At 39.2% G+C, this 59,677-nt stretch overlaps 2 protein-coding genes across 2 annotated transcripts in view; both read left to right on the forward strand.

The window, feature by feature from the left end:
- Positions 1-269: 269 nt before the first annotated feature.
- LOC131224705 (uncharacterized) lies at positions 270-45,905 on the forward strand. The gene is made up of 14 exons (XM_058220015.1): positions 270-1,444; positions 1,542-1,675; positions 35,347-35,443; positions 35,553-35,685; positions 35,752-35,818; positions 36,359-37,103; positions 38,437-38,766; positions 39,867-43,535; positions 43,614-43,686; positions 43,793-43,878; positions 44,203-44,322; positions 44,536-44,606; positions 44,716-44,842; positions 45,420-45,905. The coding sequence occupies exons 1-13, from the start codon at positions 611-613 to the stop codon at positions 44,798-44,800; spliced, it is 6,444 nt and encodes a 2,147-aa protein (XP_058075998.1). The 5' UTR covers positions 270-610; the 3' UTR covers positions 44,801-44,842; positions 45,420-45,905.
- Positions 45,906-47,746: 1,841 nt separating this feature from the next.
- The window catches only part of LOC131236831 (succinate--CoA ligase [ADP-forming] subunit alpha, mitochondrial-like), a 39,105-nt gene continuing 27,174 nt past the window's right edge, over positions 47,747-59,677 (forward strand). Inside the window, exon 1 of the mRNA XM_058234303.1 lies at positions 47,747-48,138. Coding sequence (XP_058090286.1) covers positions 47,920-48,138 — 219 coding nt within the window. The 5' untranslated portion in view covers positions 47,747-47,919. The remainder of the gene's footprint in view (positions 48,139-59,677) is intronic.

Consider the following 59,677-nt stretch of genomic DNA (forward strand, 5'->3'; position numbering starts at 1 on the left):
GATATGCAGTCACTTGGTACACGTCGCATACACTAACTCAAGTTAAACCGACTAAAATCCGTAACTCATCGTTTCGACAATCCTAAAATCAGATTGGTTCAACAATCCTAACCCTTGATTCGTGGACAGTTTTTCGTGGAAGTATGAGCACTGGATAACTTTCATTTTCACCGTCCATTAAAGGTCCATCAATCGAACAGCCAAACGATTATATAAGCATAAATTTAGGTTAAGATACATCTAAGCTGTGACCCACAATTTTTATAGTTTTATTTTGTTTAATTATCAGGCCACGTATGCAATTTCTCCGTGCCTGCGTATCATCTACCATACTCCACCAGATTATCAAAAGTATCTCACCTTGCCCGAATCCACGGCTATTTAAGGAGGCTCCATCCGGTTCGATCCAATCCACTCGCACAAAGAAAATAGAAAGCCGTGTCTTTGGCGGGACGAGCGATTTTTTCAAAACCGCCCTTGCGGGAAAAACCTGGTTTTCACATCCCCAAAACCCGCGAGCGATTTTTTTTTCTACACCGTCCTTGCAGATAATAGCCTGATTTTCCTATCCCGAAAACCCGGGTTTCCGATTACGAACCCGGTTTCCATCATGGAAGAAGGATCTGACGGCCACCAACCGCCTTCCGAAGATCTCTGCTGCTCTCACGGCGACGGAAGAGATGGGCAATGCAAGAACGAAGAGATCGATGAGCAGAATCTCTGTCAGGATAATTGCCTGACAGAGGTTACATCCACACAGGAGAAAAAGAAAACTAGGGCTAAGGTGGGGAAAGGAACGAAATCTACGTCTAGGGTTTCGAGTGCTCAGTCGACGGCAGGGCCGAAGCGCGGGCGGAGGAAGAAGGTGGGAAACGCGAGCTCGAGGAAACGAAGCCAGGAAGAAAGTGAGGAAGAGGAAGAGGTCTTGCCGCAGAAAAGCTGGCGAGGGGAGGTGGAGAGTGCGGGAGATGAGAGTACTTTGAGGAGACGAAACCGGAAAAAATGCGAGGAGGAAGAGATCTTGCCACAGAAGAAGCGGCGAGTAGAGGTGGAAAAGATGGAGAAAGAGATCTCGATGATGGAAAGGGAGGCGGAGACGGTGAAGGTGAAGGTGGAAGAGGAAGGAGGTTCTGCAGATAGGGTTTTGAGTGCAAAAGAGGAAAACGTCTTGCCGCAGAAGAACTGGCAAGGGGAGGTGGAGAGAGCGGGAGATGGGAGTTCTTCGAGGAGACGAAACCGGAAAAAATGCATGGAGGAAGAGATCTTACCCCAGAAGCGGCAAGGAGAGGTGGATCAGATAGAGAAAGAGATCTCGATGAGGGAAATGAAGGTGGAGAAGGTGGAAGAGGAAGGAGGTTCTACGGATAGGGTTTTGAGTGCAAAAGAGGAAGGACAATCTAGTGGTAGGACTAAAGCGTGGCATTCAAGGCCGAAGGATGAGGAGGTAGTTGGTCTCTTTTACTGATTTCTCCTCATGCATTTTATTTCAATTTTTATTTTTATTTTTATTTTGGAGGTTTTAATGTCTGGGTTGGTTTTAGGGTTTTCCGATGATGGGAAAAGGTGGAAAATTAAGCAACATGTGCCATCAGTGTCAAAGGAATGATAAAGGAAGGGTTGTTCGGTGCATAAAGTGTAGAACTAAAAGATTTTGTGTGCCATGCATCGAGCGATGGTTTGTCCCCCTTCAACAAAACTACCTTTTTCTTAACTGGTTTTTCTATTTGATCACTTGATTGTGGAATGCTATTGTTTTGTTTTGGTTGTTATTGGTTAATGCATACATTTTGCATATGCTCGTTGCCGATTTAGCTTGATTACAGAGTTCCTCTTTATGCATCTTTTGATAATTATCTACTTTCGTATTTGAAAGTTTTTGACTTGTTCGTTACTCTTGTATCTGTTCTTGTGATATCTGTATTGAGCTTGTGTAGGGCCCTCTCATTATCTTATCCATTCTGAAGTTTAATAAATGGCTATAATAAGTTTGATTATTCAAAGTTGGTCTGTGACTTTTGTGATTCTATTTGAATTTTGTAGCTCTTTCGTCTTTGTCCTTGTTTTTAAATAATTTTGCCGTGGATTTAATATGATGCACTTAATCTCGGAGGCAAATTGTGGTGAATATTATTGGAATCTGTACTGGCCTGGTATAGATGTAGACATGAAAACTTGACTGTCTCATCCGACATGTGTGTGAGAAAATGATCCTAATGTGATGGAATTTTGTTTGCTTCTGTTCCTGGCCAGTGGCGCTCAAATAAGCTTATGAAAAGGGAATTTTGTTAACACATGTACAACAATTTTCATCTAATATTTGGTATTGTATCGTGTCAATGTGGGTAATCCAAGTTTATACTGGTTGTTATGTTTAGTCATTATCTGATCACTCTTTCTGCTGAACATTTGGTAAATAACCATCGAGATGCTGCTTATTAGAATGGGAAATTAGGAGATTGATTTGTGAGTCTATAATCTAGTTGGAACTTTTATGAAGCAAGTCATCAGGGGTGAGAGTGGACCAAGCTGGGTCCATGTTGTGTTGGATTTGGACTGAACTTGGAAGCCCACATCTTAGCATGAATTTTCAGGTCTGATTATGATGCCTGGGTTTGAGTTTGTCTAATGATCTGACATGACAGTCCGGCTTGGCCCAGTTATGGGGTGGGCGCTTGTATTGTGGACTCTCTTGGACTTTGGCCTGGATTATTGACAAGTGGGTTTGTTCTGGATCTAGGCCCAGATATTCATGTTATTAACTGTGCTTGGATGAGCCTCAGTCTAGCGTAGCCTGCCTATTTGCGGCATAGAAGTCACTAGAAGCTGAGCATGGTGGATTTTTGGTTGAAGTTTCTAATTGAATTTATGTTGCAACTTCCTAATAGAAAGAATTTCTATTGCACATCTAGTTAATGCTCCTTTTGGCGTTAGTGGATCTTGGAGGGAAATCGGTTTAAGTGCTTGAAGAAATAGGTCCAGGGCGGAGCAATATATGGCATTGAAGAGCAGACAAAGTGGTTCTTTCGGAGTTAAATCCTACAGAATGTTGAAGCAGGGTCGTAGAGAACTCCTGATGAATACTGTATTTATGTGGCATTTCCTAGGACCACCAAAAGTGGTTGTGTTTGGATGGTTAGCAGCAAAAGAAAGAAATTCTTACGGCCGACAAACTCCGGAAAACGAACTTGATTATTGCAAATTTATGCCTATTATGTATGAAAGCAGATGAATCAGCTAATCATATCCTTATCCACTGCGACTTTGGTATAGGAATTTAGAAGAAGGTTTCAATCTTTTCGGAGCATCATGGCTTATGCTAGATTCGGTGACTACCCTCCTAGATTGGAGAGGGACAATGCAAGGAAAGAGGTTGTTTGTTCTATGGAAGCTCTCGGGTTTAGCAACGTTGTGGGTGCTATGGAAAGAATTCACTAATAGGAAATCTAACAATAAGACAGAAAGCACTGAGTTGGTTTTCCTTAAATCAGGGGAATGCCATGTCATGGTCTAATGGGGTTTCCCTTTTCAAGGGATGTAAAATGGAAGATATGCAGGAATATCTTCTAAGGGGAAAATCTCTATTGTAAGGTCTGCTGTGGGAATCTTCTCTCACTTTTCGTATTTTGTTGTATGCTTTTGATTATTAAATTTTGTCCACTGTAATTAAAAAAACTTATGGAAGATTTCTGGCCCTTTAACCATCAAGTATTGCTTAGGAATATGGGAGATTAGGGAATGGCTTCTATGATGAAAGTCACTTTCGGAAGATCACAATCTCCTACCCATGGTTACAATCTTAAAAATGCATGTGATATAACAGATAGCAATTACAAGGGCCAAGATAAGATAATCACTGCCCAGCAAAATATATAAAGAATTTGATACATCCTGGCCACACATCAACATCAAATGGATCATAGATGAGCCCACATTCTGTCCCTTCAAAAGTTTCAGATTCTATTCCAACTGTACAAATTAAAGATCTGGACAAATATTTAAGATCCAAACTCTCCAGATTGATTATCAGGACCATCTGACTCCAGATTGAATGTTTGGAACACATCAATGGTCCATATTGTTCTGCTGTGGGATCTGAATTGGATCCATGGTCTGATCACATACTTGGACTAATGGTTTGATTGTCCCTTTGGTCCATAGATGGATCCACTCTGGTTGGCAGTCAATCTGATGGTGCGGATGGGCCCACGAGTTTAGTTGGCAGTTAATTTGACTTTTTCCTTCATTTCAATCATTAAGGACCATTTCGGCAAATACTGGAAGAAGGGGTCATTGCTTTTTTTTTTTTTCTTTTCTTTTTTCTGTTTTCTTTTTGTTGTATTTATATGTAAGCACTATTCCACCAAATCATGCTTGATTTGTGTTCGATTGCAGCCTATTTGGTCAACTTTTAGTAGTTCAAGCTGACAATGCTTGACAAGCATCATTCTCACAAAAGAATGGGCCTGTAACATTGCCAAATACATGTCCAGAACTAAGAAAGAAAGCATATTTGAGATTCTCACCAAGTTTGGAATTTTACCAATGATTTTGAGGTCTTTTTTCTGCCAAAGGAAAAAAATATGCTGTTGCAGGGCTGTTTCAGCCAATATGGCCATTGTATTGACCAGCAAATTGGATAATACTATTATGTAATGACTTAGATGGATCCCCACAGTTGCAGCATGCTTTTGCTTCCAGTTGGATGAAGATTTTGCGTATGAGTGAGAGTATCCTAATAGAATTTAGATAGGAAGTTGATGCTGGACATGAAATTTAAACATGTTATGCAAGATCTCAGGCTTAGATCATACTAATTCAGAAACAATCACATAATAATTCCACATCCCACATAAAAGCTCAAACATTCAAGCAAGGGGAATTTGTGCGGGTCCAGGCCTATACAGGCTAGGATTGGATTAGTAAAATTATGGACCAAACGATACTCAAAGGGAAATAGAAATCATCCACACATGCACAACAATTAATTCCTAATTCAAGGGATGCACCAATTTCAATTCAAGGAACCCTAGGGTGAGAAAAGGGGCAAGTAAATTAAGGATAATGCAATCTAGGGTTAGGATTTATAAAAATAGGTATAAAAAGGGAAAAACAAGAAGAAAACTTGAACCAAAGACAACTCCTGCGTGCGGACTGCGGCGTGAGCATAACGTACGTGCGATGGGGGCCCGAATCCCTAAACAACTTCCTTGACCCTAGTTTGGGCTATGGCTCATATATATAACAATCCACCTGATAAATGGTCAAGTCATTTACCTGCTTGCATGTATTTGATGGGACCACGTGAAGTGTGTCGGGGGCCTTCCAACCCTCCAAGGCTCGTGACGATCCGACGTGCGGTCGGGGCATGGTGCTCCGTCGAAGTTTTAGTCCTCATGCAAGGCCAGATTCTAGAGCTGGTTGTAGGAAAGAGAACGGTTGCAAAAATAGACGGATTTGAAGCAAGGATGATTGTAGAATGTGAGAGATATGGATGAAAAAAGATGGGGGCGGATTGAGATAGATGTGGCTTTGCACCACAGTAATTAGCCATTCGAAAAGGGACGGCTTCGCACCCGCTTTGAATTTTTCCACAACTTAGAAACTCAAAGAGTAGAAAAAAACATGCAGGAATTTTTATTCAACGTTAATGAATTAAAAAAACTGCAAGGGGTGCCTATTTATAGGAAAACCCTATACCCCAAAACTCGTGCTATGTGCGCAACCTATTACTTGGCGATGAAGTAAATCAAAATAAAAACTAACTAAAGAAATCTAAAGTATTCATGATATTCTAAATAACCTAAATAATCAAAACCTAAAATATGAATTTAATCCGATTAGTGGGCAATGATCAAGAGATCCCATGATGGGCTTTACTTGACTATCGGGCCCACTCTTTTGAACCAAAACTCTGTCTTCTAATTAGGGGGCCCTCCTTGTACGTCGTCATCGAGCCAGATCGACGGTGTGACTCTCCTTTTCCTTGTGTACGTGTGTAGGAGGGGCGGTGTGTGCGCGCGTGATGTCCTCATCAAATCTCCCAGATTGCGAAGATTTTGCCACTGGTGAAATAAAACTCCTGAATCGCTTCACGATGTCAGGATCAAGTCTCTAAAGCTCCTTAGTGAGTCATGTGCTGTCTGAAGCTGAGTGTGACTTCCATTTAACCAGGTAGTTCTGAAACTCGCCGTCTGATGTTGAAACTATCTGATAGTCCATGACATCCTCTATTTCCTCTCTGTGTGTGTGAAGGTTAGGTATGGGAGGTAGAGGCTGGGAAGAAAGGTTAGGAAGAGTAGGTATGAGAGGTAGAAGCTGGGAAAATGGGTCGGGACGGGTAGGTATGAGACGTATAGGCTGACAAAATATGTCAGGAGGGGGGGTATGGGACGTAGAGGTTGAGAAAATGGGTCAGGAGGGGGCCACGGATCAAGGGAAAGGTCTAGAGAATCAGGATGGTTAAGCGAAAGGCTGGACAATGTATCAATGGCTCTTTAAAATGCAACTAGATTCTCCACATTGAATGTGGAACTAATTCCCATGGACGGTGGGAGATTTGCTATATACGCATTGAGACCGTTTTGCTTTATAATTTTGAATGGTCCAGTGCTATGCGCGTGTAATTTTCGAATGGTTCCCTAAGGGTGCCGCTCTGGCCTGATGCGGATCTTCACAGAGTCCCTTACATTGAATTCCTTAAAACATTTATGTTGGTCTGCAGAAAACTTGTAATGCTCATTATTAGTTGTGATCTTCTACTTGAATTCTTGATGCCATGAATGAATGTGATGCTCAAAAGACTTTGTAGGCTCTGACGGCCTATGAGACAGTGACATGGGGACAAGATCAATAGGTTTCCCAAGTTTATAACCAGTAACGACTTTATAAGGACTGAGACCTGTGGACCTATCGACAAAATATTAAATGCAAACTCAGCTGTAGATATTATGGTGTCCCATGTTCTGGTGTGCTCTATATCCCCTCCTAGGGGGAGACTCATCCGGTAGATCATCAGGAAAGACACCACGGAACTCATCCACTACTGGAATGGCCTCAGTGGGTAACTCTACACTAGCCTGTGGTGCACCCTCTCTAGCCACAAGGCTGTGCATGTTGTACAACTCAAAATAGTGGTCTTGATGTTCCTCATTGGGGGGGGGGGTGTACGGGTTCATGCCCATGACTGATTCCTTGGCCAACTCCATTCATTGGTCTATTCTCCTAGCTACCTGCCTGAGATTGGACATTTACCCCGATGGTGAGGTTTGTCCCGACGGAGGCCTTTAGTTGAGTAATGCGCACATTAAATTGATCAAAGCGTTGGTCTATATGTTGTTCCCAGCGCTTACCTAAAGACTCGATCTGATGAGACAATTTGTTTAGTAATTTTAGCAATTGCTCCATGTTTAGCGTAGGGTGCAAGCCAAACCATGACCCGTACGTATGGGCATTCACTTGCTGACTTCACCTAAGGACTTTCTAGGACGACTATATGTAACTAAATAGGACTAAATGATCCTATAAGACTATAGGAGGGAAACTACGCAGTGCTACTAAAATCCAGCAACATAGTTGTTAAAATAAGGGAATAATAGAAAGTTACAGCAATGTGAATTGCTAACTTCCTGCTAACAGAAATTTCAGCAATCGATATCAGGGACTACGAGCTTCTAACAACTATATGTGATGAACTGGATGCATGAAGGACTCAAACAAACTAACCCTAAACATGTAATGTATTCCCCTATAAGAACCTTATGCTTTGATACCAAATTTGATGTAGGACATGAAATTTAAACATGTTATGCAAGATCTTAGGCTTAGATCATACTAATTCAGAAACAATCATATGATAATTCCACATCCAAACAAAAGCTCAAACATTCAAGCAAGGGGAATCTGTGCGGGTCCAGGCCTACACCGGCTACACCGGCTAGGACTGGATTAATAAAATTATGGACCAAACGATACTCAAAGGGAAATAGAAATCACTCACACATGCACAACAATCAATTCCTAATTCAAGGGATGCACCAATTTCAATTCAAGGAACCCTATGGTGAGAAAAGGGGCAAGTAAATTAAGGATAATGCAATCTAGGGTTAGAGTTTATGAAAATGGAAAAACAAGAAGAAGACCTGAACCAAAGACAACTCCCGCGTGCGGACTGCGGCCCGGGCCTGACGCACATGCGCAGGGGGGCTGGCCGCACGTGCGATGGGGGCTTGAATCCCCAAACAGCTTCCTTGACCCTAGTCGGCCATGGGGACTTCCAACCCTCCAAAGCTCGTAGCGATCCGACGTACGGTCGGGGCGTGGTACTTCGTCGAAGTTTCAGCCCTCATGTAAGGCTAGATTCTGGAACTAGCTGTAGGAAAGAGAACGGCTGCAAAAACAGATAGATTTGAAGCAAAGATGACTGTAGAAGGTGAGAGATATGGATGGAAGAAGATGGGGGCGGATTGTGATAGACGTGGTTTCGCACCACAGTAGTTAGCCTTTCGAAAAGGGAGAGCTTCATACCCACTTTGAATTTTTCCACAACTCGAAAACTCAGAGAGTAGAAAAAAACACGCAAGAATTTTTATTCAACTTCAATGAATCAAAAGAACTACAATGGGTGCCTGTTTATAGGAAAACCCTATACTCTAAAACTCGCGCCATGTGCGCAACCTATTACTTGGCGATTAAGTTAACCAAAATAAAAACTAACCAAAGAAATCTAAAGCGTTCATAATATTTTAAATAACATAAATAATCAAAACCTAAAATATGAACTTAATCTTGACTAGTGGGCTACGATCATGAGATCCCATGATGGGCTTTACTTGACTATCGGGCCTACTCTTTTGAACCAAAACTCCGTCTTCTAAGTAAGAGGCCCTCTCTGGACGTCGTCATCGAGCCAGATTGATGGTGGGGCTCTCCTTCTCTTTGCGTACGTGCGTAGGGGGGGGTAGCGTGCGTGCGCGTGATGTCCCCATCAGAAGTTAGGATCTAAGAAGAAAAATGAGCGTCTAGAGCTTGATAAGCCAACTGTAGATCTCTTGAATTCAATATTGAAGCAAAATATTATTCGGTTCTTTCTAACATTTTGTTTTTCATGTCAACATGGCTTTGAGCCTAAGACTTGTAGCTCACATTTTTCTTAAGCAATTTGAGAAACATTGGACACACATTCGATCAGGCTTTGTTCCTATTTTAAGGGGGTTGTTCACTAGACGGTATCTCTTTATTTGAACTTTCATCTTGCAGACCACATCTTTATCAAACTGAAATGATAGGGCTTTATGTGTTCCTGATGTTGTCATATGTGATTGCATATGCGAATTTGGACAGTTGGACTGCATATGTCATGATGGCATATGTGTTTTTTAAAAAACTGTTGGCACTTATTATGCGATTGCATAAGGACAAATTTATTTATTTTTTCATCTCTATCCCTTTCTGCCTATAAATATGCACCCCGACCCCCATTTTTGTTTATTACTCTAATATACAATCTCTTGTTCTCTCTCTTTCTCTTGTAAACTCTTATCTCATTCAATAATCAATTCAAGAGCAGAGGTTCTTTTAAGTTTCAACTTTCAAGATTCAAGGAATCAAGAATCAAGAGTTTAGGACTCCTCACTCTCTCACTCATTCTTTCTTAACTTTCTTAGTCTCTTACACTCTCTCTCTCTCTCGTGTATTCTCTCATAATCTCATTCTCTCATAACTCATAAGTCATAAACTCAATAATCTCTTTCAAGTTTAATTGTTTTTGTTACAGGAATCAAGTCTCTCATGTCTCACTCTTTCAAGGTTCCAAGGAATCAAGTTCAAGAGTCCAAGATTCTCATTCTTTGAAGAATCAACAATCATGACTCAGGAGATTCAAGAGTACTCTCACTCGTTCAAGTTACAAGTATAACCTTGCAAGTTTACAATACAAGGCTAGAACTCCTTTTAAGTTAAAAGGGTAAGCCCCCCCCCCTCTCTTCAAGTGCACAACTATAAGACTAGTAGAGAACTAGACTCTTTATCTCTTTTTATCTCTCTCCTACAAGTGTACCACTATAAGACTAGAATTAGACTCTCTCTTACAAGTGTACAACTATAAGACTAGACTTAGACTCTTTCTCTTTCAAGTGTACAACTGTAAGGCTAGAATTAGACTCTCTCTCTCCCCCTTACAAGTGTACAACTATAAGACGAGAATTAGACCCTCACTCTGCCTCCTCTACAAGTGTTCGACTATAAGACTTGAACTAGAGTTCTGTTCCCAATCCTCTTCTTTGAAACCCAAGTCTAATGACTTAAGTTGGAAGTACGACCACTATTGTAGTGCCACCGAAAAGGCCTACATAGTGTGTGAGCTTTGTGGGTTTGTAAGTTCCGGTAGCATTGGATGACACAAGCAACAACTTGCACACATGCTATCATCAAATGCAACGGTATGTCCCCATGTTACTTCAGAGGTTCGAAAGGAAATTATGGAGTACTTAGAGAAACATGCTAGAAAAAGGCATGATGATGTGTTTTTTAAAGAAGAGTTTATGGAATAAGAAGAAGCATTTGAACATATTGAAGTGGATGTTGATGCGGATGATCACGTTACCCCTATGTTAACAGAGTGTTGTAGATCAGCAGTACCCAAAAGATCTCGTGGACATGTGCCATTAGATAGGTGGTGTAGACCACATCCGGGACATGGTTAACTAAAAGGGTAAAGGATCCACCCGCAACACTAGAAAGCCATTATAAACATAAAGGTATGAAAATTACAATCCAATATATTGCTAAATGGTTATACCAAGCTAGTGTTGTTTCAACACTCGTTAAATTGAAGAGCTTCAAAGTAATGGTTGGAGCTTTATTGCCTCCTGGACTACAACCTCCTCTATATTATGAAGTTAGGGAGACATGCCTAACAATAAAAGTTGAGTTTAATAGAAGCTTTATTGTTGAATACAAAGGGGCATGGAAAATGGTTAATGGACAAACTGACAGAACCGGCCGGGCACTGATTACTTTTTCGTGAATTGTTCGATTGAGACTATGTTTTTGAAGTTTGTGGATTCATCGGCCCATTTCCACAAGGCCAAATATATGTTTAAATTATTAAATAGTGTAGTTGATGCAATATGTGAAGATTATGTTGTCCAAGTTATAATGGACAATGTAAACTCCTATGTAGCTGTTAGTTGCTTTTTTATGAAGAAGCAATGCCATTTCTTTTGGACTTCATGTGTGACACGTTGTATAGATTTAATTAATATATAAGTAGGTTACATATTAAAGTTATATATAGGGCTACAAGAATAACTATATTTATGTACAAACAATGCTTGTTTCCATAATATAAAAAATGGTTGTAATTTGCTTTGTCCCATTGTCACTTGATTTGCAATATCATCTTTAGCACTACAAAGCTAATATGCAAAATAATAAAAAAAGCTTAGAAGTTTTTTAGTGTCAGCTGATTGGAATAATAGGTGTTGGTCAAAGAAGGCCGTAAAAAAAGTTAGTCCAACAAATCATTCATTCGCAGTCATTCTGGAATCTAGACCCAAGTATTAAGGGCATTAAGATCTTCATAATTCTTATTAGGTGTGTTAAGATTGGTTGACAATGATGACAAGCCAATAATGGTATACATTTACGATGCAATAGAGTGGTTGGATTAAAAAAATTATGGAACACTTTAATTATAATAAACGTGATTATAACCTTTATTATATATAATAGATGAACGATGGAGCAACCAAATGTTATCTCGTTTGTATTCAGCTTCTTACATCCTTAATTCTGCCGTATTCTTTGCTTTTGCTGATCAAAGTGAGACAAAAGTGACACATATGGTGGGATTTCTTGATGCTTTGGAGAGTGATTATAGAAATGGATGAACATAATAGGATATTTGGATTTCTACTTGAAGAGCGCAATGATTTTCTCAAAGGACATGGCCATTCGGCATAGAATTATGAAATTTTCTAGTCAATATAAAAATCTTTGAGAGTTACTAAGAATAATTTGTTTTTACAAAATACAAAGTTTAACTTACTTGTAATTGTTATTTAAATAGTTGACTAGTGGGGAATGTATGTAGTGGACCCAAACAGGAAGGATCCGAAGTTGGCCATCAAAATTCTTGGCTTCATATGTTTTGCAAGCGGTTGTTAGTACAATTGGAGTACGTTTGAGGTTGTAAGATTTTCAATTCACTTTTCAAATGTTTTTTTTTAGAGTTAATATTAGAAGCATCTAAAGTTATCACTAATTCATTTATAATCCGAATTCTATACTGATTCATATCCTAAAAAGGAACTGTCTTGAATAAAAGAAGCTAAATGATCCCATACAACCAAAAGCTATGGGAACAATTCCGGGTTGGGTGAGCAAAGTCCAATTTCCATGATCTCATTTGCTAGATGATTTGGAGGTAGGCATTGAGTGGCTTGTAGAGATAGATGGCTCAGTCTTTGCAGGTGAGGAACTAACTTGGGTTTAAGTAGAAGATGCCACATTTGGATTGACTCTTGGAGAAAGTTTTTAGTCAGGGTCGAGAAGACGGGGGCGGGCTTAGTAGCAGTCAATGCTAAGAAGAAGACAAGATAGAGGAGATCCAAGAATACCATTATCAACTATTAGATTCGAATGAGCAACTGGTGGGAACCGATGGTGAAGAAATAGAAGTGTAAGTACACGTCGAAGAAGCAAATGACGACAATGATGTTGGGGATGATGATGCCAGTGATGGTATAGATGTTCCACAGTGGATTAGGGACCAATCTGCGTAGCCTATTTTGAATTCTTGAAATTTGAATTTGTGTAATGTATTACTACAATAAAATTTCAGAATTTCAATGTTTTTTTTCATGTTTTCGATTGTATGTCTGATTGTATTTATTTGAGTATTTGCTAGTTCTTTAGTTGAGTTGTTTAAACTTATAATCTCTAATAGTCTATTATATAAAACTAATATTAATGAATATTAATAAAATATAACAAAATATTAATGAAATAGGTAAAAAAACAATTCCTCCTTACAATTGTAGTATTTATAATTTTCTTTTACATATTTTTCATTTTTGGATTTTCCTGTTTTTTTAAGTATTTTTATGATTTTTTTCTTTTAAAAAAAGAAGTTTAGGGGGCTGTGTGATTGCTTATGTGATTATGCAATTGCATAAGCGCATAGCCCCCCTGGTTGCACAAGATCACTTGTGCGATTTGACAAAATTGTGTGTTCCTCTTATCAATTGTCACATAAATGACTCCTAACAAAAAGAGAAAAAAAGAGAGGGAGTAACAGGATGGTGCGAGGCCACCTCAATATTCTCAACATGCTCCTGTCTCGGCAACGAGTACCATGCATTAACCCAGCTGGCCAAGAGACTGACCTTCATCAAAAGGAAATAATGCTACACTTAACTCTTAAAATTGAACACAACTTCTTAAATCTGGCCGATTCAAAAAATTCCTACCATGAACTTGATGTTCAAATTTGAAACAAACTCCATTAGGGAAGGAAACACTAGGGCAGATTCTAGTTCAAGTGGGAGTCTTGAAACTAGTGTTAAAATTCGCAGATACTCTGGATGTTGCCTCTCTCAATCTCTGTGTATCATTTAATTAAATTTTGATCTCATAGATTAAAAAAGCTTTCTAGATTACCAAAACATCTAATTCCTGTCAAAACTATGCATGTTATTGATTTAGTTATAACTTACTCAAAATCCTGTCCATTTTGTGTGATCTTTGGCCCGTTGAAGGTAACTCAATAGAGCTTTCGTGAGACCAATTTCATATTGTCCAGATACCGTCTGGTACCTAAAAATCAGCTGGAGCCGTTTATGATGTGAATCGGTTTGATCCAGAATTCCTTTATTACTGATGCAAGATAGTATGTAGATGTAGAGACTATAGATTCCCATGACTGCATGTTATATGTGCATAAAATTGAATATTCAACAACTGTGTTGCGAAGTCTAACAACTGTTTGGGAGTCTCACCAGAAACAATTTGCAAGATAGAACGGATAGTCCAGATATGGGGTTGCTAGCCGAAGAACTGTTTTGTCCTATAAAAAACAATCTTCAAGGTGTAATCAGTCCAACGATATAGAAGAATCCCTCTTTTAAATTGTCTTCCTTTAGGGAAGTATGGAAATCTTTATTTCATTCATTCAGCTATACATAAAAGAGTCTCTTACTTGTATATTATGCTTTTTTTCCCCCTCACAAAATAAACCCTGTTCTATAACCATTATTTAACAAAACACTCTTAATGACTAAAATATCCTTATTGCTAAACAACTCACAACTCACTCGGTTTGTTTGAAAGCTAACTGGAAAGGCTTTTTTTTTTTTTTTTTGATAAGCAACTCAATAGCCATGCTTTTATGCGACATTATGTTGGGCAATCAAGGACATAGTGAAAAATCTTGTTCTCGGAGGTTTCTAGGCATGGGAAGTTCTCAGGAGATTTCCAGATTTTGACATTTTTCTCACAATATTAGGAAAATATTTGGAAATAAAACGTTAGAAAATATTTGCAATATATTAATAAACAACTTTAAAATTTAAAATACAGGCAAACATGAATTAATTTTAAAATTTAAATATATTTTGTTAAAATTTCCATAATTTTCAGATAAAATTGTGGAAATTTAGAATTGCCAAGTTTTGAATGTCTCATGATGTTGTCTTGATTGTTTCATGAATTTTTTATGACATCCTCGCGAGTTTTTAAAAATCTTGGTGAGATTTGTCACAATGGTCAAGGAACAACATATTTATAGGATGAGTATAGTTGAAATGAGGATGTTGAGGTGGATCAGTGGCAAGCCGAGGAAGGATAGAATTAGAAATAAACACATCCTATAATTTGATGAAGGAAATTGAACTTAGATGGTTTGTTCATGTGCAACCGAGTAGGGGTGCAAGAGTACAATTACACATACTGTGTTGCTCAAGGTGTCCCGTATCGGTATCGGTTGGCGTAACGGTGACCTCCAAAACCGATACGGATACGGGGGCGTAACGGCGCAAAATTTTTTTTTTTGCCAAAAAAATATGAAAAAATATGGATTAAATCCGGAATATTCTAAGCATTCCAAATATGCATTCATTTATAAATTGGAACATGTTTATGGTGGTGTAACGGTCCACTCTTTAGTGAGAAGTTGTATCGGACTGTCTGATGAATTTATGAACCAGATAACCTGAATTTGACTACAAATTTCATATATTTAATTTTCTAACTATCTACTATCAATGATAGATATATTAGAATGAATGTAATATGAAAATATCTTACATTTAGGTGTTTGCAATTATTTTTGAGGGCCAAAATTCATGCGTAAATAGAAAAAAAATATAAAATGGCACCCCAAATATGTAAAATGCACATTAACATGTTCTACTATGATTAACACATCATATGGCATCATTAAAACAGCAAAAGAATCATTAAAAAATGATTTTTCGAATTTTCAAAAAAAGGGCCGAAATAAATGCGTAAATAGAAAAAAATAAAAAATATATATAAAATGGCACCCCAAATATGTAAAATGCACATTAACATGTTCTACTATGATTAACACATCATATGGCATCATTAAAACAGCAAAAGAATCATTAAAAAATGATTTTTCGAATTTTCAAAAAAAGGGCCGAAATAAATGCGTAAATAGAAAAAAATATTAAAAAAATATAAAATGGCACCCCAAATCTGTAAAATGCATATTAACATGTTCTACTATGATTAACACATCATATGGCATCATTAAAACAGCTAAAGAATCATTAAAAAATGATTTTTCGAATTTTCAAAAAAAGGGCCAAAATAAATGCGTAAATAGAAAAAAATATATAAAATATATAAAATGGAACCCCAAATCTGTAAAATGCACATTAACATGTTCTACTATGATTAACACATCATATGACATCATTAAAACAGCAAAAGAATCATTTAAAAATGGTTTTTCGAATTTTCAAAAAAAGGGCCAAAATAAATGCGTAAATAGAAAAAAATATTAAAAAAATATAAAATGGCACTCCAAATCTGTAAAATGCACATTAACATGTTCTACTATGATTAATACATCAAATGGCATGATTAAAACAGCAAAACAACCATTAAAAACGGATTTTTCGAATTTTAAAAAAAGGGGCCAAAATTCATGCGTAAATAGAAAAAAATATTAAAAAATTATTAAATGGCACCCCAAATCTGTAAAATGCACATTAACATGTTCTACTATGATTAACACATCATATGACATCATTAAAACAGCAAAATATATTAAAAAAAGTATAAATACCTATTTTTGACGAATTTCTGAAAAATGGCCCACCGAGCTTTGATTCAAAAAAATCTATAATATAATGTGTTTTTCTATCAAACACCTAGCTAAGGTTGGTCGAAATTAGTAGTAGAAGGAGTTAGAAACAGTTTGGAAGCAAGAGGTTTCAAAAAAACAGCAAAAACAGAGCTTTTAAAAAAAAAAAAAAAGTTACTGTTTCGGGCCCGTTACGCCCGTATCGGCCGATACGGGTACAAAAAATCGAATCGGCCGTTTCGGCCCCGAAACGGGTAACGGTTCGTACCGTTACCGTTACGTATCGGCCGATACGGCCGATACGTAACCGATTTGGCATACCAACTGTTGCTTAAAAAACACGAGCATGGGACCACACAAGATATGGTCAGATAGAACTTGTTTGTGTTATTTTGTACCATCTTTTCTATCACCATAGCCTTCTATACCATAAACATTGAGAACATTGATTACTTGTATCCAATGTTTTAAATAGTGTTGTAGCATATGTTTTCTATGTAGTGTACTTACATAGCTCAAATCCTATATAATGTATGCTATACAGGTTGTAGCATAACTAACACATGATGTAGTATGTAGCTAATGTAGCGTATGCTACTTAGTATATTGAATTATTTTGATTTTTTTTTTTCCTACCTTGTTTGTTCAACATGCACTTGAAAATGGTGTTGACTCATCCTCCTCACGCTTTGGAGTAAAGTATAGCTATCTAGACCATCCAAATTGTGGGTCCTATTGTCAATGGAGCATATCTCTATGTACACCTATTAGACAATCTTAACCATCTACATAGGGGCCTCTAAGTGTACGTGGTGTAGGACTACCTAATCCAACCCTAAATGAATGTGGAATTTAAAAGGGGTAGATTTATGCAAGCATTAACAATAAAAATTTAGCACTATACATCATGAAACAAGAATGAACTGAGGAAAATTCAGCAATGATCACGATCATCCATCACAAACACGTTGTATTGAAACATTAAAATCTGAATTTAGTTGGATCTGGCGAAAGATCGGACTTTCGTCTCGCAATGGGTTCGTTCGACGATTCAAGTGGATTTTCTAATCCAGGAAATATGAATTTTCTAGATTGGAAAATTTGAAAAATTCAAAAAAATATATGGTTCTTTGATTATAGTTCAATTCTAGGGCCTTGGGTGATAGGAGTTGAAGAAGATCAAAATATGAGGATAATGGTCTTCCAAGATATAATGATTTGGATTGAAAGGAAAAGGGATCGACTTCTAATCTAGAGAATTTAGAAGAAAAAGGAGAGAAGGAGAAGACGAGAAATCACTTCCCTGGGCCTCACGCTTTCTTTCAATCATCGAAAGTCGAAGACGGAATTGTCCGGCCTTGAAGAAGTAAAAACTCTCATTTTCATAAACATAACATAGCATTACCTTTGAGATTTAGGGCAAAACACTCTTATAAATTCGAAATTACATTAAATGACCAAAATACCCTTACTAAAGAAAGTTAAAAAAAAGAAATTCGCACAAAACTGTGTATGTACTGTCTCATAACTCATAAATAAAATGTGCATAAAATAAACTCAAATCCAAGATGCGCAATGAAGGTGGGCCGCGATGATTAAACGGTCCGATCACTCCATCCTCGCTATCCAACGGTCCAAATGTCTCCTCCAAGCAACTTACACGTCATAAACATGTGTAAGGTCTTCAACATTCGGAGACCCAACCCGTACCCGTCATCTAACCACATTGACATGGGTAACACATAACTCCTACGTTGATGTACTTTGAATGGTTCGATGTTTACATCAGTATGGCTTAAGAGTTATGAGCTTTAGATGGTGTAAAATGAAAATTGAGGTACCACTTATGAAATGAAAAGGTTTACCTCTTTCAAACTTCTCCTTTGTATGGGCTCCAATACCTGTGAAACTTTAGCCATAGAAGAATATTCTCATAGAGCCGATCAATCCCCTAGATTTTTGTCTCCAACAATTTTCAACCTGTATTTGTCATCTAACCACATTGACATGGGTAACACACACCTCCTGCGTTGATGTACTTTAAATGGTTCGATGTCTGCATCAGTATGGCTGAAGAGTTATGAGCTTCAGATGGTGTAAAATGAAAATTGAGGTACCACTTATGAAATGAAAATGTTTACCTCTTTCAAAACCCTAACACTGGACCGCAAATACCCCCTTCGGCCTAAAATACACATTTTTGATTCTCTCATTCTAGAGAATTGTTGGAGACAAAAAACTAGGGGATTGATCGGCTTTGTGAGAATATTCTTCTATGGCTAAAGTTTCACAGGTATTGGAGCCCATACAAAGGAGAAGTTTGAGATTTACCCCATTTCAAGTTTGTACAGTCGTGGAGCTGATGATTTGCATTTTTTGGTTGATTTAAAGCTAGTTACAACTTACAAGTATATCTCTTAATTTTTATCTTAGTTAATAAGTTTTATTTTATTTTGATTGATTTAATATTCATTTAGGGTTATTTTGACTTTGATTTTAATAATTTTTTTTTCCCATTTTTTGGGAGGCCAGTTCCATGCAACATTGTAGAATCTGCTTGTTTTGCAACCATTTGTTGCGTGGGGCCCATTGTTGTGTGTGTATGGTGTGGAATCCAACCTTTTCAGTCCATCATGTGGGCACCACTCTATAGCAGTGGTTCTTCAGTGGTTGTGCATTGTTTTTTATGGTGTTTAGTGTACAATTGATGATGGTGGTTGTCCATTGTTTTCTATTTTGTGGCCGTCCATTGTTTCTTTGGTTGATCCAGGTATCTAACTTGTACAGTCTAGCATGGTTGATCCAACCATCATGTGGGCCAGCACACTAAGGTTGATGGTAGTTGTCCATTGTTTTATGTGGTGTGACTTAGTTGATGATTTGATAAACCAAAAATTTGTTGAGGGTGGCTGATCGATTTATCGTGTTTTTTTCAATAAATTGCAAAAAGATTGTGCATATTTGTTAAATGTTATTCATTATCTATTATGTGTTGTGAATTTTTTATTTTTATTTTTCAATAAACTAAAAAGATGTGTCCCAATCAAGGTGTTCCGTAACGGTTACGATGGCCGTAACGACCACCATCATTACCTTTACGATACAAGGCATAACGGCTGTTACGGCCCCGTAATAGCTGTTATGATCTCTCTTTTTTATTTATCTGCCCCGTAATGTTGATTAAAGTATGAAAAACTTGTATATGTCCCATAATAGACCATTACGGGGCTATTATGGCCTTTATAAGGAACGTAACGTGCCGTTAATGGCAATTACGGCTCAATTTTTTCCATAACGATTGTTACAGCTGTTACGACCCCGTAATGTGTAACGGTTTCCGTCGTTACCTTTTCGTAACGGCCTTTACGGCACACCATGGTCCCAATGGAAAGAGATTTTGCGTGGAATTATGTGGCTAATTGATGAGGACATCAGAACACCATTCAAGGTCTACTAGAGGAGGAGGAGATCATCACTGGTTTCCCTTTGGATGGATGTCTACTACGTGGGCCTGAGTGGACTATTTTGAAGTCCCTACATGCATTTGATGAATATTTGAAGACCCTACAGAAGATGCATGTGGACTACATTCTCAAGGAGTCTAGACTGTTGGATCGAGTGCATGCATTGATCGGAACATTGGATCGTGCACGATGGATCACTGGACCGCTCTTGATTGTGGACCATCCCATTCCCCTGGAAGAATTTAGATTTATTTGTTTGAAGTAGTTTTGTCATTTATTTTATTATATTTGGACTATTTTTTGTTTTACTTGAGATATGGGTTTTTTAATGTGAGTTCTTTTTCAAGAGGGTTTTTTTTTTTTTTTTTTTTTTTTGTTTTGTAAAAGTCTCTTTCTAACACTTCAAAAAAGAGCAGTTTTACGAAATTTCGAAGTTCCTCTTATTTCTTCATGCGATTTGGAGATTAGGTGTTGTGTGATTCTATTCTTATTCAACGGAGGTGCGGGGCTTCCATCTATCATCTTCTATGAAACAATAGCATAAAAAGATGAAGTTTTTAAGAAAATACATCTCTTTGGATAGAAAAGGAAGAGAAAAAGAACTTATCTATGCTATTGTTTCATGAAATTTCGAAGTTCCTCTTATTTCTTCATGCGATTTGAGGTTTCTTCATGCGATTTGGAGATTAGGTGTTGTGTGATTCTATTCCTATTCAACAGAGGTGCGGGGCTTCCATCTATCATCTTCTCTCTTCTTTTCTATCCAAAGAGATGTATTTTCTCAAAAACTTCACATCTTTCTTCTTTTCTTCCCATTCAAGTCATTTTTTTCTTCAACTTTTCATCATCTAACTTCAACCTCAACTGAACCCAACCATTGAAGACTCTAAAATCCTAGCCAATGGCCCATACGTGTGATTATATTGCTACATGTGCCAGCCTCTAAGCTGATCGTATGAATAATCCCTTGATTTCTCTTTGGTTCCTCCATCAAAACCCCTTGATTTTCGTTCCCTAAACCACCGATCCCCAATTTCCTATTTTCCCCAATTTCTAAAAACCCCAATTCCAAAAATCCTCAAACCTTAGAATCTCAATTTCCCTAATTAACCTAAAACTCCAAACCTTCAACCACTTAAATCCAGGGTATCCCAAATCGGTTACGTATCGGCCGTAACGGCCGATACGTAACGGTAACGGTGGGACCCGTTACGCGATACGGGGTTGAAACGGCCGTTATGGAATTCTGTGACCGTAACGGGCGTTACAGACCCGTAACGGCTGTTACGGGCCCTGAAAAAAAAAAAAAACAAAAAAAAAAACCTTACCTTTTTTTTCCTTTCTTTTCTTCTTCTTCTTCTCTTTCTTCTTCTTCTTCTTCTCGAGCAGCTGCGGCTGCTTCCTTTCTTCTTCTTCTTCTTCCTCTCTCTCTCACTCTCTCTCTGTCTCTCTCTCAATCTCTTCTTTCCCGTTTCCCTCTTTTTTTCTTTTCTTTCTTTCCCTCTTTTTTTCTTTTCGTTTCCCTCTCTTCGTTTTTTTTTAAATTTGCTGTAGCTGACTGCGGTACGTGTCACGCAAAGACGAGCGCTGACACTCCTCGAGCTCCGAGTTGTACGAACAATTCAAAGGAGATCAAAGTTATATGGGCTCCACGGTGATGTATTTATTACATCTACACCGTTCACCTATTTTCAGAGATCATTTTAGAGCACTAGCTAAAAAATGAATTATATCCAGAGATCATCTGGACCACACCAAAAATAGCAACAGGGATAATGATTTTCACGGTTAAATAATTTAGGGCGCACGTAACGTTTATTTTCCATCCAATCATATCAGACCCGAGTGGGCCTCACCATAATGTATATATTTTATCCATATCGTCCATCCATTTTGCAACGTCATTTTAAGTCAGGATTCAAAAAATTAGTAATATCCAAATCTCAGGTGGACCACACCATAGGAAATAGTGGTTATAGAATGCTCACCATTAAAAATTTCCTAAAGTCCACTGTAATGTTTATTTTCAATCTAACCTGTTAATTGGGTCACATTGACGTGGATGAAGGGAAAACACCCATGTCAGCTTGATCTAAAACTTTTCTAGCCCTCAATAAATTTTTAATGGTGAACGTTTAATTATTATTGTTTCTTACGGTGCAATCCACCCGAGCTTTGGATGTGCCTCATTTTTGGGCTCATGCCCTAAAATTATTTGGCAAAATGGATGAATGGTGTAGATATAACACATTCATCACGGGTGGGGCCCAAAAAACTTTGACACGTGTGCTGCACTTTACATCCGAGTCCCTCCTAATTCAAACCTTAAAAAATTGTACACGAAACATATATTAACTTGAAATTTGACAATTAAATTATGGACTGCAATTGCTAACTCACAATGCCAAAATCAAATTATTTGAATAGTTTTAATTGTTAATTTATGAACTTTTATTTTTTAAAATAGGGCCTTTTGATTTTTTTTTTTTTTTTTTTATGATTCACTATCCAATAAATGTCCACCAATTTATAAGTGGGATAGTGACAATAAATGGCATGAATTTGAGGCTGATTTGGAGAATAAATTGGTCCTCCAAGTCAGCCCCAAATTGGCAACGCCATCTACCTGAATTTAATTTAATTTTTTTAAGGAACTATTGGGAGAAATGATATCAAGATGTTAAGTATATAAATTACATATTTAAAAAATTAAATATATGAATTTTGTATTCAAATTCAAGTTACCTGGTTAAAAAATTAATCAGACAGTCCGATACAACTTCTCACCAAAGAGTGGACCGTTACACCACCATAAACATGTTCCAATTTATAAATGAATGCATATTTGGAATGCTTAGAATATTCTGGATTTAATCCATATTTTTTCATATTTTTTTGGCAAAAAAAAAAAATTGCACCGTTACGGTCCGTTACGCCCCCGTATCGCCATTACGCCCCTGTATCCGTATCGGTTTCGGAGGGCACCGTTACGCCAACCGATACCGATACGGGACACCTTGCTTAAATCCCTAAGTCCCCTCAAGTAATACCCATGCCCCAAAATCCCTTAGCCAATTAAACCATCTAAACCTTAAATTCCTCAAACCCTAGGTTAGCCCACATTCTAATCGAGCAAACCCTAGGTAGTAATAGTCATTCCCTTTTGAAATAGGTTTATTCATATGCTATTTGGGTGTTTTTACATCCATTATATCTAAATTTCTAGCAGTGTTTTAAATAGTGGTAGCGTGATGCGTACCGCTCATCCCTCACTAGCGTGTAGCGTAAATACCAGTGTTTTAAATAGCGGTAGCGTGTTGCGTAGCGTTCAACCCTCTCAACCTCATGGGAAATAGCGTAAGCTGGACCACATAGAACCTTTTTCCCCACACACACACACACACACACACACACACACACACACACACATATATATATATATATATATATATGATAAATATTAAATAGTAAGAAAAAAGCAAAATATATAAATGCACATCCACCCCTTCACGCACCTCAGTGGGCCACACCATAGAAAATAATGCACATCCCACCCCTTCACGCACCTCAGTGGGGTCCACGTGGGCCATACCACAGAAAACAAAAATTTAAAGAACAAAACACTGACAGTAACTGGCATTTTAAAAGGGAAAAAATGAGGAAAAAATTGAAAATACCAAGTTATTTTCATTGTACATTGAAAAAAAAAGAAGAAAAGGAATGAGCGTACCTATTTTTGTCTCAAGATGAGATTGAATCAGTGAAAACTGCAAATGTTGAAGCTCCACAGCGATCGGTTTGCTTCTGGAAGCAGTTTTTCCAACTGAAGATTGAAGAGTGGGGAGAGGAGTAACGTTAGCAGCGTCGGTTTGCTCCTGACAGTAGATTTTTGACCTCAACATTGAAGGGTGGGGAGAGGAGCAGCGTCAGCAACATCGGTTTGGGCCTGTAAGAAGGTTTTCGATCTCTAGATGGAAGGGTGGGGAGAGGAGCTGCGTCGGTTTGAGTTTGAAAGCCCTTTCAAATAGGGTTTTTTTTTTTCCTTTCGATCACCACTGTTTCATGCAGTGAAAAAACAAAAAAAAAACACCAGACAGGTAGCGCACACTACTTGTGCTACACGCTACGTATTCGTAGCGTATGCTACGACCCCTGTAGCGTGCACGCTACAGGGGATAAACGCTATTTGCTACGCTATATAGTGATTTTGCTACGCTACGTAGCGTATGCTACCGCTACGCCACGGACGCTACTGAAAACACTGGTAAATACGTAGCGTGTAGCGTAAGCTGCACGATACTTCTATTTTTTAATTTAAAAATAGGACAAATATAATAAATAGTGAAAAAAAAGGAAAAAAAAATATAAAAATGCCTAAAAGATGATTCATTTTATCAATTATAAGCATGTTAAAAAAAGTTATTAGTTATCATTTATCAAAAGCCAATCCACATATATAAGCCAAATCAAATAATTTTCACATCAACAATTTTCTAAGCAAACCACTTTAATTAATAATGTCTAATTGAAACCACAAGTCACAATTATGAAAAGAAATAAAAATCCCATAGGTTAAAAGTATTAAGCATAATATAAGTGTCACATTCTTCAACATTAGAAACAAAGAAAACGTGAAAAGAATAATAAAAAAATAAAATAGTAAAAAAAAATACATTGTAGCTTACGCTACGGACGCTACGCACTACGTAGTTGTAGCGTACGCTACGGGGGATTTACGCTATTTGGGACGCTAAGGCCACGCTACCGCTACGCTGCATACGCTATTTGAAACACTGATTTCTAGTATTCGATGATAATGGATGGCATAATTTATTGATTGTGGCCTAGACAATTCATAGTTTCACGTTGAATTTTTGAGATATTTGATAATTTTGGCTTGACTTGTGATTTTGATTATTTAATTTAATTTGTTGATTGATCTCACTTCATCATTTAGCCACATACATGCGTCCTGCATCACTTATAATCCATGCCGACAAGCTCGTAGAAATTACATGTTTTGTAAATTTTGTGGTTAGCAGTGGGCGGGAGGCGCGAGTTGCGTAAACCATCAGTTAGGTGGAACCTACAATGGGATAAAGATGCCCAAAAGTGATGGAAGAAGCAAAGGAATGTAGAAAAGGTCTAAAAGAGTATCATGATGAAGATGATAACAAGGAATGAGTTGTTTCGTGATGTAGGGAGAGGGGGATTAATGTATTGTTCTAGCATGATGGGTGGTGATGATGTCTATGAGGTTGGCAACGGATCTGTTGGTAACCATGTAATACAATTAGCGATAAGACCAAGGGGTCCTATGGATCATTTTGTGAGTAGTGAACAACGACTGGCGACATTGAATTCGAGGTTGAAGAGGGAAGAGAGAAGAAGTTTGCACCGTGATCGAGAGATTTTTTTCCTTATTAGGGAATGCTTTTGCTGTTCAACTTGTGCAATAACCCATACATTCTAGCTACGTGTGAGGCTGTTGGAAACTTTGGGTAGGGTTTGAACCCACCATCTATGCACGGGATGAGAACATGGATAACTTAAGTAGGAAGTTAGCAATGTTGTCATATCGCATATGCCTGTGCGCATATGTGATCGCACACTCACATATGCAGTCACATATAATTTTTTTTTTGAAAAAATTAAAAAAATCAGAAAAGTAGGGGAAAAATAAGAAAAAAATGAAAAAATATATAAGAAAATGGAATGAGAGAATGTATCTACTTCTAGAAACTTACATGTTAAAACTAGAAAATGAAATGAGAGAATGTAAGCATGTAACTAATAAGAGAATGTAGAAAAATGAAATGAATGAGAATAGATAGATGTATAACTAGAAAATGAAATGAGAGAATGTATCTAGAAACTTAAAAATAGAAAATTAAATGAAATGAGAGAATGTAAATTACTAAATTGTACTAATAATTAATAATAATTAGTAAGAGATGGAATGAAAGAATGTAAATTACTAAATTGTACTAATAACTTATAGTAATTAGTAAGAGAATGTGGAAAAGGAAATGAATGAAATGAGAGACTGAAAAAAATGAAATGAGAGAACGCAGAACTATGTAATGTGAGACTTGGAATTCGATGTCTTCTTGCTTTTTCTATCTTGATTCTTGATTGAAATTTGAAAGAAGTTGGAGCTTGGGTCTTGGAGACTTGGAACTTGAGAGTTGAAATATGGAGAATGTTAGAGAATGAAAGGTTTGAAAGTATGAGAGTAGAGGTGAGTTTGAGTGAATGAAACTTGCATATAGAGGCGACTTGAAGGCCTTTTTATAGGCAAAAAGTTCGAATTTTGCAAAAAAAGAAGTTCCCAACTGTCATGTTTTTGATAGTTAGGCGAATATGCGATTGCTTAAAATGCATATGCGATTGCATACATTGCATATGCGATTGCATATTCTCACATATGCAATATATGCGATCACATATGCCATGACCGCATATGCGATCAATGCATAAATATGTGCATATCTGATCGCATATTCACATATGCGACCGCAAATCACAACATTGTGAGTTAGTAATATCGACAATTTAATGGAAGCATTCAATGATTTATAAAGAGTTTATGGGTGCTCAATTATGTTTGATGCTTTGGATTTAATGAAAGATGAAAATCTATTGTTCATGTATCTAAATGATATTGTGGAAGAGATCAACAAAGAAACTGTGGTTGAAGTTATCACAAATAACCATTCGAGCTATGTAAGTGTTGAGATAAAGTTGATGGAGAGTAGAAGAACCTTATATTTGGCTCCATGTGTCGCACATTGGATAGGCCTAATGCTTAAGATATTGGAAGGTTGAAGATGTATTTTGATATAGTTGAAAAATGCATGAATAGTCCCTAAGTTTATTTTTGGCATGGAATTGTCCCCATCATGATGAGAAGCTTTACAAATAATAATGAGCTTTTACGGCCAACGGTGTTATGCTTTGTAATTGTGTACCTCGCCCTCTGAAGTATTTATGAGCAAAAGAAAAGTCTTGAAGCCCATGCTTGCATTGGAACAATGGTGTTCATGTTCTTGGGATTATAAATTAGGAGTGAAAGTACAAGCCATCATAAACTTTGATCCAAAGTTTTGGCCACAAGTTGCCTTATTCTTTAAGAGCACAATGCCTTTAGTGAGTGTTTTGAGAGCAGTAGTTTAGAGGAGAGCCCTGCAACGAACTTCATTTAGGAATTAAAAGGAGAAGGTTGCATTGAATTGCAATAATGTAAAAAAAGAAGAAGAAGAGATGGACTCCTAGCTTCATCATCTTTTACATGAGTTGGGTACCATTTGAATCCTCAGATATGGTACTCGAATAAGTCCTCTACACTCTGTGAGATAAAAAGAGGGTTGTACTTGTTGGAGTGCATGGAGAGGATGATACTTGATAGGAATGGGCACGCTAATGTTGCTAGTCAGTTGGATGAGTAAAAATGTAGAAGAGGGGGTTTTGGCTCTTGACTAGTAGTTGATACCATGATGAAGCGTTCCGAAGACTATTTATATTTGCATTTTGTGTATACTGTATTTCTATAATTGATGAAAGCATTTCATTGATTTTTAATTAATTTGTGTAGCTGATTGGTGGGCATGCTTCGGAGATAGAACACCTTAGATTAAGAGGTTTGCAATTCAGGTTTTGATACCATGACTTTTGAGTAGGTGATTTTTGTACTTTGGTATTATAAAATTGTTATGTAGTTGATCAACAAGTGTTTGGCATAAACCATCATATGGTATTGGTAGATCCACATGAAGAGGAGAAGTTGGCTAGATCAACAAAAGCTGAACTCTTTAGTATATTTCATGTATTTATGAAATTGAGAAACTCTCTAGTATATTTTTTTTGTATAATATGAAATTGAGGGAGAGAGTATGAATAGGAGGGCGGCGATGGATCCCAAGTGATGCGTCATGGCCTAAAAATCAAAACATGGCATTTGATATTAGTGCCATTGCTACTATTCCGGAGTACGAGGATCCAGGTGCACTAACATCAACTAGTGGTTGTAATCCCCCTTGTGCCCCAAATGCCTCCATTCATTTGAAAGAATAAAGGCTTCAGCTCATTTAAGTGAGTGCTTCTAGTTATAACTTCCAATATTAAATTTTACATGAATATTTTTCAAAAAAAAAAAAACCCTATGTATCTCTTTCTTTAATGTGTAGGTGGTCCTATAGGATGATTCCTTGCTCCTGTATCAAAGGAAGGAGATATGGGCAAGACTGTTTATGAGGTGAAGGGCTTGGTGATGAAATGAATGAGGATGGCGAGGATGATCTATTAGATGATGAAGATGACCTCTAGAGTCTAGAGCTTAGAGTCTAGTAGATTTATAGTGTTGGTGATATTTTGAGGATTGTGGCATTTTTACTTATGACTTGTGGGATTGAAGAATCTCTTTTTATACATGTGACTCGTGGGATTGACGAATCTCTTTTTATACATGTGACTTGTGGTTTCAATTAGACAATAATTAAGGAAATTTTCTTACAAAATTGTTGATGTGATGGTGATTTGGTTTAAGCATAAGTGGGTTGGCTTTAGATAACTTGTTCTGAACATGCTTTTACTTGAAGAAAATGAAGCATGTTTTAATTTATTGCTGTTTTTATATTATTGTTACTATTTATCATATTTCCCCTATTAACTTAAAAAATAGATACGCTACATGCTATAGAGGACTGAACTCTAAACAATATGCTACATGCTGTGGAAAAGGTGCCTTGCCAAGATGTTAACATTCAATCTGTCTTATGTGCGAAGATTTTGTGCTGATAGGACATCCAGGCTGTCAAAATGGTGTTTAACCATGAAGATCACTGGGTAGAAGTATTAGGCTAGTCCATAATCAAATAGGCCACCCTGTATAAAAATATTGGATAGTTTAGATCCGAATCCAGACCTGCCAATGATCTGATTCAATGTGCTTGCGGGCCACCTGATGAGCAGATCGGTATGATTTTTGTGCTGGGCTATCTTCATATTGCGGCCAAGACAATGTGTTGATAGGACGTTCCAGGCTGTGGAAAAGGTGCCTTGCCATGAATATCATTGGGTAGAAGCATTAGGCTAGTCCATAATCAAATGGGTCACCCTGTATAAAAACATTGGATAGTTTAGATCAGAACATGGACCTACCAATGATCTGATTCAATGTACTCGTGGGCCCACCTGATGAGCTGACCGATATGACTTTTGTGTCAAGCGATCTTCACATTGCGGCCTACCTTTTGCATGGTTTGGATGTCTTAGGGACTTGATGTGTGGCATGTAAGTGAGACAGGCTGTATGTTAAGCCCTCTTAAAATTGATTGTAGGTGATAATTGCTCAATGATTCTAGTGACAACAAAAATTTCTCACATCCTCTTTGAAGGTTACTTTTAAAAAAAAAGAGTTTTGTGCAATAATCTATGTTTATTTTATTTTATTTATTATTGTTATTATTATTATTATTATTTTGTTTGTTTGTTTCCTTGTTGTTTAACTTGGGTGGGGTTGCACACACAGGATTGGATAAAGAATTTACATAACCTATTTGCCTATGTTACTCGAGAATGAGCATGGGCATTGAGTACCACCAAGGGCAAGGTTCTACAGCGGATTATTTAAATTCAAAATTCTTAGTAATTTTGATATCACAAAGAATAATCACAACTGTTAAATATAGCAATGTTAAAATTGTTAATGCATGAGGATGTGGGCTGTATGGCCCACATAATGGATGTGGATGTGGGCCGTCCTAGTTTCTTTCCCTTTTATATTTGGTGTTTATATTGGGTTATGACTTGGTTTGGAATATGAACATCATTAGTGAGGGTATTTGTCCAGCCCTAACTCCTTTTCCTCTATTCTTTTGACTTTCCTTTTTCTTTTCTTTTCTACATGGTATTAGAGCATTCTTGTTATTGATCTCATCGATCTTTCTCCCTTCTATCTTGTAACTCTTTTTTCTTCTTTTTTGGATCTCTCTCATCCTTCTTGTGTTGTCGCGAAAGGTCAATCTGTGTTCGTATAAGCTTGTGTTATATATTCTAGTCCCTTGTCCTAGATGGAAGGGAAAAGTGATTTGAGAGCAAGATTCATAAATCCATTTGATTTGAGAGCAAGATTCGTAAATCCATATATTTTTTTAAGGGAACTCTTTTAAATTAAATAAGACGAACTATCTTTGGTTGTCCAAATCCATCTAAGAGTTTTTAATCGCTAATGGCAAATTAAAATACTTAATCACTGAAAAGCTTGATGAGAGTGCCAATATGTATGGTTAATGGATCCAAGTGAATGCTTAGATTATGACGTAGTTAGTATGAAATTTTCAATTATTGCGAATGCAATGTTTTTGGGTAGCACAAACGAAGTGTGGCATGCATTAGGAGAGATGTATTCATTTGCTGAAAACATCTCTCGGACGTATCAATTATTTGAAGAAATATTTTGAGCTTCAACAAGGAGAGAAATCATAGGGTGAATATTATTCAAAACTTAAAAAGAATGTAGGAATCGAATGTTTATTAACCCCTTACTACTGATTTGGAGAAGTAATGTCAACAACAAGAGTTCTGTGTGGTGGAGTTTTTACCTGGCTTAAAATGTAAATATGAACTGATCCGTGCACAGATTTTGGGCAACAAGGATGTGTCATCTCTGAATGAAGTAAATTCTCTCCTCACATGTATCTCTTGGCTCTACAAATGAAGCCAATGACAACTTTGCTTTGACATCCTGGTCGAAGTCGAATTGGTGGTCGTGGTGGTTAGGGTAATTAAGGTGGTCATGGTGAAGCAATAGAAGGTTGTGGATATAGGAAATGCACCCATTGTGGGTGTATGGATTATTCTGTTGAAAATTGTTAGAATCTTAATGGAAAGCCAACATGGGCTAATTAAACACCACACATGGGCTAATTAAACCCCACACATTGGAGAGCAATAGGTTTTATTCGGTTAGTTATATGTTTACAACTGAATAGCCACGTAGGTCTGGATAGACGGTTACGCTTACTCAAGAAGAGTATTCCTAGTTGCTGAAAAATTTATAGAATTAGTCTGTTCCTACTACTTCTGCAACTGCTTCCACTCCTGGCCTGTTTAGGATCCAAGTTCCCTGCTCCATGGGTTATTGACTTTGAAGCATTTGACCACATGACAATTGTGTGAATTGAGTAAATATCATCATGTTAGTTTTCCACAACGTGCGGAAAATTGTAGTTTAATTTCTTTTTCTTTTGTCCATTCGGATGTTTGGGGACTGTTTAAAATTTTCAATAGGTCAGGGTGTAAGTATTTTGTTATATTTGTTGATTTTTCATTAATAATTTTGATTTGTCTAATGAAAAATGCATTTGAATTATTTTCTAATTTTGAAACTTCACATAGAAGTAAACAATCAATTTATCTCAAAATATTTGTGTATCGTTTTGATAGTTCCAAGGAATATAGGTGTCATTCCTTCAATTAGTATTTTTATAAAACAAGGTATCCTACATCAAACATCATTTACCCACATCCCACAACAGTGTCGTGGAATGCAAAAATCATTACCTGCTTGAGGTGACATGTGCTTTATTTATTTTATTTTTCTTACACACACACACCTACACACACACACACACACCACATGTGCTTTATTAATTCACATGAATGTTTCAAAAAGTTTTTTTGGAGTGATGCAATACTCATAACGAGTTTTTTGATAAATCGAATGCCCTCAACTGTTTTAATGCGTTAATCGAATGCACTCCTAAAGTTTTTGAATGTGTATGCATTGTTCACCAATGGAGATAGGCTATGATAAGTTAGATCCTAGAGCCATTAAATGTATTTTTCTTAGAAACTTTTGGATACAGAGTTTATCATTGTTATAGTTCTTCACTTCGAAAACAATGCATGTACGTGTTACATTTTTCGAGCTCACTTTGTACTTCTCAAATGATAGTAAATCTCTTAATGTGGAAGCTATGCTTGTACCTATTGCCATTGAAGCATATAATGTCCAATCTTTTGTTGTTGTTGACTCCATTCCCTTTGTGCCTTAGCTTTTACTCACAATGAAAATGGAAAGATAGTTTAATGTAGGGGCATTTTCATACCGGGCTCGAGTGGGGTAGCCTGTGGGATACAGGGACATACTTGAGGTGGGCAGCCCGTGTGAGGCGGGCCCCACTCATGTGAGGCGAGTGGCTCGTGTGAGGCGTTACCCATATGATTTGGGGCCCACGAGGGGTTTCCGGCCGATGTCCTAACCTATGAGATGTGGGGCTTGGGCTAAGAGATAAAGGGATTGATTCGCCATGCTCTAATAGTTCGAGCTTTTAGAGCAAGTGGTTAATTGTCTTGCATCATAGTTCGACCAATCGTGATGTCCCATTCACCACATATATTTTTTTTGATCCTAATGATCTAGTGAGTTCTTCAGATATGTATGATGTTTCTATTGGTGTGAGAAAAAGGTAAGCGTGCGTGTACTGGTCATTCTATCTCCAAATATATCTCTTTTCAATGCTTTTCCTACTTTTCTCCTGATTTTGCCCTATCCTTGTCCTCTCACTATAGTCCCAAGTCATACTAGGAATCACCGTTACATAAGGGGCGGAAGCAGACGATAAAAAAGGAAATGGCGCTGCTCTTTATCAAAATAACACTTGGGACCTAATTGATCTACATATTGGTAAAGTAAACGTGTTGTTGGATGTAGATGAGTGTACACAATTATGTTTCATCTTGCTGGTATGATTGAATGTTTATAGCTTCGTTTGGTTGTTGAAGGATATACTTAGACCCTTAGTGTTGATTACAATGAGACATTGTCACTTGTTGGCAAGTTGAACTCCATTTGTATTATCCTCTCCGTGATTATGAATCATAACTAGCCCGTCTTCGAACTTTATGTTAAAAGTGCCTTTCTTCATGGTGATCTCACTTAAGAGGTCTATATGGAGCAACAACTTCGATTTATTGCTTAATGGGAGTCATGTGTAAACTGCACAAGGTGATTTTTTTGGTTTAAGTAGTCACCACATGCATGGTTTGACAAATTTAGTAAAGTTGTGTTGAACTATGGCTTTATTTGAAATCACGTTGATCATTTCATCTTTTTTATGGAAGGGCACCTAAGGTCTTATTGTGTTAGTGGTATACGTTGATGACATTGTTGTTACAAGAAGTGATAATAGGAGAATTGATGATCTTATGAAGTATCTTCAAAGTCATTTTTATCAGAAAGGATCTTGGTCATTGTCAAAGGAATTAATTTGTCTTAATGGAAATATCTTCTGTATTTGCTTATGGAGATAGGTTTTCTTAGTACTCAGCTAGTTGATACACCATGGATCTGAGTCACAATTGGTGATTAAGGTGATGTAGTTGAAGACCCAGGGAAGTATAGAAGACTGGTTGGGGAACTTATTTGTTTAATTATCGCTTGGCTAGACATATCTTATCTTGTAAGTGTGGTGAGCAATGTTGTCATGTGCATATGTGATTGCATATGCACATATCTATATGCGGTTGCATATGTGGCATATGCAAAAATATGCGATCACATATGCATATGCGATCACATATTAGCCAACGGTTGGCACATTATTATTAATAGTATTGATTTTTTAAAATAAAAAAACAACTTTTTGCCTATAAAAAATGCTTCCAAACCTCCCCCCCACATTCCCTCTCTCTTGGAAGATCATGATTCAAGCACTTGATGTTTAATTCATTTTATTTTTCTCAAATGTATTTTAAATATGTAAAATTAGTTATCTATTAACTTAGGAAAGTTCTCCTTAATTTCTTATATTTTTTTAATATTAAATTTCCTTTTTTTTTTTTTCCAAAAAAAAAACAAAAACTGTTGGATATGCGATTGTGTGATCGCGTATGCGCATAGGCATATGCGATAGCACATGATAGCATATGCAATTCAGCAACATTGGTGGTGAGCCAATTCATGAGCTCTCTAAGGGTACTTCACATGCAATTGTTCGGATTATGCGGTATCTAAAAGAGTGCCTAGATAGGGAATTTTGTATAGACGAAACAATTATTTTGAAATCAGAGGATACTTTGATGTAGACTGGGTAGGTGTTACTATTGGGTATTGTAGGTTTGCGAGAGGAAATCTAGTAATGTATAATTGTGTTATGGCCCGATTAAGCGTTGGAGAAGAATACAGAGCAATGACCCATACTACTTGTTAGTAAGGATCAAAAAATTGTTGTAGGAAATGGGGTTTGTGGTGAATCTACTATGTAGTTGTTTTGTGATAATTAGGCAACATCTCACATTGTAAAAAATTTAGTCTATCATGAAAGAACTAAACATATTGAAGTCAACTGTCACTTTATATTTAAGAAGGTTTCCAATGGTGAAATCTCTACACCATGTTTGGTGTCAGGATCCACTTGCCATGTGTTCACCAAGGCCCTTTCTCACAATCAGTCTAGACACATCTATGCTCCAGCGGGTCCTTGCTCTTGCTTCGGTGGTAGACTCTTAGGAGTTTCAACACCTGGTCAAGGGTTCGAGCACCCATAGGTGGTGAAATCCCACTATGGTGTGAGTGTGTGGCGGTGTGTGCGTGTGTGTTAAAAAAAAATGCTCCAGCTTGAAGGGGAATGTTAACATATGAGGATATGGGCCGTATAGCTGTACAACCCACGTAATGGATGTGGGCCATTCCATTGTATGACCCACTAGCTTCTTTATTATTATTATTATTCTTATTATTTATTTATTTTTAAAGTGTTTATACTGGATTGGGACTTGTTTGGAATAAACACCATTAGTGAGGGTATTTTTGTACTTTTTATCTTTTTTTTTTTTAAACTAATATAAAGGGAAAGAGTGGGGATGTCCAACCCTAACTCTTCTTCTTCTCTTCTCCCAACTTTCTCTTCCCTCTCTTCTTCTCTCTTCTTCTCTCTTTAATCTTATGGTTTTACAAAATATATCCCAACATTATCACAAGTATCATGTTTGCCAAGGTCACAGTGCACTGTGTCATTTAAATCTGAAATTCTCAGGAATTGGATATGAGAAAGAGTAGTTACAACTATAAAATATAATGATGTTAAAGTAGTTCCCAACAGCATCACAAGTTGGGTTAGCCTGGTTGTTGCAAAGTTCCTTACATGGAAAGTACTTGGTAGGTCTAGAGTGTACAATCCAGGATGTGTTCAAGTCTCTAGTAATGAAATCCCTTATCCTTCAACTGAAATTGGTACTACATTTTTTGAGGCTTTCAATATCGTTACATTAATCACGATGTTAATCTAGTGTCAGGTGTGCATTTCAGGGTTGTGGAATGGAGTGTTTATGTGGGCATGTAATTGTGATGAAAGTTTAATTTCTATTAAAAGGATAGCATCTTAATAAAATAAATGCAAGTGTATATTACTGGATGTTAGATGCTTTTAAATTGGTTGCTTTTCATTGAGTGACGTAGCATGTTGTACCTTGAAGTATGGTGGTGTTTTTTTCTGGGTGTTGTTGTTTTTTTTTCCCCTCATTGTCTTTTCCCTGGATCATGGAATATAGGTACCCAAAGCTGACAGAGGAAGACATTTCAAATCATTGCCCCGTCTGTCGTGGATTTTGCAATTGCAAGGCATGCTTGCGTATTGCTATGCGCAAGGTCTATTTGAAGTATCATGCAGTATTCTTATTTTACTGAAATCACTCCCGAGACTCCTCTTTCCACAGATAGCACATCTGATACTCTATTTATCATGGTTTAACTGCAGAAAACAGAAAAGCAGGTTAATACGGCCAACAAAATCCAGCATTCTCGTTATTTAATACATGCACTTGTACCATTTTTGACGCAAGTACATCAGGAACAAATGATGGAGAAGGAGATTGAAGCTAATATTCAAGGTATGGCCTGCCTGAGTGTTGTTATTATTTTTAGTTGTTTGCTTACTGGAATTTTTCTTTGGATAGGGTTAGCATCATCGTCTGACATAGAAGTTCAACAGGCAGTTTGTGCTCCCAATGAGCGTGCATTCTGGTAGGCTTCTTTACCATGAAAGTTGCAACATTTCTACTGCAGTTCATTGCACATCTCCTTATTTCCTTAGGGCCTGTTTGGTACTTGGGCTTAGATGGGATTAGGTAGGATGAAATTGCATTTGGTCCCATGCGGGATTTCTGGTGGATTTTGAAATCCACTACAGGTGCCCCACATTAATGCATATATTTTTTCCATGCCGTCCATCCATAGACGCCCTTTACACATGGCATTCTAGTTATATACATGTGCAAGTGATCAACATCCGTTGTGAATTTGGTTGGTTGGTTACAATTCCATGGTCCTACCAAACGGGGTTTTGCTGAATCCAGTGTTTTTCCCATAGCAAGAATTTTGTCCCAAACATGGGGATTGGATGGCCAAAATGCCATGGTATTTCCAGACATGCAATCACTGTGCAATAATGGTGTTAATCCCATCTAATACAATTCCATACCATTTAATCCATCGGTCCAAACAGGCCCTTATGCTTGCTCCGTGGTTGGAGGGCCTGATCTATAATATGATTATTTTGTGCAGCAACAACTGCAAGACTTCTATTGCTGATTTTCACAGAAGCTGCCCAAACTGTTCATATGATCTCTGCCTTAGCTGTTGCCGGGAGATTCGTGAAGGCAACTTACAGGGAGGTGGCAAACCGGTGGTTATAGATTATCCTAACAGAGGGAAAGATTATTTACATGGTGAAGATTCTACTGACACTATCAAACGGAGGAAAACATCGGGCACAAAGGAGAAGAGCTCTACAAATCATAATGGGCCAGTGTCTGAATGGAAAGCTAATGATGATGGCAGTATTCCTTGTCCCCCAAAGGAAATGGGTGGCTGTGATGATGGACTTCTTGAGTTGAGGTGTATCTTTCGAGACAATTGGCTTTCAGAGTTGGAAAGAAAAGCACAAGAAATGGCTGGAAACCACAAAATTGAAGTGCCTAATACTTCTGCCCAATGTTCCTGTTTTAGTAAGGATGGACAAATTGATTTTGGTAATGAGAACTTGCGTAAAGCAGCTTCCAGAGAAGATTCCATGGACAACTATCTATACTGTCCAACTGCTAGAGATATTCGAAGTGGAGAGTTGGGGCATTTCCAGAGTCATTGGATCAATGGTGAGCCAGTGATTGTTCGCAATGTTCTGGAGTTCACATCTGGCTTGAGCTGGGAGCCTATGGTTATGTATCGGGCATTTCGTGAGGCATCGAATTCCAAGTCTGGTTTTGAATACTTGGAAGTGATGGCTATTGATTGCCTGGATTGGTGTGAGGTTAGTTTTGTTGTCCCCCGCATACCACATGATTTTAGCTCTGCTATGTTTTGTTATTGCTATAGTTTGGTTTGTATTTACTCCATTCCTTGGACATGGATTCACACATATACAGCTAGAATGTGTCTGAACCCTTACAGGTCAAATCACTGTTGCACATATTATTTATTATGTTTTCTACTCATCTTGGTTAGCTACTTTTCTGTTGCAATCAGTGTGTTGTGAGTTGCTTTTTTCAGAGATCAAATGCTACACTAAATAAAATTGCCATTTGCTGAAATTTAGACGTTAGCATACACCACTGGTCCACTACACATGAAGAGGTGCTTTGACGGAGCTTTAGTTATCACAATTTCCAGGGCATGCTTAAATTTCGTCAAATGGCACCTTTTTAGGAGTGGCATTTGCTGGCCTGTGAATGTTGCTAAATGCTATTCCAGCATCCCTGCCAAACTGGTCAGTGGTGGTTCTTTTAGCTGTAACAGTTGCCACTGTCTCGAATATTGGGTTAATATCATTCACTTGTTTCTCTCATATTCTTTTGTTTCAGGTAATTCACATATAAATCAATCCTTTCCACTAAAACTTTTCACCTACTCAACTCTAACAGTGGATGATGACCTCAAAAGTTTTGAGTAATTGCCTTCAAAACGTTTTACATTTAAAAGCATTATTTTTGAGTTAAGTGTTTTAGGAAAAATAAGTTTTTAATCCAGTTCCCCCAACAAAACGAGTTTGTTTTTTGCCCATCTTCTGAAATATGCAGAGTTTTAAATGTTTAAGCAATTATGTGGAGGGTTTTTTAAATTTATTTACATACTAAGTTTATGACGGGTTTTTGAGAAAAAGATGTGGCAAAAGTTTGATACCAGCTGCCATGCTAACACAACCCTCCTTTATCTGGGCTTGTGACTGACGATGAGAGCAAAACTGTCTCTGGTGAGTTAACTGAGGATAGTCCATGATAGAGTCATATTGTGGATGGGAGTGTGTAGCCAACAACAGTTAGTTAGGATAAGGCTTAGGTGGCAGTGATGATAATGATGACCAAGTTTAAACAGAGTTTGCTATTATCTAGAATGGATTCAATTTGATTCAGGATCTTAAAGCATTCTTGTGAATAATAAAGCCAAGTGGTTAGAACATCAGTTTATCTTTCTGTCCAATAGGCTTTTATTTTCTGTTGCACTTTCTCTTTCTTTTACTGTGTTGCAGAAGCGTTGATCTTTTTGATGAGTATTTTTTTGCCAATGATTGTTAATTTCGACATGCATCAATGTTCCAAATCAGTGGATTATATCTAACAGTTGTATCTGTAATCTACGACATGCAGGGTGAAATTAACATCCACCAGTTCTTCAAAGGATATACAGATGGGCGACAGCATCTAAATAATTGGCCTCAGATGCTCAAACTGAAGGATTGGCCCCCTTCTAACTTCTTTGAGGAGCGCTTACCACGCCATGGTTCTGAATTCATCAGTGCATTGCCATATGAGGAATATACAGATCCAAAATCTGGTCTTCTTAATCTTGCTGTGAAGCTGCCAGAGAAAAGCTTGAAGCCAGACTTGGGGCCAAAGTCATATATTGCTTATGGTGTTGCTGAAGAGCTTGGACGGGGAGATTCTGTAACTAAGCTCCATTGTGATATGTCTGATGCGGTATGCTTTGCTCATGCAATATCTAACTGCTCGTCTTATTTTAGTGGTTAATAACTTGGACATAACTGAGAATTGGCCTCTTGATATCTCGGCCACTGGAAACCTCGCTGATTTTATGTAGAACTAAAGTTGGACTCTGTAAATGGAGCCCTAATGATAAACTGAGTAGACTTTTGTTGGATTTCTGAGTCATTCAGCAAGTTTTTGACATTTGTGTTCGCGATTTTATGCTGTTGTCGATGATAGTAGATCATAGGAACTGCTGTTTTTGGGGATTCATTGACCTTCAAGTTTGTTGATGATAATTACTTCATTACCTGCACTTTGTTATACAGATTTCGTATCCATAATGTGATTCTTCTTTTTACTTTCTGATCATTTAGCTTTGTTTCTCCAAATGATTTATGTTTAATTATCACCGAATGAATTTGCATCTGAGGAAAGGGTCATCTGCAAGAAGTCACCTTGGTCAAATATTTGGATTGAGCAGATGTCAATAATCCTGTATGGGCAAGATCACTTACAACTACAAATTATTGGTAGAGAAACCTGTTTGTTCCAAAAGTAGCATAAAAAACGCTGATACAGCCTGGTTCCGACATTTAAGGCCTTGTTTGGGAGCATGTGTTTGATAGGCATTGTCAATTACCAGGGAATCACCAGTTGTGTTTGGCAAACTATAATTGGAATCGACCAGTATCTATGTGATTGTGTTTGACAGCTGGTATTTGGAATGCATTGGTGGAGACATCGAGGGAGATGACTATGACTTGCGAATTGGTGGTGATCGGAATTGATGTGAAATGAAATCACATGGTTTTGCCCTGATTTAAAAAAGGGGGGCTTTTGGTGTACTTGATATGAATTGGATTCCAATTCACATCAAATACACTCTCAATCACACCAATACCACCCATTATATGCTCTCAAATGACCCCTAAAAGAAAGGAAAAAAATAATACTGCACTGATGTTTCTGTTCAAACGATACTTTCAAATTGGTCTACTTCTCTTCTATCTTGAAAGATACACAAGGTACTTCTTCCGCTTCTGACTTTTCCCTTTAATGCACTAATGTCCCCCTTTTACCTTATGACTCAGGTGAATGTTTTGACGCATACCTCTGAAGTAAAGCTTAAGCCTGAACAGATTTCAGCCGTAGAAGAGTTGAAGAAGAAGCATCGTCTTCAAGATGAAAGAGAACATGCCTTTGCTGTTCAATGGATGAAGGAGAAGTCTGGCAAAAAGAGGACGGTACCAGTGGCGGGAAAATCAGTGGCAGGGATGGATGATCTCCAGTCAAATGCTATTGCTACTGATGGTGAGTTGCCTCTATTCCAAGCTTCCACTTCAAAAACTGGTCCATCTCTTACCATACCTGCTGCAGAAAATACACAATCTGATGTCGGCTGTGATGATAGAAAAGGAGTTGCCATTGCTTTTGACACAGAACCCAAAATGAACAAGTTAGATGTCTCAGATGCAGGCCAAAAAGATGAATCTGCTAGTGCATCTAGTTTCAAAGGTGATATGAATGCAAAACTTGCTGATATCAAAGAAGAGGATGTAGGAGAGAGTGGGCAAATAGAAGGTAATGGCACTGGTCTGTCTTGCACAGTGACTGCAATTGATAAACAATCCAATAATGGCTTTGATGTGCAGAAGGGAGGTGACATTGTCTTTGATGTTGAACCTAAACCAAGTGAGTTCAATGTTATGGCCGGGGGCCAAAAAGATAAAGAGGTTGGTCTCTTTGATTTCAAAGCTGAAACAAGTGAAGAGTGTGTTGGTACTGAAGAACAGAATGTGGGTGAGAGTGCTTTGTTTGCTGCAAAAACTAGATATGTTCAAGAAACTGGTGGGATTGGGCTTGTTGCAGGCATCAAAATTGGAAGCAGTGATAATGCTGATGTTTTAATTGGGCAAGCTGTAGGCATCAAAACTGAACGTAGTGAAGACGTTACCATGGAACCTGTACCAATTGAGATTGGTGTTGTTGTTGGAGGCCAGAGAGATAATGATGGTGTTTCAGTTGGTCAACATACGAGCATCAAAATTGGAAGCAGTGAAAAAGTTGCCACAGAACCTTTACCCAGCAATGTTGTGGTTGGAGACCGGGAAGATAACAATGCTGGTGTTTCAGATAGGCAACTTGTAAGCATCAAAATTGAAAGAAGCGAGGATGTTGACACTCTGCATGTACCCACTGGGTTCGATCTTGCAGATGGAGACCAAACAGATAAAGATTCTGATGTTTCAGTTGGGCAAGTCAACAGCATCGAAATTGCAAGCAGCGAAAAAGTTGCCACAGAACCTCTACCAACTGATGTTGTAGTTGGAGACAGGAAAGATAATGAAGTCAGTGTTTCAGTTGGTCAAGTCATGGACATCAAAATTGGAAGAAGTGAGGAAGTTGATACTCTACCTGTACCAATTGGGCTTGATGTTGCAGTTGGAGACCAGAAAGATAAAGGTGCCAGTGTTAGTGTCTCTGATTTGAAAGCTGAAACACGTAATGAACTTGCTGGTACACGAGCCATTGACACTCTGCATGTACCCACTGGGTTCGATCTTGCAGCTGGAGACCAAACATATAAAGATTCTGATGTTTCAGTTGGGCAAGTCAACAGCATCGAAATTGGAAGCAGCGAAAAAGTTGCCACACAACCTCTAACAACTGATGTTGTAGTTGGAGACAGGAAAGATAATGAAATCGGTGTTTCAGTTGGTCAAGTTGTAGGCATCGAAATTGGAAGCAGTGAGGACGTTGATACGCTACCTGTACTGATTGGGCTTGATGTTGCAGTTGGAGACCAGAAAGATAAAGGTGCTGGTGTTAGTGTCTCTGATTTGAAAGCTGAAACAAGTGAAGAACTTGCTGGTACTGGAGCTGTTGATGTTTCAATTGGGAAAGTTCTAGGCGTCAAAACTGAGAGTACTGAAGGTGTTGATATTGAACCTGCACCAATTGAGTTCAATGTTACAGTTGGGGATTGGAAAGATGAAGATGCTGGTGTCTCTGATCTAAATGCTGAAAGTGAGGAACTTGCTGGCACTGAACAGAGTGTGGGAGATAGTGGTTTGTTTACTTCAAAAACTGGAGGCCTTCCAGAACACAGTGGGATTGGGCACATCACAGGCATGAAAATTGAAAGCTGCAAAGATTGTGATGTTTCAGTTGATGAACAAAAGGTAGAAAATGGCAAGTCGTGCTTCAAAGATCAGCAGCTTTCCATGATGGAAGAGGTACAAGAGAGGCACGAGTCTGAAGTTACAAGTCGGCTTGGTCATGTAGTCCAGGTTGATCAGCAAATGGTTAATTTAGTCCCGGCGGATCAGCAGCTTTCTATACAAGACGAGTTACAAGAGAGGCACTGGTCTGAAGATACAAGTGGGCATCCTGTTGTAGTCCAGGCAGATCAGCAAATGGTTGATGAAATGCAGATGGAACCATCTGTGAGGAAAGGCATGTTAGAGATTGATGGTGTTGGGTTGCTTGCCACCAATGCAGAGTTGAACTGTGTTGAATCACATACCATCGCCAATGGAATGTTCACTTTACCTGAGGGTTCTGTAACAGTAAATGAGCTGTCTCATGTGATGCCTGCAATTCATCAACAGCCCGGTGATGCACAAGATGGAGGGGATGCTGCTTCATCTTATATTATGACTGTACCCCCAGAAACACACGAGATTCAGAATGGTAGGGAAGAGGGAGAAAATGGTTTTTCTGGTCTCCCATCAGAAGAGGGAATTGATGATAATGTTGGGGGAAAAACTGGAAATGAGAATAATACTCTTGAAGATTCTGAAAAGTGTGCGGGGCAGAAGCAAGATGGGGGTAAAAAGAGGAAGAGGGGGAGACCCCCAAGACGTAGCAACAAGTCTGGATCCAAATCGGCAATGGTGGGTGCTGTCAGGAAATTACAGAATAAGGGCGAGTGCAGTTCTTTTTCTGATCAAGTCGATAGCTGCAAAGAAATTGACACAGAAGGGGATGATGCTGTTAGGTCTGACAATATGGGGGAAAAAACAGGTAGTGGGAATAAGAAGAGGAAGATGGGGGTAAGAAGAGGGCAGAAGCAAGATGGGGGTAAGAAGAGGAAGAGGGGGAGACCCCCAAATTCTGGCAACAAGTCTGGACCTGAATCAGCAATGGATGGTGCTGTCAAGAAATTACAGAATAAGGGAGAGCGTAGTTCTTTTTCTGGTCAACTTGATAGCTGCAAAGAAATTGACACAGAAGGGGATGATGCTGTTAGGTCTGATTATATGGGGAAAAAAACTGGTAGTCGGAATAATATGCCTGAAGATTCTGAGAAGAATGGAGGGCAGAAGCAAGATGGGGGTAAAAAGAGGAAGAGGGGGAGACCTCCAAGGTCTAAAGAAATTCATACAGATGAAGGGGATGGTGCTGTTAGGTCCAATAATAATACAGAAACTAGTGAAGCAAACAAGTCTTTGATTGATGAGGGGAAGGGGGGAAGTGGTTTCTCTGCTTTCCCAACAAAAAGGGGAATTAAGGCCAATGTGCGTAACAAAGCTGGTAGCTGTGGAAATATTCTTAATATTTCTAAAGAGAGTGCTGAGAAAGAGGAGAGGAAACCTCCAGTGAAACCTGTAGTTTCCAGCAATAATGCAGGATCCGATGAAATGCCAGATGGTGCTCTCTGGGACATCTTCCGGAGAGAAGACAGCCCTAAGCTTCAGGAATACCTTAAGAAGTACTCAAGAGAGTTCAGACACTTCCACTGTGCTCCTGTAGAGCAGGTAATCTCGCATTGGATGTAAAAATGTATGTTATGCTTGTTGATGTTTTAATTGTAATTTACACTGTTATATGATCAGGTCATTCATCCCATTCATGATCAGTCCTTCTATTTAACTATGGAGCACAAAAGGAAGCTCAAGGAGGAATTTGGTTAGTTTGGCTGGCTGTATTAGTTTTTACTATCGATTAACCATTTTATTTCTGCTGGGACACTTTGTGACCGATTACTTAATTGGATCGTTGGGCATTTGTGTAGGAATTGAACCGTGGTCTTTTGTCCAAAAACTTGGTGAGGCAGTCTTTATTCCTGCAGGTTGTCCTCATCAAGTCAGAAATCTCAAGGTAGGCAAACCCCTAATGTGAGATGGTACTGTGTTTTCTTTCTTTTCCTTGACCAGTGGCAAAACTCCTATTAGAAAAGCAAAAGAGGCATCGTAAGGGCTGGAAGGCAGTCCCAATACAAAGAGGGGTCCTCCCACAGCCTGCTTTTGTTTTTCAATCACAGATCTCGACTCGTGTCGATCTTTTTTTTTTTTTTTTTAACGTCTGATTCCCAATTCCCAGTGCAAGATAAGCTGAGCTCTGTATTGACAGCCAGACTGCTGGAAAACCGTCGTAATCTAAGAACTTCATGCATCTTATGAAACTTACTTTCATTCTGTGCAGTCATGTATAAAGGTTGCGCTTGACTTTGTCTCACCTGAAAATGTCCACGAGTGCTTCCGGTTGACTGAAGAGTTCCGTAAACTTCCCCAGGATCATCGCGCCAATGAAGACAAACTAGAGGTATATATCTAGTCATGTCTTCATGTATTTATCCATTTGTGCTTGCAATCCATTTGTGCTTGCATGTGTAGCATGTGTACAGCATATAAATAAATACAAAAGTATTGCGTTATTAAGACTCCACAGGACTCATGGTTCAGATCGCTCATCTCTGTGCAATAGCATGTCCACCTTTCTACAATGGCTTTACTTGTGTTGCTCCATGTAAAACAGATAAAGAAAATGATTCTTCACGCAATTGACCGAGCAGTGGGGGATTTAGAAGATCCTGAATCCAACAGGATGTGAGTAGCTTGAAACCTCAATGGAAGACATTTGAAGCCTAGTTTCATCAGTGCACTTAACAAAATGGGAAGTTCCATGTCCCCCTGACCATCTTGTATGTTGTTTCAGCTCTAATACTGATGCACGGAAAAAGAACAAAGCAGTAAGAAAGAAGGGAAATAGCGCTAAAAAGAGAAAGCGAGGCAAACATTGATATATGTGGGGGCCCCACATGCACCAATCACTGTGCGATGAGGTGTTTGTTTTCTTCTTTTCTTATTTTCTTTCCTTCTTTTATTTTTATTTTTGTAACCTTTTTGTGATAGATTATGGGGCTGATGCATGTATTATGCGTAGGAGCGGGGCTGATCTCATGTACAAGGAATACTATGTATGTAAAAGAGTAAAAGGTATGATGGATGGATTAGGAGTGCTGGATTTTGGAAGTCAACGTAGGAGATACGCCAATGAAATCTTCTTAGGAGTCCTGAAGATTTGGAGCCTAGGAAAAGGAGGCTCCAGTTAGTGAGGTGGGGAGCCTTTTGTGGGCTGTCATTTGTTAGCAAGTGTGGGTCTCATTAATATTACCAGAACTACAGTGAAAATGGGGAAAAGTCAGGCCGGATGGATGTTTTTCTTTAAACCTGTAACTAAGTCAATGGGAAAATGTAGGGTAAAATACGATTGAAATAAAAGAAAAACAACACTCCTTATATATAAACAGCAAGTGAGAAGTCTCTCGTCTTGTCTAGGTGGAGTTTTACCAATTCGTCTCGAGTTCTCTTTTGATGATTCTATGCAAACACTCAGTTTGTTGGATCTTCCTGCATTAGGTATTGCAGATGAAGGCCAGAAGTCACTGACGTATCATCTTGATCCACAACGACCATCTGACATCTTTGACCGTTGCTTCCAGCATCATCACCTGCATCATGAAAAGTCAAAGCTGCCTCCAAACAAGCTGTCCCCTACCGAAGCATTCAAATGCCGCGTTGAACAGAATTAAGTTTGTCTCCGCTGCTGATGATATTCACTTAGGTTCTATGTAAAACTGCAGAAGCTGTTTGTATGGCCCACCATGCATCTCTACTGCAGTCGCTTCCTATTTTGTGCAGAAAGTGAGTGTTTGCCACATCCCTTTTCTCATTGTTTGTTGTTTGAACATATGCTGCGTGTTGAACAGCGGAGTCAGATTTGGAAGTTTTTGTTATTTTTATTTAAAATATTGCTGTAATATGCATGTTTGTATCTCTGGCTATTAAACTATCCATGGAAAAGAAAACCTCCTTTTTTGATTTTGCTATACAATGGGAAAAGAGTGTCCGATTTGTTTGGTGACCAGAATGTTTGCATGGGGTCCGATCTAGTGGGGCCCATTGGTGTACGGTTCTGAGTTTAAATTCGGATACTGTTCTATCTTTTCTATCTTTTATGCTGGTCCGATCTTACATTTCTAGACTTATTAAATATCCGATTCAAAATCCCCCAATATTTCTTAAACTTCGTTCCAAGACTAGCCGTAAAAATGTCCACGGCTGCCGACAGCTCCTTTCGTTGTAAGTAGTATAGATGTAGGCTTGTGCGTTAGCAGCCCTACTTGAAATGGAATCCTACATGCGAGGAAAGCTTTCGTGCTCATTCGAGAGAGAGAGAGAGAGAGAGAGAGAGAGAGAGAGAGTAGATAAGCGGTTTGGATCATGGAACCATGGGCCCCACGTGAAGTTAATCATGAGGTCAAATGATGTAGGTTTGCTAATGATCCGGCCCTGTAATGGCTCCAAAAAATCCCCAGCATGTCTTGAGATTATGAAATTGCCATGTGAATCGATTCTTGCGGGGATGGACCAAGCACGCTTTAGGCTACCGCGTGACATGGATTCCAAAAGGAGGACGTTTTCGTGTCAGTCGGCTCTCTCTCGCGTAGTGCCATGTGGCTGTACAATAATATGATCTGAATTGTCCATCAGGTCGGCCCCACCACGTAGCATTATTTCTAAATGGAAGACATTTTATACAAATCGAGCCTGTTGGCCTTATCTGGCCTCACAATGCTATGATCTAATTGTCCATCTAAAGGGCCCCAACGTTGCCCATGGTCCTAAAACTTAAACGTCTCTAATTGGATAGCCTCAGCGCAGAGGCAAGCCACCGCCCTGTCCAATCATTCCCCCGAACTCTCATGCGAGTGGTTGCCCACTTCAGACGAGTACACCTGCTTAATTTACCATCCAGGGCATTTTCATTGTGCTCCCCACAGATTGAACGGACCGGATCTCGCACAAGTTTGCCATGTCGACATGCGTGCGGCTCCCCTCACCATCCCACTCGCATGGACAGGACGGGTTTTGCGTCCTACCCTGCCGTCTCCAGCTGGGAACTGGCAGGAGCTTTGACTGTCCATCGTGATGTATGGGTCTTATCCACACCGTCCATCCACTTTTTCGTATCATTTTAAGGTATGATCCCAAGACTGAGGCAGATCCAAGGCTTAAGTGGACCACACCACAGGAAGCAGTGGTGATAATGATTGTCACCGTTGAAATTTTTCTAGGGCCCATCGTGATGTTTATTTTCCATCCAACCTATTAATGAAGTTACAGACCTGGCTGAAGAGAAAACACAAATAACAGCTCCATCCAGAGCTTCTGTGGCCCCCAAGAAGTTTTCAACAGTAATGGTTTAATCCCCATTGTGTAGTCTACTTAGCCTCGAAACTGCCTCATTTTTATATTTATATAGTAAAATGATACCCAAAAAAATGAAAGGACGGTGTGGATAAGACCCATACATCACGGTGGGCACGCCCCTTGACCGGACGCGGATTGCCTCCTGCCCCGTCTCTGGCCCCGAATGGGCAATTCTTGGGCGGGCGGGCCCACCGTATCTGTTTATCCAAGCCGTCCATCATCTTTCTCAAATCATTTTAAGTTCACAGTAAGATCCAACGCTCAAATGATCACATCACACATGACTCTTGCATTTAGTTGGTGTGGTCCACTTGAACGCTGGATCTGACTCATTTTTTTTATGGCTTAAAATTATTTGAGAAAAGGGATGGACGGCTTGGATAAACAGATACATCACGGTGGGCCCGCCCACAGAACTGCCCGTCCGGGGCTAGAGACGGGCGGGGGTAGTACGCAATCCGCGTCCCCTTGAACATCCCATCCCAGGACCAGTCGCCCGAGTCCGGTTAGGAAGAATCTATCATTCTGTACCCTTTTCCTCTTCCATTTCCGGGTGCTGAAGACGAATTGAGGGAGAAGAAGTAAATACAAACGAACCAAAATCTTCAACAGCCAAGCAAAAGGAACCTCTCTCTCTCTCACAAACATGGCTCGGCAAGCTACAAAAATCCTGGGCCCCATATCTTCGAATCTGCGTTCTCTCCTTTCTCTCTCTTCTCAGCCATCTCGCCAATTCGCAGCCGCTGCATCCCAGCCATCGCCAGCTGTTTTCGTCGACAAGAACACCAGAATTATCTGCCAAGGCATCACCGGGAAGAATGGCACCTTCCATACCGAGCAAGCCATTGAATACGGCACTAAAATGGTACGGATAACCATCGACTCTTCTTCTAATTCCTTTTCCCCCCTTGTTTTTTGATCTAGATTGTTGGGTTTTGATCTATTCATGCATCTATGATGTGGGTCTCTTTATTTTTCGGAAATTTGCTTTGTAGATTGTTGCAAGTGGAACTGAGAATATAGCATGAAATGCTTTCAACTCATCGGTCACTCTTCCCTTTTTTTTTTGTGTGTGTCTTTGATGAGTTTTAATCTACTTATGGATATACAATATGGATATTTTCCGCTTTTGGAAAATTTGGTGTTTAGATTGACTACTGAGATGTTTGCGTTCGATCTGCCTTTAATGGATTTTTCTTTGAGTTTGATGGGTTTAGCTCACGGATCTGGGTGTTGGTTTTTTGTACTAATCGTTTTTGCGCATGAGAATGTCAGATTAGCAGCAGAAACTACTTCAATTTGGAACAGAAACATTCACACACAATAGAATATTAAGGAATCAAAACTGTGGACAGATTGTTTAAGAGTCGACTAGTCTAGAACTGTTCTCAATGAGTGAACTCCCCCCTCCCAAGATACTGCTACAGTGGGAAGAAAACCTTAGCAATTATATTTAGAAAACTAACATTAATCTGTCTTGTAAGTATGGCTATAGAGTGGTATTTGTAGACCATACACTTACTTTTTTTTTTTGAAAGACGATGAATATTATTAGGGCTGAAGGGCCCAAGAAAGAAAAAAGAACCAAAAGAACAAACATGAAACAGAAAAGAAAAAACCAAAAGCAGCCCTAGGGCACACTCACAAAGCAACCATTAGCGCATCTAATTCTTTAAATGCAAGATGATCTGATTAAAAACCCCAGCAATAGGGGCCCTATTGTTGTGGAAACAATGCTTATTTCTTTCTCCCCATATTGACCATAAGATTGGCAAAAGGGCCACTCTCCATCTTGTGGATCCAAGTGCCCCACCCCCACAAGCATGCCAAGACCAGAACATGAGCTCGATTGAACCTGGTAACATCCAGTGACATAACACATGATCTTGGACTAGAGCACCTAGGAGAAGGAGCAATGAATGGGGAGATGGTCCACCAATTCCTCATTGCTAAGGTAAAGGAAGCGCATGTTTGGTAGGATCATCACATGCTTTTAGAGGTTGTCGATGGTAAGAATCCTGTTTTTGCTCATGAGCCAAGCAAACACAACAACTTTTGAAAGGGCCCCATAGGACTAGACATGACAAGTGAAGAAGATGGTGCCATCAGAGACCGCTTCAGATAACAGTGAGTATAGTGAACACACCGAGAAAGAGCTAGACTTGCTACTATGCCAAACCAGAGAATCCTTCATTCTAGGAGAGGGCTGGATCCCCTTTAGGCGAAAAACAAACACAAGAAGTCATCGAGCTCAGAATCATAAAAATTCCAATGACATGGAGGAGCCCAGTCCCCCCTGTTACCCTGGCTAGAGAAAAAACTAATCATGGAGATATCCGTCATGGACTCACAGGGCAGAGATTAGCCAGAGAGGAAAAGGACTCTCGGAGAGAGGAATCCCCACACTGGACATGCTCCCAAAATCTGACTTTAGAACCATTCCCAATTGCAAAATTCATTTCGGCAAAGATTTTGCTCTTGAGATGAGCAATAAATTTCCAAAGAAAGGAGGCACTGTAGGGGGAGGATTCTTTAATCCACCAGCCCATGGAAGAAGAACCCTACTTGGCAGCTACATTGAACTTCCATAGACTATTCTCCTCCACCCCAAAGCACCACACATACTTCCCCAATAGAGCAGAATTAACCATGTCCAGATATCTGATGCCATCATGCCAAAGCCCCCTCGGAGACAGGGTAACACGCCTCCCTCCAATTTAACAGATGAAAATTTCCTTCACACTTTCCACCTTGCTAAAGAAAATCTCTTCTAAGCTTATCTCTTCTCACTAGAACATATGCATATACTATTTTAATTACAATATGTAAAATAGAAAAGGAATAAATAATGGAATATCTAAATTTACTAGGACTCTAGACCATGCATGTAACAAAGAGGGCTATATAGTATCCATAGCCTTGCATGTATATATGCATGTAAGCAATTGGTTAAATGAGGACTCTTGCTACACGTATGACTATTTTGGGATCTAATATGGGTCTTTTCTACAAACTTGTGGAATGTGCACATGTAGGATGGGGTGCGATTGCATCAATTCCCTTGGCTTGAAAGACCTTGGATTTATTAAGTTTTTGGCAGTATACTCCTCATAGAGCTCTAGGTTGATGCATTCGAAATTTATCAATGGAAATCCATGTGCTGTTTGATGCGATTTTTTTTTTCTTTTTCTTTGACGTCTCAAAACTATTTGATCGTCCAACACATCTTCTATAACTTATTCAAATTGGCATGGCACTTTCGGTATCTAGATAGCCCATTCTTCTTTACTCCTGTCTTCATGCTTTCTAAGGTAAGATGTAAGGTCTTCCACATTGAAAATATGGCTGATCTTTGTATTGGGTGGAAGCTCGATCAAGCACATATTATCACCTAGCTTCTTTAGAACACAATAAGGACCTGGCTTTCTCGAGTGAAGTTTGGCGTGTATTCTTGTTGGAAATCACCTAGGCTTGAGGGCACCGTGACCCCATTTCCTTAAACTCTGCAAAGCATCGTTGAACATCTGCATGCCCCTTGTTATTTTCATTAATATGGATATCTTCCACCTAACTTCCTCACGTATCTCCTAATATGTTGAGCAACAAGCCTTGGTGTCTTGGCTCAGTTTAATTATAAAAAGAAGGCAAAATTAAATTGATATGCTGTCAAGGTCTAATGCCAGTCACAATCTCATAACGAGAAAGTTTTGTAGTGAAATTTATGGAAAATATTGTAAGAAAACTTTGCGCGAGACAACATGAGGTCCTATGAACTAATACGATCCGCTAACCAAGGATCGAAGAAGATTCCCATGATTGCGGTTGACAATATTGTTCTATCCATTTGTTTGTGGATGACAGGCCTTGAGAACTTTAATTTAGTTTCCATCTTGGACAATATGGTTTGCTAGAAGTATTTTGTCAACTTAACATCATAATTAGATACAACTGTCTGAGAAACCCCATGTAAATGAACCTCCTCCTTGAAGAAAACATTAATGATGTATAATGTGTTTGATGTCGTTGTACAAGGGATGAAATAGGTCATTTTAGAAAACCTATCGACCAAAACATAGATAGAGTTGGACTTCCTCAATTATTTGATAGATAGGATGGGGTGTGGGACCAAATGGAGGAAATAGATTTAGGTGTGCATCAACTTGGCATTTTTTTTTTTTTTTTTTCCATCCTCGTGAATGGATCTTCGAAAGGCTGCTTCAAGGCATCAAGCATTCTAAGGCAAGGGGACCCGCTATCTCCCTATCTCTTCTTGATCACAACAGAAGTTGTCAGCCGAATGACAACTGAAGGCCAAGAGGCAAACCTCATAAGTGGGTTCAAGGTGGCGAAAAAAGGGAGAACGAATCTCTGATATCCATTTTGCAGATGATAATATTATATTTTGTGATGCTGATCTAGTTAAGGTGGACAACTTATGAAAAGTAGTTATGTTTTGAGTTGGTATCAGGTCTGAAGGTCAACATCAGAAAAAGCAAAATGCTGGGTATGAAGAAGAGGTCTCAAGATTGGCCATGGTGTTTGGATGCAAGGCCGGATCTCTCCCCTCCACATATTTAGGGCTCTCATGCATTGGGAAGCTAGCTAAGCACCTGTGGGACAAGTTGATTGATAAAATAGAGAGAAATCTAGCAAAATGAAAAAGTCGCTATCTTTTTTGGAAGGCCGTCTAACTCTAATCAAAGTTGCTTTCTCCAATATGCTGCTATACTTCATGTCTCTATTCAAGTACCCGCAATTTGTGCTGGAAAGGTTAGAAAGATGGATTTTATATGGAGGGGGTCTGAAGAAGATCACAATTTCCATCTTCATAAAATGGGAGGAGGTTTGTGAGATGGTTCATTGGAGCGGGACAGGCTTAAGGGAATTATGTAGTATGCACCTTGTCCTTTTAGGCAAATGGTTGTGGCGTTTTGGTACTGAAGAAGGGAGTTTTTAGTGAGAGATTATTGCAAGTATGGTCTTTAGTATGGGGGATGGAAAGTGAAAGAGCCCTCTCTATGGGGCTTCTAACACTTGCAAAACGATAGTCTCGCTGATGTCGAAGTTTAGAGAGGCGTCTCTTTCACGATAGGAGATGGATCAAGAATCAGATTTTGGGAGGACATATGGTGTGACGATATAGCATTGTAACAAGACTTTCCAAGGCTGGCTCTTTTGGCGCCAACCAGAGAAGTAAAAGTGGCTGATTGTTTCTCTTCTTCCGGTACCACAAAGATATGGATGGGACTTGTTGGATATGGAGCTGGGATTTCATTAGGTTATTGGGTTGGTTGCAGGCCGCCTAAACTCCAATCGGAGGGAAAGACTCGATGGTGTGGTGCGCTCACAGTTTGTGCCAGTTATCAGTTAGGTTCTTCTATAGGTTGGTCTGGATGAGTGGGTTGGACAATGGCAAGGATCATGCTTTCCATTTCAGGTTCTATTACGCCCCTCCTAAGGTCGTCGCCTTCACTTGGCTAGTGGGTAGGTAAAAGGTCTTTATGATAGGTAATTTCTAAAAAAGGTCTATGATCATCCCCAATATTTGTTCCTTATGCATGCAAGTGGCGGAGTCTGTTCGGCCACCTGTTTATCCATTCCCCCTTTACTTTCAAGGTTTGAGTGAACTTTCTCACTTTATTCAACATGCCTTGGGTCATGCCATGCAACGTGGGGGAACTTTTTATGGGCCTGACATGGATGAAGGTGGGATAGAAATTCAAGGAAAATTGGCATCTTGTTCTTCCGGACTCGTGGTGAGTTATTTGGGAGATAGAAATAGTCAGCGTTTTTGGAATAGACCAGTCTCGGAGGAAATGGTGGTGGGCATGGTTAAGGTGGAAGTGATAGATTGGGCTTCCCTATCGAAAGATATGGCTGATTGTGATCTTCTCTCTTTTTGGGTTGTAAATTCTAAGGGTTCCTCTCTTTGTTTTCTTTTCCCATTTGGCTTTTGTTTACGGGCCTTTTAATAAAATCTTCGTTACTCTTCAGAAAAAAGAGAGTCATAATGTGGTTGGGTCTTGGGTAAATCTTAAAAGAAAATGTGTTGATGTCTTCTTATTGGGCATATGCATTGATTGTGGAATATAGATTGGTATCTGCTTGCTACCCTTGCCTAGCTAATGCGCTTGACACTGCCAAACGACCATTCCAACATTTTTCTTCAAACCTGGCTAGTAGAAACAATCATCAACTGGAAGGAATGAAATCCATGAACGATCTCCTACTTTTCGCATGTCCTGATCAGCTCAGTCTTTCTCTGATAGGATTATGGATATCGATAAAGGCAAACGGAAAATGGAAGAATCGATCGGGTGCATCGGTGAAAAGGATTGGAGTGTTGTCCAATCCAGGAACAGGATCAGAAAACTGGCGGGTGATGGTCGTAGGAAATACTCTTCATACCCCACCTTATTTGTGAAAGGCTATCCCCATGGGTGGTTTCCCCTCAATCTGGAGAGGATTTTTGGGCATGCGGGAGCTGTTATGGATGTTATCATGCTGCGTGATAGGGAATCGGGTGCCTATCGCGGATTTGCTCTAATTCGCATGGGCAGCGAAGTAGAACTGGCAAGGGCGGTGAGAATGTTACACGGAGTTAGCTACGATGGCAAAAAATTGCTCGTCCAGAGGGCACGATATGGCCCAGAATCTCTAACTGCCAACAACTCTCAGAAACGCTCCTCCCTCCCTACGACTGCTCTGCTGGAGCATCAGACTACTCGCATGGTTACCTGCCCTTCATCTCGCCCCGAAGGAGTCTCGTTCTGTGACGCCCTTCTCAACGGTCCTAAGGGTACCGTCTTGCACTCTACAGAGTCGGAAGAGCCTCCTAAAGATCAATGTAGCCCTACTTGTTCCGATCACGCCAACGATCCCTCGGACCACACGATCGTTGTAGACCAGGTCATCTTTGAGAAGAACAGAGCGGAGTTGGCTAAATCGGTGGTTATCATCAATGAAGTTGACGTGACTATACCGAACGTGAAGAACTGGATTAAAGATTGCACTGGATGCCAACTCGGCTCCTCCGACTTCAAGCCTCTGAGCCACGATGCTTTATGGGTAAGGGTGTGCCCCGGCCTTAACCCTGATATTCTAACAATGGCTGACTGGTTGCATAATGAGGGTCCAATAAAAAAAATCATGTCCTGGGAAGAATTTTCTATTTTTGGGAAAGAAAATATTTGGATCCTCATCTGGGATATCCTTATGGAATGCTGGTATGATGAGTTCCTCATCAAAGCGGCTTCTTGTCTAGGTTTCCTCCTCGAAATCGATCCCAAGACTCAGCTTGGGACGAAACTTGGGGTCATTAGGGCGAGGATTAGACGAAATAAAGGTTATTCTCTCCCGACTCATCTGCAGGTGAAGGTTGATAACTGGACCATTTCGCTTCTGGTGTAGAAAGAATCCCCTCAATCCATGCAACCCAGATGGGGATATGTATGGAGGGCAAAGGAATCGAGGGCGCAACCATTGTTGCACTTCCAATCAGCAAGTGGGAAAGGAGCACCTGCTGCATTCTCTAGCGGACCATCGGAACACGCGCCTGTCAGACCTTCTGCCAGCACAATACACGAAGTCGGCGTCCGGGCTTATCAGAGGACGCGTGGCTCCCCCTCCTCTTCTCCTGGTCATCGTCTGTCAGCAAATATCGGTGACTCTGGCGCAAAGAGATCCGATGCAGTCCATATCTTGACACGTACACACAAGCCTGATTTATCTCCTCGGCCAGTGGACCCCCTATCTCCTTAGGCAACTCCGGTGTCGACACGTGGCTTCTCCCTACTTCGTCGAACGTGCAACATTAATTGCGACGAGACTTCCACATCAGGATCGCGACGCGTGTCGCCTGATCGACCTCTCAACGGCGACAAGGATGCCCAGATCGAAGAGCGAGCGTCATATCCCAAATTGACGTCTCTCCTTAATGTCGGGTCTCTCGAATCGGGTCTGTATTCATCCCATTCCCATCTCTACCTTGGTAAATGGGGCTCATTGAAGGTATCCGATCCTATCCCGATCAACCCCAATCTTTTCCCTGCCTCACACCCGCACTCCATACCCAATAGGCCCGACGGTCTTCTCTCCTTCGATTTGTCCCTACATGCCCTTCCTGGTCCCCTACCCCACCCTCCTCCCATTTCCACTTTGTCTGATGATATTTCAGGATATTATATGTCAGATAATCCCATCGACTCCAGGTTTGCTTCATCAATCCCCTCATCTCCCATCAACTCTGCTTCCAAAGACTGGGCGGACCTTGGCCCCCTTATGCTGTTCCATGACGGGACTACAGATGTAATTGCTGCAGAACCGCTTCAGATGTGTTCAGATCTTCCCATTCACCATCAGGGCAACGATCCCATGGCTTGTATGGAGGGCAAAAGCAAAGAGGAAACTTACAAGAAAATCCAAGATAAAAAATGGATTAGAGATGCTGTGGGGAATGTGGGGCGTTCGCTGGGTCTATCCTTCGGTAACAGGATCGAAGATTACACGGCCCTTTTCCAATTCATTGAGCACAGGGGAAGACCCCTGCCGCTGCCTAAGACTCCTGTTAAACAAGTGGCTCGCTCTCCTTCTAACAGGGTGCTCCTCAGACTTCAATCTTCGCCGACAATATCCTCCGCGTCTTCGGCAAGATGTGGGAGGAAGGGTACTCGGGGTAGCTTGGCTCTCCAATGATTGTTCTCTCTTGGAATGTTCGAGGGTTTGGCTCCAAGCAGAAGCGGAGCCTCATTAAACGGTCCATTGCTAGAAAGAATTCGGATGTTATCTATTTACAAGAAACTAAAGTTCCGGTCTTCTCTTCCAGTCTTCTGAATACGTTATGGGGAGCTCAGGATGCAAACTTTGTCACTCTGGACGCATGTGGATCTTCAGGGGGGGATCCTTATAGCGTGGAAATCCTCGAGGTGGGATCTTCAGTACTCATTGTCTGGAGTTTACTCTAAAGCAATCGTTCTCCAAGATAAGTGTTCTTCCTTTCGCTGCATTCTCATTTCCGTTTATGGTCCCAATGATGACTCTCTAAGACCCTCATTTTGGGATGAGTTGACTGCTATCAGATAGTCTTTCTCAGCTCCTTGCTGTTATGCGGGTGATTTCAACGTCATCCGATATGCCGAGGAACATTCTCGCTCTAGGAGATCCTCTCTCGCCATGCAACTATTTTTTGAATGGATTCAAGCTCAAGAGCTTGTGGACCTTCCTCTTTCTGGTGCCATATATACTTGGTCCGATGGCCGTAGATCCCCCACTCAGACACGTTTAGACAGATTCCTCCTATCTACTGACTGGATCGAGGAATTCCCGTCGATGACTCAAATCGCTCTTCCCAGATCGACCTCTGATCACTGCCCCATCCTCCTCTCAATCATTATCGATGATTGGGGTCCCAAACCTTTCAAATTCAACCCCGCTTGGCTGAACATCGAAGGATTCAAACAACAAGTTGTTGATTGGTGGGTCTCTTTTCAGGTTGACGGTTTTGCTGGGCACCGACTTATGTGTAAGCTTCGTTTGCTAAAGGAAAAATTAAAAGCTTGGAACTGTGATCATTTTAAGAAAAGAAACCGTGACACTGAGGCATTATTTTCTGAGCTGCAAATGTTCGATAATGGTTTTGATGGCCATGATATCCCTCTGGAGGCCCTTGCCAAACGTATCTAGATCATCCAGTCCCTTTCTTCCAGATCCTTGGAGGGTTAAATTGAGATCCAAGTGGATAGCTACGGGCGATAAGAATTCTAAGTATTTCCACAGCCTCGCCAATATGCGAGCCCGGGCTAAGGCTATTCATAGCATTTCTGTGGACGGTAGGCAGATTGATGACAAGGATGATATCTCGGAAGCTGCGGTGTCTCATTTTGGATCTCTCCTTTCTTCTGAAGGCTGGTCTAGGCCTAGGATAGACGGGATACATTTCCATCCTCTTCCTTCGTCTGAAGCTGATCGGCTGGAATCCCCCTTCTCTCTCGACGAGATCAAAGTTGCCATAGATGCTATGGATGGGGACAAATCCCCTGGGCCTGATGGCTTTCCCATGAGTTTCTTCCACTCCTTTTGGGTTACCGTTCAATCGGACGTGGTTCAGTTCCTTAATGAATTTCACTCCAGCGGAAAACTCGCTAAGGGTATAGGATCGTCCTTCATCGCTCTCATTCCTAAAGTGTTCGGGGCTAACTCTTTCTCTGAATCTAGACCCATTAGCTTAATTGGCAGCCTGTATAAAATTCTGGCTAAAATTCTATCCATTAGGCTTGCCTCAGTGATGGATAAGCTGATATCCAAGCATCAAAATGCTTTCATTAAGGGTCGACAGATCGTGGATGCAGCGCTTATTGCCAACGAAATCCTCCACAACTGTCATACTTCTGGGACTAAATCAGTTTTTTGCAAGTTGGACATCGAAAAGGCCTACGACCATGTGGACTGGGAATTTCTTTTCTACATGCTCTCTGGTTTTGGTTTTGGTTAGAAATGGAGAATGTGGATGAAGGCCGGCGTCGAATCTCCCCATTTCTCGGTTCTCCTCAACGGTGTCCCTAAGGGATTCTTCTCCAGCTCGAGGGGCTTGCGTCAGGGTGATCGTCTATCGCCCTTGCTCTTCCTCTTGATTTCTGAAGCTCTTTCCCAGATGTTGACGATGGGCCAGTCAAGGTATGCCAAATCGGTTACGTATCGGCCGTATCGGCCGATACCCGATTTTGTACCCGTATCGGCCGATACGGGCCCGTTACGGCGTGTAACGTAACGGCCCCTAACGGGCCTGTAACAGTAACTTTTTTCTTTTTTCATTTTTAGCTCTGTTTTTGCTGTTTTTTGAAACCTCTTGCTTCCAAACTGTTTCTCACTCCTTCTACTACTAATTTCGACCAACCTTGGCTAGGTATTTGAGATAAAAACACATTATATTACAAATTTTTTGGAATCAAAGCTCGGTGGGCCATTTTTCAAAAATTTGTCAAAAATAGGTATTTATACTTTTTTTAATATGTTTTGCTGTTTTAATCATGTCATATGATGTGTTAATCATAATAGAACATGTTAATGTGCATTTTACAGATTTGGGGTGCCATTTAATAATTTTTTAATATTTTTTTCTATTTACGCATGAATTGTGGCCCTTTTTTTTAAAATTCGAAAAATCAATTTTTAATGGTTGTTTTGCTGTTTTAATCATGCTATTTGATGTGTTAATCATAATAGAACATGTTAATGTGCATTTTACAGATTTGGGGTGCCATTTTATATTTTTTTAATATTTTTTTCTATTTACGCATTTATTTTGGCCCTTTTTTTGAAAATTCGAAAAATCATTTTTTAATTATTCTTTTGCTGTTTTAATAATGTCATATGATGTGTTAATCATATTAGAACATGTTAATGTGCATTTTACAGATTTGGGGTGCCATTTTATATATTTTTTATATTTTTTTCTATTTACGCATTTATTTTGGCCCTTTTTTGAAAATTCGAAAAATCATTTTTAATGATTCTTTAGCTGTTTTAATGATGCCATATGATGTGTTAATCATAGTAGAACATGTTAATATGCATTTTACATATTTGGGGTACCATTTTATATTTTTTATATATTTTTTTCTATTTACGCATTTATTTCGGCCCCTTTTTTGAAAATTCGAAAAATCATTTTTAATGATTCTTTTGCTGTTTTAATGATGCCATATGATGTGTTAATCATAGTAGAACATGTTAATGTGCATGTTACAGATTTGGGGTGCCATTTTATATATTTTATATATTTTTTTCTATTTACGCATTTATTTTGGCCCTTTTTTCGAAAATTCGAAAAATCATTTTTTAATGATTCTTTTGCTGTTTTAATGATGCCATATGATGTGTTAATCATAGTAGAACATGTTAATATGCATTTTACAGATTTGGGGTGCCATTTTATATTTTTTATATATTTTTTCTATTTACGCATTTATTTTGGCCCTTTTTTGAAAAGTCAAAAAATCATTTTCTAATGATTCTTTTGCTGTTTTAATGATGTCATATGATGTGTTAATCATAGTAGAACATGTTAATGTGCATTTTACATATTTGGGGTGCCATTTTATATATTTTTTATATTTTTTTCTATTTACGCATTTATTTCGGCCCTTTTTTTGAAAATTCGAAAAATCATTTTTTAATGATTCTTTTGCTGTTTTAATGATGCCATATGATGTGTTAATCATAGTAGAACATGTTAATATGCATTTTACATATTTGGGGTGCCATTTTATAATATATATATATATATATTCTATTTACGCATGAATTTTGGCCCTCAAAAATAATTGCAAACACTTAAATGTAAGATATTTTCATATTACATTCATTCTAATATATCTATCATTGATAGTAGATAGTTAGAAAATTAA

The sequence above is a fragment of the Magnolia sinica genome, chromosome 2, assembly GCF_029962835.1.
Source record: "Magnolia sinica isolate HGM2019 chromosome 2, MsV1, whole genome shotgun sequence".
Lineage (NCBI taxonomy): Eukaryota > Viridiplantae > Streptophyta > Magnoliopsida > Magnoliales > Magnoliaceae > Magnolia > Magnolia sinica.

Excerpts from the sequence above, each read along its gene's own strand:
- LOC131224705 (XM_058220015.1), top strand. The coding sequence starts at position 611 with ATGGAAGAAGGATCTGACGGCCACCAACCGCCTTCCGAAGATCTCTGC. Across the intron at positions 1,445-1,541 it reads CAAGGCCGAAGGATGAGGAG|GGTTTTCCGATGATGGGAAA; the intron begins GTAGTTGGTCTC and ends GGTTGGTTTTAG. Across the intron at positions 43,536-43,613 it reads ACTGTGCTCCTGTAGAGCAG|GTCATTCATCCCATTCATGA; the intron begins GTAATCTCGCAT and ends TTATATGATCAG.